Source organism: Pinus tabuliformis, chromosome 8 (assembly GCF_031772625.1).
Source record: "Pinus tabuliformis cultivar Carrire ecotype Pingquan chromosome 8, CPIR1, whole genome shotgun sequence".
Lineage (NCBI taxonomy): Eukaryota > Viridiplantae > Streptophyta > Pinopsida > Pinales > Pinaceae > Pinus > Pinus tabuliformis.
This window is the reverse complement of record NC_142294.1, coordinates 744000721-744072809: the sequence shown is the minus strand read 5'-3', so window position 1 is coordinate 744072809 and position 72089 is coordinate 744000721. Positions and strand designations below refer to the sequence as shown.

The window sequence follows — 72089 nt, the reverse complement described above, 5'->3', positions numbered from 1 at the left end:
AGGGAACACTAGTTATATGGAAAGTTATCCAAGTGTTCTTTATTTTAGAAGAAGATTCATTAGTTGGGTCATAATCTGGTGAAGGGATCTCAGTAGACACTGAGAAGTTAAAAGAAATCATTGAATGGCGATACCAAAACATACGCATGAAGTGCAAATTTTTATGGGTTTAACCGGCTACTATCGAAGGTTTGTAGAAGGATTCTCCAAAATTGCAAAGCCTATCAGAACCATCTAGTGTAAAGGAGTTAGGTATGAATGGACTGAGGAATTTCATAGAGAATTCTCTGAGCTTTAAATAGTTTTTACCAGTGCACCAATCTTGTGAGTACCTAATATGGACAAAGACTTTAGTGTGCATTGATGCATCCAAGCAAGGATTAGGTGCAGTATTAATGCAGGATAGAGGAGTAATAATGTATGACTCAAGGAAATTAAAGCCTCATGAATAAATCTACGTGACACATGATTTAGAGTTATCCGTTGTAGTGCTATATTTAAACACTATCTAATAGGGAGAAGATTTATGTTCAAAAGCAACAACCAAAGTTTAAAATATTTATTTACTCAAATATACTTGAATCCTAGGCAAAGACGATGGAGTGAATTCCTAAGTGAGTATAACTTTGCAATTTCATACATTAAAGGAAAAGAGAATGTAGTGGAAGATGGTTTAAGTAGAATACCTTGGATATGTTCCCTCATACCTATCAAGGTATAATTGAGGAAACTAGTACTAGAACATATCTTGAGAGACAATTGGTATTTAAAAGTGAGATCCGGGCTTGATAGTAAAAACTCCAAAAAAACCTAAGTTTGAAGGATATGAACTAAATGATGATTGAATATTGTGATTCCATAGAAGGATGTATATACCTCATAGTGGGGATATCTGAAACACCATTCTTAGGGAAGCCCACAGAGCATTGTATTGTGCACATCTAGGTGTAAAGAAAATGTATGCTGATAGAAAGAAACTCTTATTTCGGGTAGGTATAAAACGTGATATTGTCTAATTCATTGCGAAATGTCTCGAATGTCAGCAAGTGAAGGTTGATTGTTGTCATCCAATAGGTCTCTTGCAACCTCACGACATTCCTATGAACAAATGGGAGATAATTTCTAAGGATTTTATCACATAGCAAGGTTAATCACATACTAAATTTCATAATGGTATACATATTCCAAAAATGTTAATTGAATAACATATTTCATATTGGTTTCCATGTGCTAGTAGAGTTAAGAAAATAACATATACCGTGTACCAGCAAAGTTAAGAAAATAACATATTTCTTATTGGTATGCATCAAAATAAAAATTCATTTTTATATGTGATAGTTCAAAATGATAGTCTTAAGTATCTACCTAAAATAAAGTAGTCATATACAAAATAAGGTTTTAAGTGCTTCAAAATCAAAACAAGTTGGGATATTTTAGGTATATGGTCTCTGTGTCTTCCCAGGTAGCCGATTCAGGACTATACTTGTCACACTAGATCTTAACTTGGTGTACCAAGCGGGTCCTGAGTTGTCGAACCCTACATTCCAGTATACGTAATGGTTCGACCAAAATGGTTCCTTCATGCGATACATGCAGTTCCTTCCATTGAAGGTTATGAGATTTGTTAGCTATTTAATGTCTCAATACAGATACATGAAATACATTATGAAATTTATGCAAGTGGGATGGCAATGGAAGACGATAGGAAACAGGTCCAACTCTTTTGAGAACTTTGAATGGCCCAATAAATCAAGGCGACAACTTTGTTCCTTTCCCAAACCAGATGGTGCTTTTGTTAGGTTTGATGTAGATGAAAACTTTATCTCTTACTTCATAATTCCTATTTGTATTATGAGCATCATCGTAATTGTTTTGTCTATCTTGTGCCTCCTTTAATCGTTGTCTATTTTTTTTTTACCTATTTTTCATCTCTTGAATAATTCTGGTCCAACTATAATTTGATCTTCTAACCTATCCCAACTTAATGGTGTTCTGCAAGGTATTTTGTACAAAGCTTCAAATGGAGGCATCTTGATTTAACTGTGATAACTGTTATTGTATGAAAATTCAACTAAGGGCAATTACTTTTCCTGGTGTGTTTGTTTATCCATAACATACATCCCCAACATATCTTCTTGTACTTGGTTCACCCTTTCTATTTTTCCATTAGTCTCAAGATGATAACTATTATTATAATAATATTAGTTTTTTTATATATCCAATAAAATTTGCGATGGTAAATACATATCAACGACGACATCATCATCAAGTAACATCGCCATCATTAATTCCACCATCGTCATCATCATCATTGGCATTGCCATCACCACCACCAATACCATCATCAGCACCAACCACTTTAGCACCTTAGTGAATCGTTATAATGTGATCGTTGGAGGCCATCTTGGAATCGTTAAAAGGGCCACCAATAGCTAATACCAAGGAAGAGCAACCTCAACTTAAAGAAAGAAACCCAAGGATTTTGATTATAGAAAACCAAAGGAAGATGTTTCTAAGGATCTGTTTGACTAAGTTAAAATTTTATGTCACAGCCCTAGGAACTTACAACCTCGTCATAGGAATAGATTGGTTAGAAGCTCATCAAGCATGGGTAAAATTTTACAGGAAAAAAATTATTTGTATAAATGATGAAGGGGAGATTATCCAAATCTAAGGTATTAAGAGGAAAGTATCCTTATACTTCATCTCAACAATGAAAATGAAGCGTTGCTTAAGAAAAGGTTGTTAGGTATATGCAGCTCAAGAAGTAAGTAAGGAGAAATGACCTTCCTTAGAACAATATTCAGTGTTATCCAAATTTCCGAATGTTTTTCCCAAGGAACTACCAGGGTTACCCCCTAAAAGAGAGTTGGATCTCTCAATAGAATTGAAACTTGGTGAAGAACCAATCTCTAAAACACCTTACAGAATGACGGCTTCTGAACTTAAAGAGTTACAAATCCAACTAAAATAACTACTGGATATATGACACATCTGACCTAGTACCTCATCGTGGGGTGCACCTGTAATTTTTTGTTAAGAAAAAGGATTATATCCAAAGCCTCGAATTGATGACCTCTTCAACCAAATGAAAGGAGCTTCTATCTTTTCAAATATTGATCTACGGTCCAGTTATCATCAACTAATAATTACGAAAAGAAGTATCTCTAAGATTGCATTATGAACATGCTTCGGGCATTATGAGTTCACAGTGGTAACATTTGGGTTAATCAATGCACCAACATTGTTCATGAATCTTATGAATAGTGTTTTCCGCAAATCTCTTGACCAATTTGTACAAGTATTCTTAGATTATATTCTCATCTACTCCATGAATGAGAAAGAGTAGGAAGAACATTTGTAGATAGTATTACCTTTCCTCAAAGAACACCAGTTATAAGGAAAGTTATCCAAATGTTATTTATTTTAGAAGAAGATTCATTACTTGGGTCATAATCTGGTGAAGGGATCTCAGTAGACCCTGAGAAGGTAAAAGCAATCATGGAATGGATGATACCAAAAAATGCACATGAAGTGTGAAGTTTTATGGGTTTAGCTGACTACTATCGAAGGTTTGTAGAAGAATTCTCCAAAATTGAAAAGCCTATCACAACCCTCAAGCATAAAGGAGTTAGGTATGAATGGACTGAGGAATGTCATAGAGCATTCTCTGAACTTCAAATATTTTTGACCAGTGCACCAATCTTGCGAGTACCTGATTTGGACAAAGACTTTACTGTGTGTACTGATGCATCCAAGCAAGGATTAGGTGCAATATTAATGTAGGATAGAGAAGTAATAATGTATGCCTCAAGGAAGTTAAAGCCTCATGAAGAAATATACACCCTGCATGATTTAAAGTTAGTCATTGTAGTGCTAGCTTTAAGGATATGGAGACACTATCTAATAAGGAGAATATTTATGCTCAAAAGTGACCACCAAAGTTTAAAATATTTGTTTACTCAAATAGACTTGAATGCTAGGCAAATATGATGGAGTGAATTCATAAGTGAACATGACTTTGGAATTTCATACATTAAAGGAAAAGAGAATGCAGTGGTAGATGCTTTAAGTAGAAGACCTTGGATATTTTCCCTCATACCTATCAAGGTAAACTTGAGGAAACAAGTACTAGAACATCTCTTGAGAGACAGTTGGTATTTAAAAGTGAGATCTCAGCTCGATAGTAAAAGCGCCAAAAGAACCTAAGTTTGAAGGATATGAACTAGAAGATGATGGAATATTGAGATTCCATGGGAGGATGTATATACCTAATAGTGGAGATCTCTGAAACACCATTCTTAAGGAAGCCCACAGAGAATTGTATTGTGCACATCCAAGTGTAAAGAAAATGCATGATGATACAAAGAAAATCTTCTTTTGGGTGGGTATGAAACGTGATATTGCTTAATTCATTGTAAAATTTCTTGAATGTCAGCAAGTGAAGGTTGACCATTGTCATCCAGCGAGTCTCCTGCAACCTCACGACATTTCTATGACCGAATGGGAGATAATTTCTATGGATTTTATCATCAAGCTATCTCTTACTCCACAAAGGCATAATGTCATTCTGGTTGTGGTGGGTAAATTAACGAAAAGCACCCATTTTATTCCTATAATAGATACTTACAAATTTTGTGAGGTATCTCGAGTATTTATAAATGAAACCATTAGATTCCATGGAGTACCTAAGAAGATCATATCAGATAAGGAATCACGATTCACTTCAAGATTCTAGACTTGTATGCAGTCAGCCTTAGGAACTCAACTAAATTTGAGTACAACTTATAATCCTGAGATTGATGGAAAAATAGAAAGGGTGAACTAAGCAATAGAAGATATGTTGGGGATGTACGTTATGGATTATAAAATACACTAGGAAAAGTACTTTCCCTTAGTTGAATTCACATACAATAATAGTTACCACAGTTAAATTAGGATGCCTCCATTTGAATCTTTGTATGGAAGACCTTGTAGAACATTGTTAAGTTGGGACATGTTAGAAGATCAGATGATAGTGGGACCAAAATTAATTCAAGAGATGGAAGAACAGGTAAAAAAAAATTAGACAATGATTAAAGGAGGCGTAAGATAGATATAAGAGTTATGCTGATGCTCATAGGATAGATAAGAATTATGAAGTAGGAGATCAAGTTTTCATCCACATCGGACCTAACAAAATCACTGTTTAGTTTGGAAAAGGAACAAAGTTATCACCTCGATTTATTGGGTCATTCAAAGTTATTGAAAGAGTTGGACCTGTCGCCTATCGTCTTGCATTTCCACCCCACTTGCATAAATTTCATAATGTATTTCATGTATCTGTATTGAGACATTAAATAGCCGACAAATCTCATAACCTTCAATGGAAGGAACTGCATGTATCAGAAGAAGGAACCATTTCGGTCGAACTATTGCGTATACTGGAACGTAGGGTTTGACAACTGAGGAATCACTTGGTGGACGAAGTTAAAGTCCAATGGTACAAGGATAGCCCTGGATTGGCTACCTGGGAAGATACAAAGACCATATGTCAGAAATTTCCCAACTTGTGCTAATTTTGAGAAATTTAAAACCTTATTTTATATATATTTATTTTATTTTGAGTTGGATACTTAAGACTATTATTTTGGATTATCACATGTAAAAATGAATTTTTATTTTGTTGATACATGATATATGCTATTTGCTTAATTCTGCTGGTATGTGAATACCAATATAAAATATGTTATTTAATTAAAATTGTTGGAATATGGATACCAATATGAAGTTTAGTATTTGATTATCCTTGCTATGAAATCTAAATCATGAATTATGTTATAGATGAAGATATCTATAATTTTATTTCACTTTTGCATATCAACAACATTGATGAGATGGGAATAAAAGAATGACTACATTTTAATATGAAAGCTAAATTACAGATATATAGGCTAGACATGGCAAACTACGTTATGTAAATGCAAGAATTAATATCGTAGATAACAACATATGTGAAATACACAAAAAACTATTATTTAAATGCATTTTTTTAATATATTGATACATATGTGTGGATAAGTGTGTACATTGTAGATAAAATTGTTACCAAACTAACCACGTGATGAAAAACTCCAAAAACAATTGAAGCTCATTGAGATTCCATGATAGGGTGTTAACCCTGGTCCTACAAGGGAGGGTGGAGGTGTTTCCCACCATTTATCCTCCAAAACCTGGAGTCATGGGAGGATTTTGCGAGTCATGCTCCCCTAGACGTGTGATGATGACTATCGAATGCCTACCAGGAAATCAGGTCAATATAATTGATGTTGTCATCCTTAGGGTCTATGAATGGTTAAATCAATATAACTAACACCATGACATATTCCAGTAGAGAACGGATAGGATGAGAGTGGAAGAGATTAGGAAGGATGGGATTATTGAATATCTTGGGAGCTTAGCTTGAGCAAGGTATGAATATTAAATTTTATATCTATAAATGTTCAAAACACAAATTTTAAAATGCACTCATGTTAACCAGGAAAAAAAGTCAATTTTGAAATGCAATTCTTATGTGATTATAATAATCACTAAATAATTACTAATATACTATATAAACCCTAACTTTAGGATGAATTTTTCGGAAGAGGGGATGTATGTAAAACCCACCTACAATTATAAATAGAATTTGAATATTATCATGCATACTGTGCATCCATGTGATAGCTACATATGCATGAACTGCATTTATTGCACTAGTATACATATTGGATTCTATGGGAACATGTCTAAGTTATGGTAATGAATTGATTATCAAAATAAATTCCTATCTCACAAGGATATAATGAATATATCAAATTAGACACTTGATATGTATATCACCCTTATATACATATACATGTATGATAATACTTAATCAAAAGTAAATATAAAATATAAGGAATTAGGAAGTAATTTTTTATTTAATTTACAAGTTAATTGATTAAAAATAAATAAAATAATTTATTTAAATTTTAAATAAGGTAATTTATTTAAAAATATAAATAAAGTAAATTAATTAAAGATTTAATTTAATTCTGCACTTGGGGCTTCTCGCCTTGGCCTTTTGGTGGGTGTTTCTTGGGTGGTTTGTGTTGGTCATCCACTACCTGTTTTATTGGCTTTGGGCCTACTGATGGTGATATTTTCTTCTGGGTGGCAATGTTGGTTCATAGGTGGTGCTGGTCTCCAGGCGCTCTCGCATATTGGCACTTCATTTTCAAGGTCATTGGTTCCATACCTCTCTGGTGTACCACTGAGGCTCTGGCGCCAACTTAGAATTTGAGACCCCGTCTTCCTATTTCCTTTTGTGTGCAGTTTGTTTGTTCCTATCTGGTCCTTTCCGTTTTGGTCTCTCTCGCTTATTCTTGTCTAGTTCGACTCTAGTCAAGAGCTAAATTTATTGTGGTGGTATTTCCTATGATGGATATACATTCCTCCTTGGTACGCATCAGGGTTTGCTTGGTCTTTGGTGGCAAGTCATTGCGTTTTGGATTTCTCATATCTTTGGGATGTTGGCTTCCTTCTGTGCTCCATCATGTAGCCTAGCCCCCATTCCTCGTGTGTCTTCGTTCCGACAAAGTCTAAAGGCTTTCCTTCTCTTGTTGGTTCTCGAGGTGGTGTTGCAATTGTGCAGGGTGGGAGTTTCAGGTGGGGTGTGGGTCCTTCGAGGGTCAAGGGGTGTGGGGGTCACAGCTCCTTGGCAACATCCTTGGTAGGAAGTCGCCGCAATATGGCAATCCATTATGGGCGTCACAAAAGTGGAGGTGGTTGTGGATAGGGTCATGGTCGTGCTACGACGTCTCAGGGTCACAACAGTCAGGGATGTGTTGGATCAATAGGTTGGGCTCCTTCTAGGCGGTTACGTAACTCCACGATGGTCCTCGAGCTGGTACAATTTGTCTCTGCTCAGCTTGATGCCCTCGATTGATCCCGTAGGGAAGAGCACAAGGTCATCATGGCCAAACTTGAGTAGCTCCAATACTTCCAGTGCCATGTTTGCGAAAGGGTTGTGGTGGTCTAGTGTGGGAAAAACTTGCTGATGAAAAAATTGGAAAAGTTGGAAACTTGGCTTGCTCACTTTGAGCACCATGTCAATTGCCTATATCACCCTCCTCCTGCTCCAGGTACAGGGCCAAATAATTATGCTTAAGTTACCTCTAACGATTGATTATGATCACTGGTGATTTTCTTGTTCTTTTAGTTTTATGGAATGTTAGGCCTCTCAGGCTATGGACCTCTCAATTGGAAATTTTGATTTTTGTATGTTGTATGGTTATCGCATTGGTCAACAAACCTGGTTGGGGTGAGACCACATGCATTTTTACATCCTTGTATATGCTTTTTGATTAATAGAAACTCTTTGACTTACAAAAAAAAAGATAGTTTAAAAATTAAAACATTACAAAACATGGCTATAATTATAAATTTAAAAATAAAATTAATAATAGTAATAAAATTTAGGCAGGGCATGTTTAAACAACTAGTACCAATGCAATAAATTATTTATCCACCAATCTATTCAATGTGGGGGTCCAAAGTACGTGACACCGATGTGGGTATTCCCCTTTACTTAAAAAATAAATTACATTTCATTAGTTGATTAGTTAATTAATCACATCATGCATATTACTTAAAAAAATATTGTTTGTTCCTATTTAATATGTAGTTTATTGAATTTTATAGGTTGTAGCAACGTATATCCAACCAGGGGAAGATTATCAGCTATTCATAACTAATATAGCACACTCATTACTTTCTTTTATAATCCATCACATTTTATCCAGTAACCATAAAAAATCACTTTTCAAATCTTCTTTCATTTTAGGAATGATGTCCAAAATTCCAATTTCCCACCAAATTAATAATATTAAAATATGACATAAGATCTGGCAAAAGTTTGAATGTTGAATCTTAAAATTAATTAATATTATATTCTTATATATTATAAGCATTATACATGTTATATTAAATATAATATACACTAACAACAACAAAAAAATATAATATTGGAAAATGCCTATAAATGACTAAATACCTAGCTACTACTAGCCCCTATAGTATAACTATCCATCTCAACATAATGATTTCACATGGAGAGGCCACATAAAACCAACCAGAAGTGTTTCAAATATCAAAAACAATTCCATTGGAGATACCTTAAATTCTATTTGTCAATAAAGTGAAAATATACATACTACACCATGTAGATTCAACATGTGTCTAATCTCATTAACCATATTTAAAATGTGATCGATCAATTTTATTATATTGAATTAGTAATTTGTTGGAGTAATTTGGGTAAGGGCCCCATAAGGGTGGGGGAGACTACTCTTTGAGCCTTATCATAAGGGACCAAAGCTATCCCCCATGGGGTTTGAAACTATGTCAAGGGGATAACATCCCCTTGTGCCATCCACTCGATCATCCCACAAGGATACATCTTCACTATTGTAATATCAAGTGCCACATGTGTCTCCTCATAGGACCATCGAGTAGTTGGCACAACATGATGTTATCCCTCCACCCAATTTCAAATTCCACAGGGGACATCTTTGGTTCGTGGTGATAAGGCTCAAGGAGTAGACTCCACCATCTTCTTGGAGTATTGGCTCTTGCTAAGCTATAAATTCCTAATATATCTAATTCATTGACTATTAGATATTATCAATATTATAATGACAATCATCCAATTTGGTTTTGGACTTCACACTCAAATTATTCCAACAACTTACCAATATATATATATATAAACTATGCTTATGAAGCCATCCATTTTGTAATCTAGGAATGTACCTTGCACTAAAATGGTTTTAATTGAGATTGAATTTTAAGATGAATCGTGTTGGACACAAGTCACTTTAACAAAGATTGAATTTTACAAATGGTTACAAATATTGAATTTTAATATAAACTTAAATAAAATGATTATTGCTTTATTTTCAATTATTATTTTTTAATTTATATTAATTCGTAATATAATTCAATTTTCCTTCCCATATTATTATTCTTATTCTAAATTACGTGTAGAAATTTGAATAATATAACACTTATTCACAAAGATTATCCTGATTACACTATTTGCGGAATGCATGCATAATACATAACCTTCTCTACCATTGATCATCAATTTTGCGGAATTAAAAAAACAATCGCATACGCACATTGAAACATCAATCACACATATCAACACAGTATGTAATGGGGAAAGCATACAGCTGAAAACCCCCAACTATCTGTATATTATAATGATAGAGAACATGTAACAATACATAGTACAATACTCCTCACAAGTACTCAGTACTATCTCCACATGCTACACACAAACTAGCTCAGATCTGAACAAGTCACGGGTCAAATCTCCTCCACTGTTTGCCTACCTCTGCTGCGCAATCCAAGTTGAGAATGGATCAGATCCAAGTTTGAATTCCCTTGGCTTGTACTGCGCAATCCTCATTGGAAATCTCAATCAATGATTGTGTAAATCTCATGCACAGCTATAGTCACAACTGATAGTAGTCTCACCCTTTCACCCACCTCTAACACTTGTCTCCACTGAACTATCCATGCACTGAGTTAACTAATGTATTATTTAGTTGATTTATGAGTTAATAATTAGTGAATTAATTAATAATTAATTCACATCACTCATCACTAGTGTATTTGGCAGTTAGACTAAATATAACTAGTTCAACTAAGTTAAACTGAACACAACTCCATCAACTCCTCAATCAGCTCCACCAAACTCAATCACTTGAGTTCTAACTGAATTCCATCATGCAATAGCTCAACTAACCCATAGGAAAAGCGTATTTCCTTCTGGCAGTTGCATGTGCCACATCCGTAGCTCGAACTGAAGTGCTGCAAGAGGATAAGATAATGTTTATAGTCCAAATATTATTAAGAGCTAATAATATTCGGCTGTTCTATTTTTTTTACTGGCAGTCTAAAAATAGACTCCGCCCATATGTCTAAAAATAGAGGTCCATCTATTTTTACCAACATGACCAATCATCCATAAATAGCATCCTGCAACTCATAGACCATGATCCATATGTCTAAAAATAGACATAGTCTAAAAATAGACTTTGCGCCAAAAATAGCCTACGGGCCCACTTAGTGAAGGCGACTTCTTTTCACTAAGCTCCATCATCTTGTTGCATTTTCAATGCTCCCTCTCAACAAGATATGGATTATCTACAACCCCTATCCTACCTCTGTGGTATTCGAATTTGCTCCTGGTGAGTGCCTTCGTCAAGATATCAGCATCCTTCTCCTCCATGGGAATGTATGAAAGTAACATGATTCTCCGTCGCACACAATCTCTGATATGATGGTACCTGATGTCGATGTGCTTGGATCTATCATGAAATACTGGATTAGCCGAGAGTTTAATGCAACTCTGGTTATCACAATAAATCACAGTAGGCTCCAAGTGTGACCCGAACAACTCGACCAGGATCTTCCTCATCCATATAGCCTCGCATGCAGCCAAACGTGCTGCCATATACTCGGCCTCTGCTGAACTGAGTGCCACGGATCTCCGCTTCCTGCTGTACCAAGAAACTACTGTCGACCCAATACTGAAGATCCCTCCAGATGTGCTCTTTCTGTCTGTTGGGCTCCCTACCCAATCTGCATCCGTAAAGCCACATAGCTTCACCTCATCCTCCTGTCTGTACGACAATCCATATCCCGATGTGCCTCTGAGATAACGCAATACATGCTTGCCTGCCTTACAGAAGAGCTTGGTTGGCTTAACCATAGCATGTGAAAACTGGTTAACAGCATAGCATATATCGGGTCGTGTATTGACCAGATACATAAGCAACCCCACCAACTGTTGATAAATAGTGGCATTCACTACCTCCGCTGAAGTAGCATCCTCCTTCCTCCAACCTCCAGGAAGAGGAGTATCAACAGGCTTGCAACCATGCATGTTGAACTTCTCTAGTATCTCCCGAGCATACTTACCTTGAGAAACAAATAGTCCATCACTGCACTGCCAAATTTCCAATCCTAGGAAATAATGAAGGAGGCCCAAGTCCTTCATCTCAAACTCTCTAGCAAGATCCTCCTTGCATGAAAGTATCAACAACTCATCTCCTGTCAAAATCAAATCATCTACATAAAGTACAATGATCAGCAACTTACCCTCCACCACAATCTGGTATATGTTAGGATCCGCCTCACTCTTGCAGAATCCAAGTCCGCTGAAATAACTGTCTATCCATGTGTACCAAGCACGAGGTGCTTGTTTCAACCCATACAACGCTCTCTTGAGCCTACACACATGCGACTCACTGCTGAAGATCTCAAAACCTTCGGGCTGCTCTATGTACACCTCCTCCTTAATGACTCCATTGAGGAACGCAGTCTTCACATCCATCTGATGGATGTGCCACCCCATCTGCACTGAGAGAGCAAGAATCGTTCGTATGGAAGAATACCTTGCGACAGGTGCAAAGGTCTCCTCATAATTGATCCCCTCTATGTGTGAGAAGCCTCGGGCAACAAATCTTGCTTTGTACTTCTCCACACTCCCGTCAGCTGCTTGCTTCACTTTGTAGATCCACCTCGAACCCACTACTGATTTCCCCGCCGGTCTTGGGACAATCTCCCATGCACTGTTTCTGACAATCAAAACATACTCTTCCACCATGGCATCTACCCATGCGGGATCCTCCACATCTTCCTCGAAAGAGGATGGCTCAGTCACGACACATTTGCTCACAAGAGCCATGTATCCAGTGTACTGATCAGGTGATTGTCTCTGTCTGCACTGTGCTATAGGTGGTCCTACAACCTTCTCTACATCTTGAGCCCGCCGCTCAGCTTCTGTAGTGCGCTTTCGCCCTCTGATGGTTGGCGCTGCATGAGTGGTCTCTTCCACTCCATGAACTTCATCTTGTGGCTAATCCACATCATGAAGCTCATCCTTAGGAACTAATAGCTCCTCATCTACATGCAAGTGTGGCTACCTCTCAAGCGAACACTTCATGGCTTTCTCCTCCTGAAATTTGATATCCCGTCGCACAACAGTCTTGCGACTGTCTGGAAAATAAACACGATAGTTGTGGGGCATATCAGTGTACCCCACAAATATCCCAACCTCTACGGTTGGCTCCAGCTTCTTCCTGGCATCCTTCGTCACATGCATGTAAACAGGAGAACCAAAAATCCTCAAATTTGAAATATCAGGCCTCTTACCAGAATAAGCCTCCTCAGGTGTACTCATGCCAAGTATCTTGTGAGGACAATGGTTTTGCACATATATTGCAGTATTTCATGCCTCCGCCCACAAGTGAAGGGGTAGGCCTTGATCATGCAACATCGCTGGTGCAGCACCCACGATCGTTCTGTTCTTTCGCTCATCAACCCCGTTCTGCTGTCGGTTATGGGGAGCTATGAGCTCTTTTCGAATCCCTTCTGCGCTGTAGAAGTCCTTGAACTTGCCAGAGATGAATTCGCCACCATTGTCACTCCTAAGAGCCTTCACCTTCTTCCCCGGTTCCTTCTCTACCAGTGCTTTGAACTCACAGAACTTTGAGTATGTCTCGCTCTTCTTCTGCATGAAGATACAGCACTTTCGAGAGAAATCATAAAAAAAGATCACATAGTACTTGTGCTTTGCTTTCAAAAGGTGGCTTTCACAAATTTTCCCAAAGTACACCCCTTGAACTAATCTGACTGCGCAAGAGTGCCTTTAGGAAGCCCAGTAGAAATCTGCTGCAGTATCTTCAAGGCTCCATGGTGAAGGTGGCCCAATATCTGGTGCCACAGCTCACCATCAGCCCGGCTCACCAATCCTTCTACCTTGCATGCCATTGTTGTGCAGCCATCTACATGCAATTGATAAAGGTTCTTGACTTGAACCCCTATCTTCCGGGTTTCTCCAGTTGTCTTACTGCACAGGAAAGCCTTTCCCTTGCTGAAGACAACATCATATCCCTTGTCTTCTAACATCGCCACATAGATTAGATTCTTCTTCAATCCTGGAACATGCATCACTTCCTTCAATACGAAGGGTTTACCAAACTCCCTCTTAAAGGAAATGGTACCGATACCGGTCGCATTGTATCTACCATCATCGCCCATCTCGATGTGCACTCCAAGATCTTTCTCTTCCAGATCAAAAAACAAATCTCGATCTCCTGTCATGTGAAAAGACGCACCACTGTCCAAGAACCATACCGATCCCATCACACTTGATACCAAGCATGCGATCAGCAAAAAATCCAGCTCAAACTGTGAGGCTAAGGCCTCTCCCGCTGTAGATCCAGCAGCTTGCTTATTTTTCTTATTCTACGGACAATTTGTGATATAATGTCCGTGCTGGTGACAGTGAAAGCACTTCACCCTGGACATGTCCTGCTTCTTGCCTTTCGCATCGGAATGAGAAGCTTTCTTGTTCTTCCCCTTCTTTGCTTTGGCAACGAAAGTGCAATTTTCTTCATCAGATGCCTTTGATGAAGATCCATCCCTAGTATTCTGCCTGATCTCCTCTTGCACAAGATCATACCAAAGTCTCTCCCATCCTGACAATTTCTCCTGACCATTGACAGAGTCCTGATAGGAATTCCAACTCTTCGGAAGACCAAGGAAAGCCAAGCTCACCAAGTCCTCATCATAGACAGTTACCCCCACACTTCCCAGCTCATCCCGGCATTGGGTGAACTTCGTGAGATACTTGGGCATACTGTCTCCTTTCTCACACTTAATGTTTCTGAGTTTATCCTTGAGCGCCAACTTCCTCTGGTCGCTCTTGCTTTTGAATAAATCTGTCAACGCTTTTGTTATGAAACCAACTCACAAAAAGATAGAAAAGAAAGATCCACGCCTTAGAATTCAGCCTCTTCGAGGGGGCAACCTCCTTTACATTACATAAATGAACAATTCTTGGATGATACAAATGACAAAACCTCCTTTCTATATATAGGAGTCTAAGGAGTCACAATATAATCCAGCCGACCTAACAATAATAATATAGAGCCACAAAAATAACAATAGAGGGATTCTATGGGGCACATAAATAACAATATGGGGGTAATAGGGGCACAACAATATAAATAAGGGGTATAACTACAATAGTAATGGGGTAATCACTAGTATTATAGGGACCCAACATGCCCCTCTCCTTCAAAAAAGTGTTGTCCTCAACGCCTGAGTAGTTCTGGATACTTCTGCATAAAATTCTCATCCTCCCATGTGGAATCTTCAGCGGATAAGTTCTTCCACTTGATAAGATACTCTGAAATTGATCGATTTCGTAGCTGTCGAGTTCTTGTTTCTGTGACTGCTTCCGGTTCCAATATAATTTTTCCTTCCTCGTCAAGTTCTGGCAATATTGTTTGAACTGGGAGCTTGTCGCCTATAACCTTCTTTAAACATGAAACATGGAAAACTGGGTGCAATCGAGAAGCTGCAGGAAGCTCCAATTTGTATGCCATAGTACCAATCTTTTGCAACACCTTGTACGGACCATAATACTTTGGTGATAATTTATTATCCTTCTTAGCTTGCTTTAGGGACATTTGCTTATATGGTTGCAGCCGTAGGAATACCCAATCACCTACATCAAAACTTCTTTCACTGCGATGTTGATCTGCCTGTTGTTTCATTCTATTTTGTGCCAACACGAGGTTATCCTTTAAGAGTTGGAGGACTTGTTGTTGATGTTCGATGTGATGTTCCACTGCCTGAACCTTAGAATTTTCTCTTAAATATGATGTGATGGATGGTGGTTGATACCCATAAAGTGCCATAAATGGGGTCATTTTTGTTGCTGTATGGAAGGAAGTGTTATACCACCATTCAGCCAGAGGCAACCATTTGACCCATTGTGTCTGTTTATCAGATACAAAGCAACGAAGATATCCTTCCAAACATTTGTTTACTATCTCAGTTTGCCCATCAGATTGAGGATGATAAGATGAGCTGTGAGCTAACTGAGTACCAAGACAAGAAAATAATTCTGTCCAACAATTTCCCGTGAAAATGGGATCTCTATCACGTACAATAATCTTTGGGTTTCCATGTAGCTTTTGAACTGTTTCCATAAATGCAGTAGAAATTGTACTGGCTTTAAATGGATGTGATAATGCACAAAAGTGTGCATACTTGGTAAGTCTGTCAACTACCACCATGATGACACTCTTTCCCTCAGACTTGGGTAAACCTGTGATAAAATCCATTGAAACCTCCTCCCAACGTTGGCTTGGAATGGATAAAGGTTGTAATAGACCTGGTGTCTTAATTGTTTCAACTTTATTTTGTTGGCAAACCAAACATTCCGCCACAAACTTTTGAATATCTGATTTAAGGCCATCCCAAAAAAATTCCTTCTTAACCTTGTGGTAAGTTTTTAAAAATCCTGAGTGCCCTCCTAAGGGAGAAGTGTGCAATTCCATAAGAATCTTTTGTTTTAACTGGGAATTCTTACAGAGGTATAAGCGATCTTTGTACCATAACGAATCATTTTTCCAGCTAAATGTATCAGAAGTACTGGAATCTTGTTGTAGCTTTCGAATAAGTGCCCACACTTCTTTGTCATTCTTCCATTCCTCCCTTGCTTCGTTTATCCAATCTGGTTGGATAATAGAAATGGCACACAACAATGCTTCGACATCCTCATCCTTTCTTGAGAGTGCATCTGCCACCACATTTTGCTTACCTTTTTTGTAGATGATTTCAAAGTCATAACCCAACATCTTTGTGACCCACTTTTGTTGCTCTTCAGAGGATAATCTTTGTTCTAAAAAGTATTTAAGGCTATCATGATCCGTTTTTACCTTGAAGTGTCTTCCCATTAGGTAGGGTCGCCATTTCTTAAGTGCATGGAGTATTGCCAACATTTCCTTCTCATAAATAGCTTTGCTTAAAAAATTTCCCTTGATTGGACGACTTTCAAAAGCAATGGGTCTTTCATCTTGCATTAGAACAACACCAATTCCATTTCCTGAAGCATCACATTCCACAATAAAGGTTTTTGTGAAGTCCGGTGTAGCTAAGACCGGTGCTTGGCACATTGCCTCTTTAAGATGTTCAAAGGCCTTTGTTGCTTCCGGAGTCCATGAAAATGAATCTTTCTTCAATAATGTTGTTAGAGGTGCTGCTATTCTCCCATAATTCTTAACAAACTTGCGATAATACCCTGTCAACCCAAGAAATCCTCGCAGATGCTTTATGGATGTGGGGATTTTCCATTCCTTAATGGCTTTAATTTTGCTAGGGTCTACCTTAACTCCTTCATGAGATACAATATGACCCAAATATTCCACCTCCTGGACTCCAAAGAAACATTTGGATCTTTTTGCATATAATTGTTTCTCCTCCAATAGTTGTAGCACCCTGTCAACATGTTCAACATGATCCTTCCAAGACTTGTTGTAGATTAGTATATCATCAAAAAATACTAACACAAATTTTCTAAGGAATGGTTTGAAAATTGAATTCATCAAACCTTGAAATGTTGAAGGTGCATTGGTAAGGCCAAAAGGCATGACCAAAAATTCATAATGACCCTCATGAGTTCTAAATGCCGTTTTTGGAATGTCTTCAACCTTCATTATGATTTGATGATATCCCGAACGAAGATCCAACTTGGTGAAGTAAATTGATCCATGCAATTCATCCAGTAATTCATCAATGACAGGAATGGGGAACTTATCTTTAATAGTGAGCTTGTTGAGCTCCCTATAATCTGGACACATGCGCCATGATCCATCCTTCTTGTGCACCAATACTACTGGAGCTGAGAAAGAACTTTGACTCGGTTGAATTATACCAGCCTCTAGCATTTCTGTAACCATACGTTCAATTTCACTTTTTTGGACATAGGGATATCTGTATGGCCTGATGTTTGGAGGAACACTTCCTGGAATCAGATGAATAGCATGATCGTGATCACGCATAGGTGGGAGACCTTTGGGAGTCTCAAATACCTTGGAATGATTGTCCAGGACTTTTTGGAGATCTGGAGAAATAGATGATTCCAATGTGGAAACATCTAGTGAACATAATTGTGCAATTACACCTCTTTGCTCCTTTTTTAGAAGCTTTGTCATGCCATTAGATCTGATTATATTTCCTGGTTTCCCTGCAATACCCCTTAATTCAACTTCCTTTCCTTCCACAGAAAATTTCATGAAAAGTTCTTGAAAATTAAAAGCTATTGTACCCAAGGATTGTAGCCATTGGACTCCTAGTACAACATCAGCACCTCCCATTGGAATGGAAAGCATTGGGCTAGTCAATACATATTCTCCCATGGATAGCTTGATATTATGGCACTTTCCAGAGCAATTTATTGTTCCTCCATTTGCAATCATCACTTGACACTCTGGTGCTGGATATAGGAAGCAATTCAATTCTTTTGCTACCCTACAATGAATAAAATTGTGGGTGCTTCCTGAATCAATCAACACTATTACCTTTTTCTTCTTGATTTGTCCTTCTATCTTGATGGTTTGAGGAGTGGTAATTCCCGCCAATGCATTACAAGATATGGTCGGATTTATTTGTTCTTCATCTAGGCCTTGTTCCTGGAGTATATCCTCTTCTTTTGACCTTTCTTGCTCCTTTTCTTCTTCCTCTTCACAATCTATGTAGAATAATTTCTTCTAAGCACACTTATGACCTTTTGTGTATTTGCTATCACAATTGTAACAAAGCCCTTTTGCTCTTTTTTCTTCCAATTGTTGTGGTGTCAACCTTGTAGGTTGTGGAAGACTATGGGAAACAACACTTCCGTCTTTATAGTTGTGAATGGTATGCTTCCTAGTTGCCATAATTTTGCTTTCCATTTTTCTTGCTAACCTGAATGCCTTCTCTAATGAATCAGGTTCCCAAAGGCGAACATCATGTTGGATATTATCCTTTAAAGACCCTATGAACACATCAATCCTATGCTCCTCTGGAATATCTTTTACCCTTATGTTCAATTTTTGGAACTCCTCAATGTGCTCCATTACTGAACCCTTTTGTTTGAGACTTATCAATTGGCTAAAAAAAGTGTTGCTTTTTGTATCTTCATAATGTGCTATCAATTCTTCCGTAAAAATTGCCCAAGTGATAAATTTTTTACGAGAGCAAAGCCATTGATACCATACAAACTGATTTGGTTCCAAATATACAGTTGCCATACGTACCTTTTGTGTGTTTTGCACATTATTGAGATCGAAGAACTGCTCCATCTATAATATCCATGTGGCAGGATCCTTGCCATCAAACTTCCTCATATCGATTTTTGGAATATGGTGGGTCTTCGATCCAACATTAGCGTCTATGGAATCATGATTAACATCACTTTTGTTCACATCATGAGTTTCCTTTACAACCTTTTCACCATTAGTAAGGAAAATTTGTTAAATCTGTCTTCAAATATGCCATGTCTCTCTTCAAATCTATCTTCGAATCATCCATCTTAGCTTCCATGCCCTTTATCTTAGATTCCATGCCACTTATCTTAGCTTCTGTTAGATTTTGTGAGTGTGACGTTTCTTGCACTTGTTCTTGTAATTTTGATATATCATGTAGCATTTCTTCTTATTCTTCATGAGTCATGCTAGATTCTCCAAGGAAGAGTTATGTGAAATCTCCCACAGTGACTTGCTTTTAGACTGGTTCAGTAGAGCGAACTTGTACGACGTGCCACGAGTCACTGTTTCAACCTTTGAATCTGAAACACACACACAAGAAACTACAGTCCGTCCTCTTTCTATACCTTTTTACGAAATTTCAATTCGATCCTCAGAGAGAGAGTTATGACGATTTTCCCCAGGTCACCTGTTTTGAATGTAATTCAGGAGTCTGCAAAAAGGCCAACTTCCTCAGATCATATCTCCAAAAATATCATGTGAAAAGCTCTGAAATTCGGACCCAAGGTTCAGCGCCAATTCTTCTCAAATGGTTTTTTTTGCGACTTCTGAAACATCACAGAAAAAAGTTATAGAAAAAATGCCACGATGACCTGTTTGGAGCAGCGAAACCCTAGAATCCAAAGCTCTGATACCAAATGTTATGAAACCAGTTCACAAAAAGATAGAAAAGAGAGATCCACGCCTTAGAATTCAGCCTCTTCTAGGGGGCAACCTCCTTTACATTACATAAATGAACAATTCTTGGATGATACAAATGACAATACCTCCTTTCTATATATAGGAGTCTAAGGAGTCACAATATAATCCAGCTGACCTAACAATAATAATATAAAGCCACAAAAATAACAATAGAGGGATTCTATGGGGCACAGAAATAACAATATGGGGGTAATAGGGGCACAACAATATAAATAAGAGGTATAACTACAATAGTAATGGGGTAATCACTAGTATTATAGGGACCCAACAACTTTCCCCATCATGTATGGAGAAGCCTTTCCATGCAGGCTAGATACAATGTGATCCTTCACGCCCTCCAACGGAATCCTTCGACACTTTGATGTCTTCTTTTGCCAAGCCTCAACTTGAGCAGCATCAGTAGGCTTTGGGACCTCAGCATCTATGAACTCCTTCAACCCATTGTCATCTAACACCGCCTCCATCCTGTCTTTCCATGCAATATAATTCGAGCTGCCTTCAAGGGCATACTCCAATCACAATCCGTTGAAAGACATTTCAACTTCGACACCAAGAAAACACTGCTGCAAATTCAAATTCCACCAGCTCAAAACTCAACCGCTTCTGAACTAAAATTCGTGAGAACAAAGTATTTCTCACACAGAGATTGACTGTATGGGCATTTACCAGATATCTCACCTTCCAAAAGAAGGATGAATCCAGAGGCTACCTGGCCCGATTACAGACTCTGCTTGAAGAAATAAAATGTAATCACTTTCTGAATAATAGATCTGAAGATCAACTTCGATCTGATACCATGTAGAAATTTAAATAATATAACACTTATTCACAGAGATTATCCTGATTATACACTATTTTCGGAATGCATGTATAATACATAACCTCCTCTACCATTGATCATCAATTTTGCGGAATTAAAAAAACAATCGCATACGCACATGGAAACATCAATCACACATATCAACACAGTATGTAATGGGGAAAGAATACAGCTGAAAACCCCTAACTATCTGTATATTATAATGATAGAGAACATGTAACAATACATAGTACAATACTCCTCACAAGTACTCAGTACTATCTCCACATGCTACACACAAACTAGCTCAGATCTGAACAAGTCACGGGTTCAAATCTCCTCCACTGTTTGCCTGCCTCTGCTGCGCAATCCAAGTTGAGAATGGATCAGATCCAAGTTCGAATTCCCTTGGCTTGTACTGTGCAATCCTCATTGGAAATCTCAATCAATGATTGTGCAAATCTCATGCACAACTATAGTCACAACTGATAGTAGTCTCACCCTTTCAACCACCTCTAACACTTGTCTCCACTGAACTGTCCATGCACCTAGTTAACTGATGTATTCTTTAGTTGATTTATGAGTTAATAATTAGTGAATTAATTAATAATTAATTCACATCACTCATCACTAGTGTATTTGGCAGTTAGACTAAATACAACTAGTTCAACTAAGTTAAACTAAACACAACTCCATCAACTCCTCAATCAACTCCACCAAACTCAATCACTTGAGTTCTAACTGAAGTCCGTCATGCAATAGCTCAACTAACCCATAGGAAAAGCATATTTCCTTCTGATAGTTGCATGTGCCACATCCATAGCTTGAACTGAAGTGATGCAAGAGGATAAGATAATGTTTATAGTCCAAATATTATTAAGAACTAATAATATTCGATTGTTCTATTTTTTTGACTCGCAGTCTAAAACTAGACTCCGCCCATATGTCTAAAAATAGAGGTCTATCTATTTTTACCAACATGACCAATCATCCATAAATAGCATCATGCAACTCATAGACCATGATCCATATGTCTAAAAATAGACTTTGCACCAAAAATAGCCTGTGGGCCCACTTAGTGAAGGCGACTTATTTTAACTAAGCTCCATCATCTTGTTGCATTTTCAACATTACGGACAATAATGATAATAATCTAAAACGTCCAATGACATAGGGTATATATTTTATCATTTACAACAAAAACAATGTTGTTGGTAGCTTTTATTTTGATGCAAGGAAATTCACTTTGTTTGTTTGGAGAAAAGATAATCCTGAGTCAATCCAAACTCTTTTTGGATAGATTCAAACGTTTAATGGACAATGTGGGGATGGAGAATGGTAACTAACCATTATTTTGTTCATCACCTCAGATTGGAGTGCCAAGTGTAGGAAAAATTGAGATTTTGGTGGCGCATAGACTTTTGGGGATTCTCATTATTTTTCATAAATAAAATGCAACTTATAAGAAATAATTATGTTTTAAATTGTTGGAAAGGCAGAGGAGACAAAGTATTAATTCACACATAAAACACGATTTGTGTCTCTTCTATTGATCACACAAAACATGATGCTTACAATGAACCCAGTGAACGTTATTTATCCTTTTCCAACTAGCTACTCACCTTGACATGCAACCACACACTAAAAGTCGTCTATCACTTAACTCAACTTGACTCAACACTCAAATACTCAATCACTCAGTTAACTGACTCTCTATGTTTAGCTAACTCCGCATGCATGAGTAATTAGCTTATTTTAACACTCCCCCTTAATTACAACTGCTAAACTAAAACATGACTCATGACAACTCAAACATGGCTGCTGGTTTATGTCTCAGCTAGGCTTACAACACCCAAGTTTCTTCTATGAAACTCAAACACATCTTGTGCTAATGACTTAGTAAATATATCATCCAATTGATCACTAGATTTACAAGGCTTCAAGTGAACTTCTCCATTGCTCACAAGTTCTCTAATAAAGTGATATCTAGTATCAATATGCTTGCTCTTCTGATGAAACACACTATTCTTGGATAGTGCAATCATTGAGGTGTTGTCACAATTTATTGTTGTTGATCCTTGTTGTTTCTACTTGACTCCATCAAATACTCTTTTTAACCACATTGCTTGACACGCTGCTGATGTTGCTGCTACATATTTTGCTTCTGCTGACGAAAGTGTCACAATGGGCTGCTTCTTATATTCCCATGAAATCACACCTGAACCAAGGTGGAACACATAACCAGAAGTGCTCTTCCTATCATCCAAACTGCCTGCAAAATCACTATCTGTGTATCCAATCAAATCCTTCTTTTCTGTGCTTGCATACATTATGCCACAATCTCTAGTTCCTGCTATGTATCTCAAAATTCTTTTTCCTGCACTCCAATGTGTGTCTTTTGGAGTCTCCATAAATCTGGAAATCAAACTCACTCCTTGCATGATATCTGGTCTTGTAGCTGTGAGATACATGAGGCTACCAACCAATCTTTTGAATAGAGTTGGATTGACATATGATCCTACATCATCCTTGCTTAACTTTGTACCTGTTGCAACTGGTGTAGGGACAAGTTTGCAATTTTCCATCCTGAATCTTTTCAACAAATCTTTGGCATATTTATTTTGACAAATAAAAATTCCTTTTTCAGATTGCTCAACTTCTATGCCAAGAAAATATTTCATGAGACCAAGATCTGTCATCTCAAATTCTTTCATCATGGTTGCTTTAAATTCATCTATCTCAAAATCACCTGTAAAAATCATGTCATCAACATATAAGAAAATAATCAAAATCTTTCCATGCTCATTTACCTTTGTGTACGATGTAGGCTCAATGTTTCTTCTGCAAAATCCATTCTTAATCATGTAGTTGTCAATTCTGCTATACCAAGCTCTAGGTGATTGCTTCAGTCCATAGAGAGATTTCTTCAACCTGTAAACTTTCTCTTAATTACTTTCAACTTCATATCCTGGAGGCTTATGCGCATAAATTTCTTCTTCTAGAATTCCATTCAAGAAAGTTGATTTCACATCCATCTGATATACTTTCAACTTGTTTTGAGCTGTTGTGGCTAGAACTATTCTTACAGTATCCAATCTGGTTACCGGAGCAAACATTTCTCCAAAGTCTATTCATGTTGCTGCGAGAATCCTTTTGCTACAAATCGTGCTTTAAATCTGTCAATTTCACCTTTTTCATTCAACTTTGTCTTATACACCCACTTTACAACAATGAGATTTTTGTCCTTTGGCAAATCAACCAAATCCCATGTATCATTCTTTTCAATAGCTTCAATTTATTCATCTATGGCTTGCACCCAATTTTCATCTCTGATTTCTTCTTCAAATAGAAGAAGGTTGGAATGAAAACAATGTAAAATTTGAACTAACATCTGAATCATCATAAATATCTTTAAAACTTATCATCTTTCTCTTACCATTGCTTGATTCATCACCTGATTGATTGTTGGGAGAATATTGATCTGTTGATCTGCTTGAAGATTCATGCTGCTCTGCAAATATTGGAGTCCTTGTTGGTGTGTCTATGTTTGGTGTCTTCACCTGTGATTCTTGCTGCTCCTTTTCTGCTACGTCATCTTCTTCCATCAATGGAACTTGTGCATCAACTATTTTGTCTACAGTTCCATTCCATGACTCTTGTTCTTTGAACACAACATCTTTGCTAATTATGGTCTTCTTTGTGACATGGTTATACAATTTGTAAGCTTTTGATTGCTCACATAACCAGTAAATATGCATTTTTCACTTTTATATCCAATTTTCCTCTTTGCTCTTTAGGCACATGTGCATAACCTACACATCCAAATACTCTGAGATGAGATACGTTGCAATACATACCTGACCATGCTTGTTCTAGTGCTCTATTCATCACAGTCTTTGTAGGAGATCTATTGATCACATAAATAGCACATGTAACTGCTTCTGCCTAATACTCATTAGACAAGTTTCTTCCTTTCAACATGCTTCTTACTATATTCATAATTGTCCTGTTATTTCTCTCTGCTACACTATTATGCTGCGTTGTGTGCCTGGTTTGCAGTAATCATGGAATGCCTTTGAGTCATATTCTCCACCACGATCTGACCTCAATAACTTGATTTGCCGATCAATTTGGTTCTCTGCTAAAGCTTTGAAATCTTTAAACTTTGCAAAAGTTTCAGACTCTGCCTCAAGAAGTAAACCCAAGTCTTTCTGCTATAGTCATCAATGAAAGTGAGGAAGTAACAACTTTCAGCAATCGATTATGTCCTCATAGGTCCACACAAGTCTGTATGCACTAGCTCAAGAGGTTTCTTTGCTCTGTATGAAACTCCCTTTGGAAAAATTTCACGGTGTTGCTTTCCCAAGATGCAACACTCACAAGTACTAGCAGGTTCTTTGATGGGAGGTAATCCTCTGACCATTTGTTTCTGCTGCAATAGTCTTAAACCCGAAAATTGCAAGTGTCCAAATCGAAAGTGGCATAATCAATATTCATCAGAACATGCAACTGTAAAAGAACTGACCTGATCATTGTAATTCATAATTAGAGGACAGAGTTTGCTCCTCATCATCTGCACTTTTGCTATCAACTGCTTTCTTGGGGGCTTGTCATATATAACACTTTCTTGACCTTGAAAGATGACTCTATATCCTTTCTGTGGAAATTGACTAACACTTATCAAATTATGTTTAAGACTAGAAACATAATATACCTCTGAGATTGTCTTCGGCTCCCCCTTCTTGGTCAAAATATTGACCACTCCTTTTCCATCTACTTCCACAGTCTTGTCAGTCCACTCCCTGTTGAATAAGCTGCAACACTTGTGCATTCTTCTTCTTGTCTCTCTTCCATTGTTCCTTCTCTGTATTACTGAGAGCTTGTTCTTCTACTTCATCCTTAGGTTCTGAAAACCCAAATTGGATATAATCTCAGACATCATGTGCCTGCAATGTGGTCACCATCTTAATAGCCCACACATCATAATCTTTCCCTGTAAACGATGGGAACTAGAGCTGGAAATTTGAGAAATCCATCTTTCTCTAAAAATTTATCTTTGAAAAAACCCTAAAATTCTCTTTTTATAATCTTTTTCAAAAAAAATACCCCTTTCAATAAAACCCTAAATTTTTTATTTAAAAAAAAAAAAAAAAAAAAAAAAAAAAACTTCAAAAAAATCTTTTTGAAAAAAAAAACCCTTTTTTGAAAAACTCTTAGTTTTTATTATTATTATATATAAAAGAAATCTTAAAAGAAAAACCTTCATATAAAAAAAAAAAAAAAAAAAAAAAAAAAAAAAAAAAAAAAGAAAAAAAAACAAAACCTTTATAACCTGCCCTTCATGAATTCAAAAAATAACTTTTTACGTGGCTCGTTTGATATATTAAAAGGCCTTTAAAAAGGCACTCTCATAAACTTAAATCAACGTGAATACTAAATTTCACTTCGAAGTTTTTACTTTCGTTGACTTTTAAAAATATGTTATATAAACCTGTGGGTGTTCATTGGTTTATTAACACACCTCGACTAATGCATGTCACGATGGCTAGCTCTGCAACTAACGCCTCTCATGATTCCTTGTTGAAAATAGCAATAAGAAATGTTAAATATAGAAGTGTTAAAAATAGCATTGCTATAAATAGCATTTCAAGATAGATTCCAATTTTAGTTAGTCCCTGAACTAAAATTGAGAATTAAAATTCAATTTGATCTTAGCAGTTGTTTGAAAAATAATTAATTAATTCGTCTTGATTTAATTAGTTGTAGAAAATCAAACATGAAGTCTATGTGGGGACATGCAACAGTTTCTCCATTGATTGAGGAATTTATCCATCAGTTAAAGAGATAAGGATGAGTTGTAATATTGAGTTGTAATTAGTTAGCTCAGTTAAATTGAGTTAAGTCCAGTTAGATTAGTTCCAACAGTTTGTGGAATTAATTGTGAGCTCAGTTAGTTAATGCTTGCATGCATGCAACTGCTGCTCTCCAGATAACTGAATATTCTCTCATAAATAACTCATGCATGTCAGTTCAAACAGAGACCCAGTTGAGATCAGATGGAGGGACAATATACTATCAGTTTCAAGAATATTCCATTGTGAATATCTCTTGCATGCAGAAGGAATTCATTCCTTGGAGATTGTGCAGTTACTTCTTCAGTTTAGTGAGTGTGTGATGAGGCCAATCACACATGTGGCATCATTGGACCCCAAGAAAAACTACGCAAGGAATAGGAGGCTTGGAGGGCTGAGGAAAGGCATATCTTGTGCCTACTTAGGCTATGAGCTGTATTGTTTGATTGCAGAGAGAGCAGGATAGCTTGACAGCTTATTCTTTTTGTAATACTGAGCATATTTCCACTTGTATGATAATACAGAGATTGGGGTTTTAGGCTGAGGCTTTCCCCGTGTTATTCTTCTATGTCCATGTGTGATTGAGTTCTCATTCTTAGTTATATGTGTTCTATTTTATCTTGCTCATATTCGATTAAGCTTCCGCAAAGTTTGTTGTAGAAGTAGATCTTGTATTTTGCTTTAGTATATTGCATAATTTGTTGATCTAAAGTGGGAATTTCTACATTCATGTCTTTTGCTTTAGTCCGCTAATGCTACAACAACCGAAGGGGCCTGTGTGCATTCAAATGGAGGAAAATTTTTGACTTTTAAAGTGGCTCTCTCAGCCTGAATGCATTATAGCGCCCTGTATAGAATTGTAGGATGTGTTAATGCTCAAACCACGAGAAAAAAAATAGATTTTTCCTCTCACACGTCCTACTGTAAATTTGTTCTCTCTCGCTCTGTGTAACCTCCCTCTGATACCAATATGTTGGAAAGGCGGAGGAGACAAAGCATTAATTCACACATGAAACATCAGCTGCGGCTCTTCTATTGATCACACAAAACATGATGCTTACAATGAACCCAGTGAAGGGTATTTATCCTTTTCCAACTAGCTACTCGCCTTGACATGCAACCACACACTAAAAGTCATATATCACTTAACCCTACTTGTCTCAACACTCAAATGCTCAATCACTCAGTTAATTGACTCTTTATGTTTAGCCAACTCCTCATGCAGAAGTAATTAGCTTATTTTAACATAAATCTTGTTGGACTCAAAAATTGCGTCATGATACAGGGCACAAGTTGTGTTGGTGAGCACCGTTGTACTTGAGAATTTGTAGCGTCGGTTGATAATTTTGAGTAGTGATTTAGAACTAGATAAATAGATGCATACTTACCAATTTGCACGATATGTGTTCAGTTCCTACACAGGATGTACTAACATCTTAGACAGTAAACAATTTGTTACAATGAAACAAAACAATGATATGGAACATGAAGTAGGCACTTGGAAAATCCATTCGTGGTGTTAACACAATCGATCACAACTTGTGGTATTTTAGAGAAAGATGAGGTGTTGGAGTACTTCTTGTGAAAAACATAAAGGAATCGAAATAGGTTGAATGGGTGACTAGTGAAAATTTAGAGGAAGAACATAGGAGAGGAGGAGTGTGAAAAACATTAAGGAATCGAAATAGGTTGAATGGGTGACTAGTGACAATTTAGAGGAAGAACATAGGAGAGGAGGTGTTGGAGTATTGTTCAATGTGAAAAACATCAAAGAATTGAAATAGATTGAGTGGGTGAATATCTAGTTTATGTGCAAATGATGAATTTTGTAGGTCTAGGTTTTTTGTTGTTGTCATTGGTGACAACTGTGGTATGGTCACCTGAGGTGACTCGGAAGGACCAATCGATGTGAGTGGTGATGGTTAAACCAGACGAGGAAAAACCAAAGAAGGTTTCGATGAGAGAAGGGTGTCGAGTAATTGTGTTGGATTATGAAAGAGAGGGACTATTGGAATCAATAGCATGGAATTATTAATATTTATTTTAATAAATATGTTTTTTCTTGTGATAGTTTTTAAATTTAAAGCTGAAAAATTGATCTATTTCCAAAATCTTAAAATAAATGAAATTTACTATGCAAAGAAATCATGAACGTTAGCAACATGATAGGCATCTATTAATGTGGCATGATGCTCCAAATTATAGGTCGATGCATCAGTGATGCACCTATATATAATATATTATTAATTCATTATGATGGAGTCTTTACGTGTGTACTTGTTATGCACAATGGTGTGATATGGTGTGATTATTAGGTTTATGTATATTCTTTTGAATATATAATTATATTAGAGGAATTCACAAGTGGGCTAGTCTCATACTTGATGTGATACGAGGTTGATTTTAACCTCCACTACTATAAACTCTAGGTGTCTATGTATGCCCCTTCATGTATGGGATAAGTAGATGGATTTGAACACCAAACTTCACACATATATTTCATTTACAAAACCATGAGTTGTTCCCCGATGGCTAGTGCAATTATTACGTTAGTGTGTATTGGTTTAATAAGGAAACAATATCTCAATTCCATATATTTGTATTGGAAGATAAATAATTTGGGTCTTTAAAGACAAATAGGAGGAGAGATACACCATCCTTTCTTCCTTGGACAACATTAAACGAGTTCAAATAAATCAACTCTTTTACTTGGAAAGACTGGATGTAAGGCTTACACATTTGAAAAGTCATCTGCAATGTGAATCTGGCCCCTTTTCTTCCAAGATCTAGCACCAAAGACATGGTCTCTTCCAGGATCTAGCACCAAAGACATGGTGCCTGTGACTAACTCTTGAATGAATAAAACGTCTAATGGTTGTTTTTTGTATTTGTATTATAGTATTGCAGTGGTTAAGTTTATTTTATTATATATGTGAGTTTTTTTTTACTATTTTCTTATTATTTAAATGGTTAAAAATGTATAATCTCCCCCGAAAAATTAAAAACACTTAAAAAAAATAGTTAAATTATAAATGATGTATTTTCCTTTAATCATATTCCAAAAATATAAAAATATTAATTAAAAAATAAAATATTCAATATATTCAACAAATAAGTGAGATACTTTTGATCTTCTAGGGTGGGGTTGATGACTTTCTTATAATAACTTAATTTTTTTTTAGCCGCTAAGTCTTTCTCACACCACATTTTTTCTTTGAACTTAGAAGTAACAATATCTTTAATGTTATTTATGTTTTGCAATGCATCATTTTCGTTGATCTCCCAATAGTTTAACCAGGCCCTTGTGTCTTTATGCCACCCTCGATTGAGCCTTAGGTGGTTTTCGCTAGAATTTAAAGCTAGCTTAGGAAGTCTATGATCGTCTATGTTACTGATTTTGTGCTTGTACAACAAAAACCTAAGCATAGCTAGGCTCTCAATAGGGGAAAGACCTGCTTCTATAAGGAGAATAGGATAGGGTGTATTACTTTTAATTTTCAGGTTATAAGTTATAAAACGCTTCTGGATTTGCTCAATCTTTCTCCATGATTCTCTGGAGATGCTGCAACCCCAAACCTCACAGCCATATAAGATAACAGGAGTGACTAAAGTTTCAAAGAGGAACTTCTTTTTATCCCACATTACAAGGTTTGCTATTTTACAATTATTTACAAGACCAAAGTAAGCTTTCCACCCCCCATTAATCCTTTTCTCAATGCTATGGTTCCAGTTGAGCTTGTGATGAATATCAATTCCTAGGTACTTGTAAGAATACACTTCCTCCAAGTTATTATTGTCATACATAAAATTAGCGTAAGTGTCCTTCTTGGATTTGATAATCATAACTTTTGTTTTGTCAGTGTTAACAGTCATACCCATGGTAGAGCATAAATCCTTAAGAAGCCTGAGTTGCTTATTAAGATCAAATGGGCACCTTGCCAAAAGAACAATATCGTCAGCATAAAGAAGAAGGATGACGACTATCCCAGCTAAGATCGTGCCATCACATCCTGCTTCCTCTAAATAGCCTTTGAGCTTATCGATGTAAATGCCAAATAGGGTAGGGGAGAGGGGGCAACCTTGTTTAACTCCGATGTTACACTTAATATCTTTCGACCACCCTTCATTGCTCTTTAGCTTGGCAATTACATTCTCGTATAACCTTATAGCGACGGCTCTCAACTCGAGAGGAACCTTTAGCTCTTCTAATCTATTCCAAAGGTTGTATCTAGGAACTGTATCGAAAGCCTTTCTAAAGTCCACAAAGCAACAAAATAAATTGGATTTATCATTATGACATTCCTCCGCAATGATCCTAAGCGTAACAAGGTGGTCTGTTGTTGAGTGATGCCTTCTGAAACCTGCTTGGCCTTTAGCCCGCTTACCTTCACTTTCAAGCCATATGCTTAACTTCTTTTCCAAAATACTACCATATAACTTGGCTAAGAGAGGGCTGATCATAATTGTTCGATAATTAGAGGGGTTATTTGTATCCCCACTTTTAAAAATAGGGATAATGAGGCTCTCAGTCCAAGGTTTAGGGAACCCTTGCTTGACTGCTTGATTGAAAAGCTTGTGGATGTGGGGGATGAGGACAGGACCTCCAACTTTTAAGATTTCCGCTTGGTAACCTTCAATGTCCTTAGCTTTCCCATTAGCAAGGCGATTAACCCCAAACTTAATGTCTTCTAAAGAGAAAATTTATTTCGCGGTGAGAAGGGTTTCCAAATTATCCATGACATTTGGAGATTCATAAAGCTTTTTAAGATAGGAATTCCAATCGTGAAGAGCAATTTTATTATTATCCTTAGTCTTCCTAGTTAGAATCTGCCTCCAAAATTTCTTAGGAGCTACCTTAGAGAGGTGTAAGAGATTCTCTTGTCTTTGACGAATGTACTGCCTCTTTTTCCTTTTAGTTAGGGCTTTGTATATTCTTATCTTGTCCATTTTAAGAGATTCATCAACAGCTTCCCTAATTGCTCTCCTTGCACTTTTACAATCTTTGTCATACCATGGATTGGTTTTGCTATTTCTTTTATTATTTGAAACTTCAATTGAGAACTTGTTAATAGAATATGAGAGGGTTGTAGTAAAATTATGATAGAGGTCTTCTATGTTGTCTATATTAGATAAAGGAAGCAAATTAGTTTTTAATTCATTTAGAAAGAGATCATTTTTATTTCTATCAAATATTAAGTTCTTTTGGCTATAAGTATTATTTTCTATGGGAACTCTATGCATGACAGAATTGAGAGTTATAAGTAAAGGCCTACGATCAGAGTCAGGTTCGTGGTCGTTTAAGATGTCAAAATTTATTATTTCGTTGTATAATGGGAGATCGGAAATAACGTAGTCTACCACGCTGCTACCAAGTCCATGGATGCAGGTCATCTTGCTAGAATTGGGCCACTTCTTTAGACCGTTGCAAATTATGAGATCCTGAGCACTACAGAGCTTGACTAGCTCCGACCCAAACAAATTTTCCCCAAGATCTTCAGAGCTCCTTTTGTACCTGCTAGCCAAAGTAGGGTCTTCGTCTAACCAAAGAGGATTAGGGTTGGAATGATTGCTTAGAATAATAGCTTGGTTGTTTGAAGTTCGAGCATTAAAGTCACCTATTAAAAGGATATTACCGTCATTCCTTAGGCTAGAAATATCATTCTCTAAACCATTGTAAGGGTTAGTTTTATCTAGATTCTTTTTCTTATAGAAGTTAGAATTAATGGGGGGAAAATAACATATTGCTAGGTAGGACTTTTTATTATTAATGTCTTTGATCTCTATCCAACTATATTGGTTGTGAGGGTCGTTTTTATAAATCCTAACATGGGGGGAGATGTTCTTCTTAATGTGACAAGCTATTCCCCCAATGCCTCTACGGGAGGATCGCTTGTTGCAAGTAGACCATAGCGTAAAGCCATCTATGTTAGGGACCTTAGATTCTTCATGCTCCCAAGTTTCAACAAGCAAAATAATATCAACATCACTTGAAATCCAACTTAGCTTGGGGCCTTTGTTCCATGGGAAGCCCCGACAATTCCAAGAAAGGATCTGGAGCATGTTTAATTGCTATTGATTACTATCTTTTTGGTTTCTATCTCGAATAAAGGCTTTTCTATTTCTGATTATTGCCCATTTTCCTTCCTTTCTAGCTTCTTTTAACTTTTGAACCTCCTTTCTTAATTCTGCTTGGTCTTCTGGAATGAGATCTTCATTTATGAATATTCCCGTTCCTTTTAGACTTGAGGTTTTACTAAGTATGTCGTTCTTATGATCAGTGGAGCTCACCTTTATGTGGATTAGTCTTCCTTTATTCTCGGTTTCCCATACCTTGTTGCTTCTGTGAGACACAATGTTTCAATTTGTAAGCTATTATGTAGTTCTATCTGGGCTAAGGCTAATGTATCCTCATTTGCTTCCTCTTTTAAACCGAATATTATAAGGTTTAAGGCCGTTTTGTTACGTTGTCTAATTCTATTAATTTTTTCATTTCATCTTTAATTGGTTTGATATATAACTTATCTACCACATTACTTAGGGTGAGGCGGCTATTAACTTTTTCTTCTAGTTCTTTAGTCATGTCTTTCATTTTAAGACTCACTAAAGTATCAGCATCTCCTTGCTGGGATGGTTGGTTAGTATCTTGGTTTTGTTTGTCTATAACCTGTAGTCTAGTCTCCATTGCCTCCATTTTATTCTCTAGTACTTCTATTTTATTTTCTATTTGTTTTTAGATCGTGTCTTCAAGAGATGCAAATTTATTTTCCAGCATGGCTTCTAACTCTTTTTGTAGCTTGGCTTCTCTTTCTTCTCTACGTTTCTCTAAAGACTCTATATACTCATAAAGGCCTTGTAGAGTAACTGTGCTAGGTCTTCCCTTGGTAATCTTTGGTAACTGTGGTGAAATATTCATACTTGAAATTATATGAGCAAATATGTATTAGAAAAAGAAAAAGATAAGGAATGTGTGCACCTGATATCAGCAAACCTGACTGCAGATCGCCCGTCTGCCCTTGGTAATCTTTGGTAACTGACTGCAGATCGCCCGTGCCCACCGCAACCCGCAGACTGAAGAATATATGCGAAGAATGTATAGAGTACGTTTTTAATTCTTTCAATGAGCCTTAGAAATCTTTCACTGAAGAATATATGAGAAGAATATATAAAGTACGTGTTTAACTCTTTCACCGAGCCTCAGAACTCTTTCACTGAAGTATATATAGAGTACGTGTTTAACTTTTTCATCGAGCCTCAGAACTCTTTTGACAAAGTGCCCATAGAATAATAATAATATGTTAAAATATTAATTAAAATAAGCATTAATTAAACAATAAAATATGCAATATATTCAACAAATAAGCATTCCCATGTGAATACCATACATATAATATAATACTATAAATGATTGAATGATGTACTTTGCTTTAATTATATTCCAAACAATATGAAAATATTAATTAAAAAATAAAATATTCAATATATTTAACAAAAGCATTTCCATGTGAATACAATGTATAATATTATAAGATAATAATAATAGGTCTCCTTATGCATTTTTGGTTCTCTATGGATGCATCTAAGTTACTAAGGGCATTATTTGACATAGAAGTAATGTTAGTAATGAAAATTATTTAATATAAAGTTAATATTAATAACTGAAAATATATTTAATATAAAGTTAATATTAATAAATAAAAAATTATAAAAAATAATGTGTAAATTTTAACTCTATAAATAAATTAAATATCATTTTCAGCTACGTTCATATTATATCTATAATTTATTATTTATTTAAAATACTTAATTACGCCGTAAGGCGTTCCCTATGAGAGGAACTCCCCTCTGTGCCGCGGTGTCTCGTTATGGGCCCTTAGATCGATGGTTAGACGATCGAATAAACTCCAACCATTAGATCATCGGCCTTTTTAGAAACGAAGCGTCAGCGAAGAGAGGCCAAGCGAGAGGACAGCAATCTGAGGCGCCTCGATCCCCTTCGATCTGAACATCAGGGAGCTCTATGAAGCGGATCATGTCCCTTGACGAAGATGGCAGGGTGTGGTGAGGAGAATACCGGCTCAGGGCGAGTCATTTCTCTGCATCTTCATCAGCTTCTGGTTACGCCGTAAGGCGTTCCCTATGAGAGGAACTCCCCTCCGTGCCGCGGTGTCTCGTTATGGGCCCTTAGATCGATGGTTAGACGATGGAATAAACTCCAACCATTAGATCATCGGCCTTTTTAGAAACGAAGCGTCAGCGAAGAGAGGCCAAGCGAGAGGACAGCAATCTGAGGCGCCTCGATCCCCTTCGATCTGAACATCAGGGAGCTCTATGAAGCGGATCATGTCCCTTGACGAAGATGGCAGGGTGTGGTGAGGAGAATACCGGCTCAGGGCGAGTCATTTCTCTGCATCTTCATCAGCTTCTGGCTCTTCTGTTTCATCTTCTGCATTGCCGCCCTTAGCTTCACCCTTCAGGTCTGCATGGGCAGGTTATGGAAAGACAGGTGGCCTGCGGCTTTCATCGTCTCTCCAAGACTTCTCAACATACCGCAAGGTTGGTTCTGAAGAAGGGGATTTAGCCTTGAGCGGTGCTGGTATTCTTCGAACAAAACCTTCATCGATAAGGGAGGGCACAGGAGGAGGCACTAGCTTTTCAAAGGAGAAGGGCCTAACTTCAACACCATTGAGAAAACAATGCTGGTTAAAGGTGGCTGTTGGGTTTTTACTTCTCTTAATGCTTTTAATTCTGATCATTGCGGGATTTGGTTGGTTAAAATCTTATCGGAGTACAGAGGCATCACATTTTTCTATAGTTTTGGACTGTGGGAGCACTGGTACCCGAGTTTATGTGTATGAGTGGGTGCGGAATGATGGCAAGCATCAAGGGAGTCTTCCAATGGTGCTGCGCCCATTTCCTGAAGGTACTGATGGCAAATCAAGGCAACAGAATGGTCGAGCTTATCATCGCATGGAAACTGAACCTGGTTTTGATAAACTTTTACACAATGAATCAGGGTTGAGGTCAGCCATGGAACCACTGCTCCAGTGGGCTGAAAAGCAAATACCGGCTCATGCTCATAAAAATAGCCCTCTTTTCCTTTTGGCCACAGCAGGGCTTCGCAGGATGCCAAGTTCAGATTCAGAATGGATCCTGGACAAGGCATGGTCAATTCTAGAAGAATCTCCATTTATGTGTCGAAGAAACTGGGTTAGGATAATTACTGGGGTAGAAGAGGCTTACTATGGATGGGTAGCTCTTAATTATATGATGGGTAGATTGCAGAATATGCCGATTCTGGAGACGTTTGGTGCACTTGACTTAGGGGGTTCCTCATTACAGGTGACATTTGAATCTAAATATGGCTTGAATCTGACCATTGGAACAATGGAACGCCATCTAAATGCATATTCTCTTACAGGTTATGGCCTAAATGATGCCTTTGAAAAGTCCGTTGTACTTCTACTCAGAAAAAATTTAAAAACTGACAGTGGGAAATTCTCTGGTGGTCAGTTGCATCTCAATCATCCTTGCATACATGCTGGTTATAGACAGCAATACTCATGTTCTCAGTGTTCTTTCTTACTCCAGAATGGAAGTCCTCTGGTTGGTGGAAGAGACATAAGTAAAGAAGAATCTCGAGTAGGGCTTGAGTTGATTGGTGAGCCCAACTGGGAAGAATGTGAAGCTCTAGCGAAATCAACCATAAATGCCTCTGAATGGTCACATTCGGGGGCAGGGACAGACTGCAAACAACATCCTTGTGCTATCAGTGATCAGCAGCAACAATCTCAAGGGCAATTCTATGCTATGTCAGGTTTCTTTGTTGTGTTCAAGTTTTTTAATCTATCTGCTGCTGCTTCATTTAATGATGTTCTAGAGAAGGGTCGGGAGTTCTGCACTAAAAATTGGCAAGATGCTGAGCGGAGTGTTGTTCCACAGCCTTTTATAGAACAATATTGTTTTCGTGCTCCATATATAGTATCACTCCTGAGAGATGGTTTGCAATTGAAGGAGCAACAAGTAGTTGTGGGGTCTGGTAGCATTACTTGGACTTTAGGTGCTGCATTGTTCCATCGGTAATGGAATTTCTCCAAGTCGTTCTGGTAAGCTCTGTAACTGAAACTTTAAATTATTCATCTTCAACAGTTTTTTGGCCATTTTGATTAAATTCTTCCAGATCCATCACAGTGAGTTTTTTGAGTTGACATTTTGATCCAGCCAGAGTGGCTCACCATCAGGACTCAAAAAACACTTGCTGGCTCGAAGCCTCCAAATATCAACTCAAAAAACTCAGTGTGATGGATCCAAAAAAAATAATCAAAGTTATTCACATCACAGAAGCCTTAACTCAGAAAAAACTTATTTTACCAATTGAATAATCTTGATTGATCATTTTTCTTTTCCTTCACTCACTTGACAATCTGCCTCTATATGTTTGTGTTTATGTTGCCTTTTAATTCTCTTTTCTTTCAGAGGCTATGCATTTATTACTCTTCGCTGCATCTTATGCTTATGTCAAGTTTTTAACCTCCGTGGTTACAGAAATGTTGATTCCCCTGCTTTTTCCACAAGTCCGCTGCATATGTTTGCATAAAATTTTCACTTAAGTTTCTTATTGAATTTACAAGTGTTTGTTGCTTGAGTGCCATGCTTGGTTGTCTTTGGTTTGCCAAAGGTTTTGAGAAGATTAATACGATTAGTTTGGACTAGTGCTTAGCTGAGTATTAGCAATAGTTTATAATTTCTGTAACTATACTCATGATGATGATTTGTTCCATGAAAAAATAACACACAACAAAGGATCTGTACATGTGAACCTGTAGTATGTGGAATAAAGTCAGCTCACTCCCGTTGAGGATGTCAATTAATTTTCTCATGTTCCACTAATCTCAACAAGGGTAAAACCACAGAAGAGGCATCCTCAGGTCATGAGCTGTTCAAGACTAAAAGCTCATGGGCTCTTGATATGTTTGGCTATTGCTGTTCCACATTTTTCATTTTTGTGATTACTACACAATTAAATGCAGAACAGGTTTAAAGTCTATGAAGTGTTTCAGATGATTGGGAACACCTATGGCAGTATTGTGTGGAAAATGGGTATATTATAATGTGGCATTGTGGCTGCATCTAATGTTTCCTCATAATCAGGTTTCTGGGATTCCAAGTGAGCTGAGGTGCCTCCCTTCCTAGATGCTTTGTTCACAAGGATGAAACCAAGTGCCTTTGATGCACCATTTGCGTGAGTCAAGAACTGTGGATATGAAGAATGGGATACTCGATGACATTCTACATGATATCGTTGACGTTGTTGGATTATGTCAAACAGTCAAAGTGGACAATGAAACATTTGGAGATTCCATGAATTTCAAAAAGCATGCCTTCCTTAAAGCAAATATAAAAGATTTAACACTGTACACAGGATACTTCCCAAAGCTTGTTTAATTATAAAACACATATATTTCTCAAATGTAGAAGTCATACCATGTGTGTGTTCCTTAATAAACCTTATAATAGAGTATATAGAGCTGATCTTTTCTACGGACGAGATAGTCATTTAGGAAAAGAGGCTAACTTGAATTTGAAATGTTGTGTGGTCATTAGTATGTGTCGTAACTATGTTAAAGAAGTGACCAAATTGAAGAAACAGCAAGTGTATTTCCCTGGAGGTACCTTGTAGTACTGAGAAATTATTAATGATATGTTTTTCACCCCTTGTATTTAATATGCAAACAGGAATCTAGCAATTAGTTATTTCGTTTTTTCTATTCAAGACCAGATCCATAGTGCCTAAATTTGCTACTGGGCTAACCTGCATAGCCATGACTCTTTTCAGCATCTGGTCACAAAGGAGTGTCCTCTCTAGTTCTGTTTTCACACCAACACGTTTCTTGGCAAGTGCCTTAGGGCATCTTAGTTGACCCTTGTTTCTGGTCATATGCTCAGGATTCTTTCCTTGTTCCCTGCTTGTGAAATGTGTCAAAAAGATCTGAGCTATAACATCAATTGTAACATTGCAGATCATGCTTGTCACTATTTTTTTTATGCTCCTCTTCATTGGCCACTGATCCATGGCAATGCATTCCTTTTCTGATGAGTGACATTCAGAAGAAGTTTTTAACATTAGAATAGTTTGATTCCAATTTTGGTTATAATTTAATACAATGCATACTTCTTCGATCCTGGAAATTGAGGGAAAATTTTACATGCAAGAGATATCGAAGACAGTGCACCTTCGTAGGTAGTTAATCCAGGGGATAACCATCAACATGGTGACAAACTCAAGTTGAATGTGTTTCCCGTGTGATCTAGGCTTAACTTTCCCCAACCTCTTACATGCTCATTATTTGCTTATCATTTCCTTTTTTCTCCAAAGGCATTGCTCTAAGTTACTCTTGACAAACGGAGTTATATGGGGAAGTTGTTCATATCATGGACAGAATTAGCAAGGATCGAATAGAAGTTCACCACTTTTGCATCTCTCCAAAAGCTTTAGCTTTGTTTACACATACTGTAAACATGGATACGTTTTGGATCTGATTGGATTTCTTTTTTTATGGGCTTGGTTCTGATGCAACTGACATTTATTTACAATGAGGAATTTCATCTCTTCTTTTCCATTTTCCTAAAGTTGTTTGAACTCATTTCCAGAATTGCTAACTGGTGTGGTTGAAGCTACTATAGAAAACTAAAAAAGGATCAAATAAGGCAATTCTAGGGGATGGGCTGACATCCATTGTAGGAGGTAGGCTGCATGTTCTACTCTTCTCATGTATTATCATTGAACTGGAATTTAAGTCCAGGACTACAGTTTGTAGATCTGTTTCTATTGTCTTTGGTGCTTTGATCCTTCAACTAGTTTCCCCCATTTTATTCTGTCTCATGTGTTGTGAAACTGCCTTCCCTATAAGTGGTTCGGGGGAGAAGCTTTGCTTCTTTTAATAACATGCTCAGTCTACTAATCCTGATTGGATGGGATAGAAATTCATGTGGTCGCCATTAAGATTTCTATTGTTTAGTTTTACTTTACAAGAAGGATTTTGTATCTACTTTATTGATCTCATCACAGGAAACCTTCCAAATTCATTTGTCATGTAATTCTAATAATGTTGTTTATTCTTCCTTGAAATGAAATTAAAACAGTTATGAATCATGATGTTGCAAATTGTATATGATTTCTGTCTGTGTTTTCCCAAGCATCATATTCTGTAATGTAACTGGAATTATTTTTCTTCATTATTTTCAGGGGATGGAAGAGCAAAGATACCACTTAGCCCTTCAAATTCAGGGTGTCAGCAACCATTTGGACTTGCGCAAAGCCTTGCGGGTGGAAGTGTGCAACATGCTGATTCTCTCAAGCACCAGTCAACTGTGTCAGTTGGATTGTGTTTTCCAAGCAATTTGGGGCAAATACAAACTGATACTGGACCCTTGTGGACGCCTCACAGAGGTCAAATGCGGTTGCAGAGTCGACGATCACAATCAAGAGAAGATCTCAGTTTATCAGTTTTAGAGAGCCATGTCGTCAAGTTGTGATGGCTAGAAGCTGTATATAGATTTTAGAGAAAGGCTGTGCTTTTCTCAAAAGTGTACATTACAGGAGAATCTGGAATATCAACTTGTTAAGCGAGTGTAGCTTTATGCAGCATCTCTGGGCTGGTTCTTTATGTATTGAGGGGAGATCCCTACAGCACAACTGAAATATATACTAAAATATTGCGAATTGTATTTTTGGTCTCTCCACATTTTGGCGGATGGTTGGATCTTGTTAATTTTATCTGTAATGTTAGCATATTCATCTCGCTTAGCGTCTTTGATGGATATTTGTAACATAAATGCATTTTAAATTTTTTCAACTTCAGGTCGCTGACAGCCAAATGTCATATTATAGAGTTATCATTTTATTCTTTTTGGAAATTTCGAAATCTCTTGGGACCCGTGTTGTTTCCTGGCAGTGTAAAGTTTCTTTACTTTTCAGAGGTTAAAAGGAAGCTTCTGAACACAGTTCATTGGCAGTTCATTCATGTGTTATCTTTAATAGTCAAACTCCAAGTTCATAGGATTCAATTAGTCTCCAAACCTTTTAGACTATTTAAATTTATACCAATTGCAAATAATTATTACAACAATGTACTTGATTTATATCATTCAATTTTTTAATCAGGAAAGAAAATTGATCTTAAATTTAGGAAATGTCATTTTTCGGAGCCAAAATGGCAGAAAATAGTGGTTGGAATACCGTAATTACGCCGTAAGGCGTTCCCTCTGAGAGGAACTCCCCTCCGTGCCGCGGTGTCTCGTTATGGGCCCTTAGATCGATTGTTAGACGATGGAATAAACTCCAACCATTAGATCATCGGCCTTTTTAGAAACCAAGCGTCAGCGAAGAGAGGCCAAGCGTCTGTGGATGGATGAGAGAGGACAGCAATCTGAGGCGCCTCGATCCCCTTCGATCTGAACATCAGGGAGCTCTATGAAGCGGATCATGTCCCTTGACGAAGATGGCAGGGTGTGGTGAGGAGAGCCGTCCATCCATTCGGCGGTGAAGAAGGTGACAGAAAACCCATGGTACACAGTCAGCCGAATATTCACACCAGTTCACACCAGTTCTTCACTTGATCGCTCTACTTTGTGGTCACTCATTTCATGGCTCCTCGGCATTCTCGTTCTCTGTTGGCGAAAGCTTTCTTATTCTTTATTCTTATTCTTTCCCCCGTTGCAATTTCCACAGGGCTTTGCATTGCAATCAGCCATGCAATTCAAAGAAAAACCAAATATTCTTGCAGCAGATGTCTTCCCTGTACCTCTGGGCCCATGAAAAAGATAAAAGGGTGCAATCTTATCTTTGTTAATTGCACTGGAAAGAGCTTGAGCAATAATGCTCTGCCCAACCAGTTCCTCGAAAGACTTGGGACTGTACTTTTGACTCAAGCTTCTATTCACTAACATGTTTTCGTTAGTCCTCATCTGTAAGGATTCCTCCTGTCTCATATTCACTAATCCCTGACTTTTTGGTCCTGTGATGAGTTTTGATGAGAGGATGGAGATCTAGCTCACTGAAACGTCTGTTGTTTACATGGGGAGAATCACCATAATCGTCCAGAGGCGAGTCCAAGGTTAAAACATTCGTGTGGGGGGATCTGACCAATGGGGTTTCATCCTTTGAATAGGAGCAATCCGAGGAAGAAAAATCTGTAACATATTCAAATTGAATAGGTTCTTGATAGTGCAAAGTACTAGCAGAATCAGAGAGTGATTTTCTCCTATTGGCAACCAGCACACCACATGAAAACCTCTTCCCTCTGATGCCCTTCAATTTTTTACCTCTACCATTTCGCCTTCCAGACCAGGACCAAGGAAGTCTGCATCCATTTCTTGAAATTATTTGACAACCCCCAAACTCTTCAACATTTCTTTGTATATCGATGTTGTTTTGCAGATTTTCCTCCCTTAAAGTTTTATGATCATAAGGCCCAATGTAAGGGTCTATAGTATAAGCCCCATTGTCATCTAAAACAAGTTCGAAGCTTTCTTCTTTGCAAGTATTAGCGGGAGAACTAATCAATGAAAAATCATCTTCATCTACAGGCAGTGTAAACTCATGGAAGGAATTCAGAGCTGCAGGATGGTTTTCATCGGTAAATCCCTGGTATATTTTGAATGATCTTGAAGATGTAGATTTGCTCTTTCCAGCAACAAGTTTTCTTTTCTGAAAGTACTTGGGATTTTTTCGGTTGCTTTTCCTTCTATGATATTTGAGTGCTCTTGATATGTTTGGCTATTGCTGTTCCACATTTTTCATTTTTGTGATTACTACACAATTAAATGCAGAACAGGTTTAAAGTCTATGAAGTGTTTCAGATGATTGGGAACACCTATGGCAGTATTGTGTGGAAAATGGGTATATTATAATGTGGCATTGTGGCTGCATCTAATGTTTCCTCATAATCAGGTTTCTGGGATTCCAAGTGAGCTGAGGTGCCTCCCTTCCTGGATGCTTTGTTCACAAGGATGAAACCAAGTGCCTTTGATGCACCATTTGCGTGAGTCAAGAACTGTGGATATGAAGAATGGGATACTCGATGACATTCTACATGATATCGTTGACGTTGTTGGATTATGTCAAACAGTCAAAGTGGACAATGAAACATTTGGAGATTCCATGAATTTCAAAAAGCATGCCTTCCTTAAAGCAAATATAAAAGATTTAACACTGTACACAGGATACTTCCCAAAGCTTGTTTAATTATAAAACACATATATTTCTCAAATGTAGAAGTCATACCATGTGTGTGTTCCTTAATAAACCTTATAATAGAGTTTATAGAGCTGATCTTTTCTACGGACGAGATAGTCATTTAGGAAAAGAGGCTAACTTGAATTTGAAATGTTGTGTGGTCATTAGTATGTGTCGTAACTATGTTAAAGAAGCGACCAAATTGAAGAAACAACAAGTGTATTTCCCTGGAGGTACCTTGTAGTACTGAGAAATTATTAATGATATGTTTTTCACCCCTTGTATTTAATATGCAAACAGGAATCTAGCAATTAGTTATTTCGTTTTTTCTATTCAAGACCAAATCCATAGTGCCTAAATTTGCTACTGGGCTAACCTGCATAGCCATGACTCTTTTCAGCATCTGGTCACAAAGGAGTGTCCTCTCTAGTTCTGTTTTCACACCAACACGTTTCTTGGCAAGTGCCTTAGGGCATCTTAGTTGACCCTTGTTTCTGGTCATATGCTCAGGATTCTTTCCTTGTTCCCTGCTTGTGAAATGTGTCAAAAAGATCTGAGCTATAACATCAATTGTAACATTGCCTGTGATGAGTTTTGATGAGAGGATGGAGATCTAGCTCACTGAAACGTCTGTTGTTTACATGGGGAGAATCACCATAATCGTCCAGAGGCGAGTCCAAGGTTAAAACATTCGTGTGGGGGGATCTGACCAATGGGGTTTCATCCTTTGAATAGGAGCAATCCGAGGAAGAAAAATCTGTAACATATTCAAATTGAATAGGTTCTTGATAGTGCAGAGTACTAGCAGAATCAGAGAGTGATTTTCTCCTATTGGCAACCAGCACACCACATGAAAACCTCTTCCCTCTGATGCCCTTCAATTTTTTACCTCTACCATTTCGCCTTCCAGACCAGGACCAAGGAAGTCTGCATCCATTTCTTGAAATTGTTTGACAACCCCCAAACTCTTCAACATTTCTTTGTATATCGATGTTGTTTTGCAGATTTTCCTCCCTTAAAGTTTTATGATCATAAGGCCCAATGTAAGGGTCTATAGTATAAGCCCCATTGTCATCTAAAACAAGTTCGAAGCTTTCTTCTTTGCAAGTATTAGCGGGAGAACTAATCAATGAAAAATCATCTTCATCTACAGGCAGTGTAAACTCATGGAAGGAATTCAGAGCTGCAGGATGGTTTTCATCGGTAAATCCCTGGTATATTTTGAATGATCTTGAAGATGTAGATTTGCTCTTTCCAGCAACAAGTTTTCTTTTCTGAAAGTACTTGGGATTTTTTCGGTTGCTTTTCCTTCTATGATATTTGAGTGCACCTTCAGCATCGAGATCCTCTACCAGAGTACTTCCACCAACAAATTCTCTTTTTGAACTCTTAATATTTTGTATGATTTTCTGTACTGTATCATGTATGCTGTTTTTATCAGAAGTTGTCAAGTTGGTATCAGACACTTTTCCTTCTTGTAAGGCCATGGAACTCATTTATATTGAAGCAGTTAAAGATAATTTTGCATAGGTTATTCACATTAAGGACTGTAGCCTTTCAATTGTTCATCACAGACCAACATTATCAGAATTCAGTCACAAGTCTGGTGTCGAGATAAATTTGCCACGTCACCTGATTTTTCAAATACAAAAACAGATATCTTAGAATACCCAAAATAGGAAAGCTTATTTCCATTCCAAAATCCACTGTGCTTTTTGGCTTCTCTAAGCTCAGGTTTCTACTTTATGCCTACAAGTTTCCTCATTCACTCAGTTTTATCTACGTTAAGATACCCATGAGTTCATGGACTCTCATTATGATGTTTTGATCTATTAATTCGTCGCAGAAATCCATCTTGTTTTATCTTACTTAGTGGTACAATTCCATCTTTACTTCGTAAAATTCCTGGATATACCAATTTCAATGATTTTGAATAATTAAGACTGACACATCAAGGAGTTCTGGTTCAAAATCTCTCAAGTTAGACTCAGTTTCAGAATTCCAAGTCATATAATACGCACACCTAAACAGTTTAAAAGCATTAAAGTTTTATCGGAAATTTAAGGTTGAAAAGGCTTTCTGATGAGATTCTAGCTTTAGGAAAATCTGTGCGAAGATAGAATTTCAGTGCCATGGATGGAGAAAGTCAAAGTTATCCTCTACCGCCAGCTTAGACGCCATCAAATATTCCAAAAATTGAGGACTTCCTGTGAAAGTTCACGCTTTCCCTTCATCATTAATAGAGCAAGCAGCAAGAGCTTATCATTTCCCATGCACATGTACATATTATTCATAATGATCCCTATCCATGATTAATACATAGCAGTTACGATGACTCTACCACTCAATATAACTTCCAATTGCAGGGAACAGCACTAAGAAAAGGAAAGGAAAAAACCCTGCAACATAGAAATTGGACGAAAAATTCTATTATTTATAATAAACTCTTTGTGAGTTCATAACACAGATTATCCTTGAAATGAGAAAAAACCAATAACTTCCCTTTTTGATTCGGAAAGAGTAGGTAGGTTGCTTACTTGAATTTTGAATTTGAATGATGATATTCTCAAAATCAATGCCCAAGCCAGCACCATTGAATTATAATTGCTAATGTGACTAACTATATATATATATATATATATATATATATTTATATATATTTATAGCACGATTTCCATCTCTACGACTTAATATAAGATTTGGAAATGGTGGCCATCAACTACTCCATCACCATTAGCAGGCCTGCATTTAATAATATTCAAATTAAATTTTGTGCAGGCCTAATGGAATGGAGTCATGCAGTGTAAATAAACAAGAGAGAACTCTTGTTAAATTAATTAATAGAAAATGCTAGTTGGTGGCAGAATGCAAGGTCATTTTAAGATCAGGAAGGTGACTTTCGTTGTATTGTGGATTTGTGTTGGTTTATTAATCACTTATTCTGATTCATATATGTTGATCTCATTATCTATATGATCCGAATATAAAAAGCAGAGGATTCCTGAGAATAGAGAATATATTTATTAGTTTATAATTTATGTTCTAGCATTATTTGGCTAGCTGACCAAGTCATTTGGACATGGCTTTGCCCTGGTTGCAGGTATTCTTCAAAGTGATCCACTAGTGCAAGTGTTTATCATAGATCTCCACAAAAACAGTGAAGTGTTTATCATAGATCTTTATCATAGATCTCCACAAAAACAGTGAAGTGTTTATCATAGATCTTCACAAAAACTATTAACAGTTAATCCATATGGATATAATTTCGAAAACAGTTTGGGATACAAAATTCAATTCATTACGCCGTAAGGCGTTTCCCTTTGAAATGAATTGCCCCAGCCGATGCCGTGTCTTATTGTTGACCGAGTTTGGGATACAAAATTCAATTCATTACGCCGTAAGGCGTTTCCCTTTGAAATGAATTGCCCCAGCCGATGCCGTGTCTTATTGTTGACCGTAGATTTGTGGTGTTAGACGATTGAAGGAAGTTTGGTCGTTGATCCTCACACTGTCCTTTTGTCTCCCAACCAAATGGCCTCTGTGTCTTCTGAGTTATTGTTCGGGCGGTGGCAGATTAAGCATTTCTTGCTGTCGAGCCTCGCACGGACACTGGAGGCCTTTCCTACGATGGTCATGATTTTCGCCGACTATGAACCCCATTGGCATTGCAATGGAGGGAAAACTCCAGAGGATTTCCTTTCCGTGAAGCCAAGGTTCGAATCCTTCAGCTCGACGGGATCTATATGCTCCATGGACCCGGCCTCATGGGACTGGGACGGAGGCCCCGGGGTTTCGACGGTCTGCGGATGGGATCTCGTCTGCGGCCAGAAATACAAAGTTGGGTTTCTGCAGTCTACGTTCTTTGTCGGGTGTTTGCTCGGTAATTGATATTTTCAGCCCCTGTGCGCTTTTATATCTGACGGTTGATCGCCATTAAGATTTTCTTTCAGTTTCTGATTTATTTTTTGATACAGGTGCAGGGATATCTGGGCATCTATCGGATTCTTCGCTGGGGCGTGAGGGTGTCCTGAAGTTGGTCTGCATCTGCAATGCCATTTTTTGGTTTCTTGACGGCAATGTCGCCGAATTTCTGGGTTTATATAATTCTTCGTCTATTGACGGGAATTAGCAATGGTGGCCTGGGGTTGTCGTCGTTCGTCTTGGCGACGGAAGCCGTCGGACCGTCCAAGAGAGCACCGGTTGGCATGTCGACTTTCTACTTCTTTTCTCTCGGCATAGCAGTGCTGCCAGCTCTGTCCTACTTTTCCAGCAACTGGAGATATATGTACGTCGCGGGTTCGATTCCCTCGGCCGTGTATTGCATCTTCGTTCTGCCATTCGTTTGGGAGTCCCCGCGGTGGTACCTGGTGAAGGGCAGGCTGAAAGAAGCCATGGGCATCATGAGATAATAATCATCATCCCTCCATGATTCACATTATAGAAATAATAATTGACATTATCCACATACACAACTCTTGTGATGCATCTTTCTCATATGCTCAGGTCATTTTTTGAAATAAGTGTACTCATCCAATGATGGAGACTCAACACGCATGAGGTACATTAGTCATTTATTCATAAGAATATTTTTCATTTAGTATATTGGGATGTAAAGATTGTGGGTTGAAGTTGGAAATGAATCATGATGCTTGGAAGTTATACTTGTTGCATTATTTCATTTTTGTGGTTATATCCTCCTTCTAGTGAAGTGTAACCATATAGGGACTTGTCCAACCTCATTAAGAATAATAAGCCTAAATAAATTAAAATAGAGTGGCTATATCATTTCATACTCAACACCTTCCATGCATCCCTTTTTTCCATTCTCCTGTCTTTTAACTTACTTAGTGTCATTAGTTTACAAGTTTCTTACTTGTCTCATTAAACCGATCGAGTATGATGTGTAAGGGTGTCCCTCCATCATCAAAGTTGAAATTTTGCTCATATCCACCAAAATAAAATAAAAAATAAAACTTTACAAAAACAAAAATAAAAAAAATAACCACACAAAACATTAAAATAATATTTGTTAAATAAATTAAATCCCTCTAAACTCATGTTAGATTTATATTTGAAATAAATCTAAATTAATTCTATTGGAAAAAATGGTGTCCATTTTCCCTGCAGTTCAACCTCACACTTTATTTCATTTCATAAAAAATGAACACCACTCCATTCAAGTACAGCCTTTGACATGTTACAAAAATTGAAAGATCCATATAACCAGCATCCATATGCTCTTAATCCGTGCTGCTATGAAGCCTTCACATGGGTCCCCTCGACCTAAAATTATTTAATGAGAAAGTTCAAAGGGGAGGTGCATTTCTAACGGGCTCGCCTTTTAACAACCTGCGGATCCTCACTTGATTGTCCGTGCTGCACTAATTTGTTTATCCTGTCGCACAAAAATTCTGTTTTCAATGACAAATTTTACAAGTAATAATAATTTTTTAAGATACAGTGAGCGTTTACAATGATTCAGTGCATGGTTTAACGACGTTTTAGGAGCTAGCCATGGGAGATTTCAGAAGACTATGCTGCTGCTGATGCCTAGAGAGGTTTGTCTATTTTGTTCATGTGTGAAGTCTCGAGGAGACTGCATTTGTAGTTGGGACACTGTTGCCTGCACCTTAAAGGCCTGCTTAGACCTTCATAAACAAAGTTACATTCAAATGAAGCATGCCAACCGAGCCAACATACTAAATAAGTAGCTTCCACTAGGTATTTAGTCATATATTCTCTGTTTGATATGTGCTTATTTATTTTTTATTTTTCAACTTGAAAGGGTGTACCTAATGTCTGTGCATATCCTTCTTACTTCCAGAACACCTAGAATAGGTTACATCATTTGCATTATCAAAAGTAGAATCACAACACACGCAAACAAATACATACGCCCACCAAGCACAAGAAAATAGTGTGATGGCTATCAACTTTTTTAAATCAAACTTGTAATAATCTCAATAATAAATCTAATGTTCTTTAAAGAAGACCTGCTACTCTAGTTTTTGTTGGGTTTCGTACAGTTTATAGTGTATCATAAGGAAATACATTTCTTGAAGGGATTGCATCAGAAGGCTCAACGGACCTTTGAGCATTTTTGTAGGGGTTTATGTTATCCAATCATTAAAATTTTTGATAAAATTAGTCTGGACTATCCACATGCCTATTTTTTTCAATAAATTTGAAGAAGTGCATGTTTTTGCTTTAATAATATGTATACTCCTAAAATTTTCTGAACTGTAGTTTTGTGGGCCAATTGTTTTCTGTATTGTACGATATCCACATTTGAATTCAGATTCTATCTTGATAACTATAATTTCTTAGTATGTTTTTATGAATATATTGCATTGTAAGTGTTCTCTCTTCTTACATTGGACAAGAGAATACGGTTGTCTTTGACAATGTGAAGTTGTGGAAGATGCAAAACTTCCCTTGCTTTACATGAGCCAACTTGACCTTTAATAGAAATGTTGCTGAACACAATGAGAAGTTTCATGCTTCTTTAGAGAGCATCCCGAAAGGCTTGTGTAATTCCTGCTTTGTTTTGGTTGATGCCTTGCTGAGGAATCATTGAGACTCATCATGGTTTTGTGGTCCAATCAAAACCTATTCAATACTCACCTTCGTTGACTATATTAGTCGAACACAAACCCTGTCAAAACTCTCAAGCCAGTAGGGCTCGGGCACAATGTTAGTTCCTCAATATGGTGATCAAAGTCTGTCTTCAACATTACAATTGTCTTCACGCATCCTTTTTCTAAATGAATCTATATTACATGCGCTTGAAGAACTAGCTTTGAAGTCTCTATTCTCAGGCAATGTTCAGGTCTAAGTTCATGTAGGCAATTCTATGTTGAAATTATACTTGCATACCAGAATCTTATATTGGCGGAAGACCGTTACTCAAATGTCTGCCAAAAAGAGAACCCATTTTGACACACCACCTATGCAGAGGAAGAAGCTTCACAAGTGTTTGGGCTCCTTTTCTCTATCATGGCTGGGGAAGTAGCCAAGAGTAAATATCTCTACAGGCATGAAGTCCAATAAAAATAATGTATAAGACATATTTGACAACCAAAAATTGCATCTAAAATGAAAAATATGTTCCCGGCCTTTCAGAAAATGTGGAGTCTAGCAGAATGTGAGGCCGTCATTATCATCGAAATTCCAACCAGATATGAATCTTTCAGTCTTATGGTATTATGGGACAATAACATCACTGATATATGAACTATATATCAAGCTTTTAATCCTAAAATATAAGTGATGGATGCTTCATTACAAAGCCTAGAAGTCTTCTTTCAAATGTAACAATTGGATGATGCACAGAAGTTGATGCTAATAGAAGTCCGTATGGAGTGACCAACCCATAACATGGTGGTGGGCTCTTGTACGAGAAGCCTTCTTTCAAATATAACAACTGAATGATGCATAGAAGTTGATGCTAAAAGAAGTCAGTATGGAGCGACCAACCCTTAACATGGCGGTGGGCTCTTGTACGAGACTTAGTCAACTCAAATTCACCTCCTACACAAACTTTGATATGCTTCAAGCAAGAAATGCAAGATAGGTTATACCTGAAGGGGAAAGCAGAGGAAATCATGAAGCAGTGGATTCATGTAAGGCAAGTACCTAGTCAAAGGCATCAAACAATATTTTTGATGGCTTCAAGTCCATGGTGACGAATTGGAAGTTCCTCGACTCACTTCTCAGAGGACTCTCAACCAAAATATCCAAAGAAAAATGGACCTGCTTAGTATAAATGCTTTGGAGAAGGCTTTACAAGTAGCTTTCGAGTTTGAGGCCAAAGCTTCAGAAGAAAATGTACTAAGCCTCCACCAACTAAAGTAAGGTTCTCGAAGCCTTATCTTTTAGAACCGTCTCTATTAGTAACTCAGAGCAGCCTTTAAATCAGGGAAATGATTACACAATAGATAAAATTGGCCAGCGCTTATCAGAAATTCCATCCAGCCAGATAGTCGATGCTCAATCCTACTTTATATTTTCTAAGTGCAACCAATAACTCCACGAGGATAACATGATCCCTATTTAGCAAATACACCCCCTGCCTGCTCAAATGGTTGGTACCTATAATCATAGCCCTGTATGGATAAAAATGATGACTACGAGTTACATTGGCTCTATACATTGATGGCAGTTTCTTTAACTTTGCCAACAATAATTGTACTCTAGTATAGACTAAATGGACACTGGAATTTCCGTTATCCAGAAGATCGAATCTTACCCAAGGAATTCACAAAAGTTGTTGCCAACCCACAATTGGTTGAAAATAATCTCCATCATCATAACCAACTTTATGCCCATAATATGCACAAATGGTAACACATGATACATCTCCCAAACCAACGGAGTCCAACTAAAGTCTAATCCGAGATCCTCCATTCTCAACACTTTATACATAAAAAAACTTGTTTGTAATCGACCTCTCTTTGCACTTTTTGGGGCAATTGCTAGTTATATTAAGTTACTTGAAAAATCGGTCTCCTACAATGTATTTTAGGTATTAGAGGAGGGAAATGGTTATTTCCATTAATTGAGGAATCATTTAGGCAATTTCAGTCTTGTAGAAAAGATTTGTGTTGGTTCAACCTGGGCTCGAAACTTTTTTGTTGTCATCTAATTAATGAATGCATTAGGTTGACCATAACAAAATATCCATTTTCAGAATACACATTATCGTCCACCCTTGCTTTCAACAATGCCCATTCACATGTCGCTATTCTTCCCCACTCTATGCCTTACGGCGTTTCCTTTGCAACATAAGGTGCAAATGCTAGTTATATGTTCATATTATATCTATAATTTATTATTTAGAAAAATAATTAATTATATAATTTTATTATTTAAAAATGATTAATTCTATAATTTCTTTTTACTTATTTATTATAAAAAAATAAATTAAAAAAAATAATAGATAATATTTTTAAAAATGTCAGACCATAAAAGTTGCATCCATGAATATAAACTTTAAATTATTTATAACAGGTAAAGATAAAACTAAAAAAATAAATGAAATATTATGTAATTTATTCCAAGAATGAAGAAAAAATTATTTTTATTTTATAATATATTTACTTTAAACTGAGAGGTAATCCGTCAAGTGAAAGTTTTTTCCATGGCATAGTTTTTTTAAGAAAGCTTTTCTATGATATAGTTTTTTTTAATAGCAGTCATGGGTTATGGGTCAATGAGTTATAATTATTTGTCTTTTTGTTAGTTTGATAATTGAATTATGATATGCTTTCTTACTTACTTTAAATAAAAAAAAAAAACAACATATTTACTGTATTTATTTTTTTAAATTTTATTCTTCCCACTTTAACAGTATGCAGATTAACTTAAAATAAATTATATATATATATATATATATATATATATGTGGGGAATTATATGTTGATTTAAATAATAATTAACATATTTAGTTTTCTTATATTAACTTAATAATAATAATAATAATATAATAAAAATAAAAATTCTATAAAATTATAATTGATAAAAATGTGTTTCCAAAATTACATATTATATAGTTAAAGTTTTATTTAAATTCATTTATTTAGTTTGAGGAGAAGTTTTCAAACTCATATATATTTAATTTAATTTAATTTACTAATTTTGTGCTAGAAGTGCTCTCTAACCCAATATGGGAGATATGCTACATGAAAATATTAATGTAATGTCAACATTTTAACTAGGTCAGAGTAAAATAATAAAATAAAAATAACTCTATAAAAATAAAATAGTAATAAAAATAAAAATGGCCTATGGTATTGAGAACACATGGTATTGACTCATGGTATTCATGTGGAATGTAGCTTATTTAAAGGTGGAAATTAAACCAGTGTGGATTCATCTTAACTCTGGATCTACCAAAAACCTACTGTGATCTTATCTCTTTTAACAAAAGAGACTTTGCATACCAAAAAATTTGATCGGAGCTTGGTAGATCCAAAATTAAGATGGATTTAGATTGATAACTTAATAATAAATAAATGATGAATATCAATATTAATAAATTATAACTTAAAATTTTATTTTTTAAATTATACTTAAAAAATTATAATTGTAATGGATAAAAATATATTTCTAAATTTTTATATTTATTTATTTAATTGATATCATTTTGAAGCACTTGACTTTCGAAATGAAATTTATATATTTATATTTATTTATTTAATTCGAATGACAATGAAATAGATATCATTTTGAAGCAATGATGTTATAGTTAGGAAAATTTATATATATATATATATATATATATATAAACCATTTAACAATATATATGTGTGGTTAGAAAAAGTTATATATATATAAACAATTTTAACCTAACCATAAGTGAGAAATAGATTTTTTGGTGGTGTATTTCTTCATGTGACATCCACCTACCCAAAAGAAAAGTGATTGACATCACTGTTGCTTACACTAATCTAATGAATACAAATCGTGAGAGTAACTTCATGGGCATGCTATCATGCCCACTAATGACCATAGGAATGTAACATTAACTTGCTATCATGCTAACCAATGACCCTCGCACGATAACATTTCATCTTTCAAATTAAAAGGATTTTTTTATTATCATTAAAAGGAAGTGGTCATTTTTCCAAAGGATTTGGTAGAATATTTGGTTGTGTAATGTAGGTTTTTATTATTATTATTTTTTCATTCCATTTTAAAGAATAATTTGTATTTTAAAAGAAATTTAATCTATATATGAAAGAATAAAATATAAATGTGAAAAAATAATTTGTATTTTAAAAGAAATTTAATATATATGAAAGAACAAAATTTAAAAAAATATATATTTTTTTTTATAGAAAAATAAATATTTGTGATATTTCTTTAATTAATTTTTTTTAAAAGCTCAAATATTTTTTTAATTTTATTATGTGAAGATGAAAAAGAGCTTATAAATCTAAAGATAAAAAGGGAATATGTTCAAATCTTAGATGGTGCATGAGAAGCTTGCCTTTTCTTTTTCAAAATGAATTACATACACTTGTAAAAATAAATCTTATTTTTTTTAAAGAAAAGATTGTATTTATATTAATAAATCTGGAATCTGACGAGAACCATTACACATATTAATGATGATAGTTTTTCATTTTTCCAAAACTTCTCTGACAAAGACAAAGAGATTTTACATTCTTCTTCTCCATATTATCAACATGGTTCTCCTTACATTCTCCAAAAAATACCATGCACTTTAACATACTTGCATAACATATATATATTTACGTAAGTATTAACAGAAAAGCACTATTGTACTATATCTATTCAACTCCCTCTGTTGGATGGTGCGTTGCATCTTCCATATCGATGCATGATGGATCATTGGCATCACCCTCCTCAAGTCCGAAGACTTATTTTAGGATAGATCCATAGCAATCTCCACCCTCTCATTGATATTCTCGATCTTTGTGTCCACAGTTCCTAACCTCGTGATTATGACTTCTGCAAATGCCTGGACACTCTCTACATCCTTTTTCAAACTCTCTAAATGATTTGCAATGAGGGTAAAATGGTACCTGGCCTCCGAGATAATTTGTCCTCCTATCCTTGAGACGATTTCCTCGACCTCTGCGTGAAAGCTTCAAAGGAATTCCGAGATGCATATCCAACACCATTTCTTGGCGATGAAGCCATCAATTCGCCTCGACAAGACTGCACATCTAACCATAGTGCATAGACATTCCAAAACCATCTTCTTATAGCTATAATCAGCTCCAATTTGATGGCTCGGGAGGAATTTCCATGGTTAATGCTCTGCGTTAATTCCTTCCATGCAACCATGCTAGAATTCATTACTGCTTGCCTCAAGTTGAATGACCACATGATCAAACTGAGTCGATCCTCCTCAAGCTCAGAGGTCACCCTTTCATCACATCCTTTCTACCTAAAATTACTTCCTACCCGAGCCGAGTGAAATCTTTCTACTTCGTGTGCTTGTGTTTCACTCTTGATATGATTATTTCGAGGAATAGTCTTTTCCTTTGTTAGTTCTTTGGGGAGAGTTGATAATTATATCTATGTTGTTTCCCCTCTATTAAGTTGGAAGGGGAGTAAAGTGCATTGTATCGCAAGAATTTGGACTGATATTCATGCAATAGGAAGCCTATGTTATTGGATTTTGTGTTGTTATTCATGTTTTATGGTGTATTGTCTCTTTATTTCTTCTATGTATTGGTGTGATCAAGTTCTTCAGGTGCTGGGGAAATTGGGTCTAATATAAATATTGACTTGGTGAAAGGGGAAATTCACTAAGGTGGACGACCCCAGATACTGATCTAGACAACGACATTGTCTTGTGTGCAAGGGATGATTGGTAGTTGTGGTTTTGTTTTGATGTAGTTGTGGGGGATGGGTGGTGCCTCTATTATACTATTATGGGCCAAGGTCTAAAAGTAGGTTGGTGTGATATGTGGTTGAGTAAAACTAGGAGAAATTGTGTCTGTGAATTTGGTGGTGCATAGAGTATGCGACAAAATCCCGCTGGAATTCGACCCTCTAGTCAGGGTGCTTTGTTGGCTAGAGACAATACCAAATATCGAGTAGGAATGGGTCAAATGAAAGCACGTTGGACTAGGGGGAGAGAAGATCCTCTGGTTTAGAACAGATTTCATTGTTTAGCTATGATTGTTGAGATTGTCTTTATCATGCCTGCAAGGCGAGGAGAGGGTCTTCATACTATGAGGAGAGAACTCAGAGAGGGAGCTTGAGGTTACAAGATATAGTGGCAGGATTTGCAGCAAGGTGTAGGGAATAGATCCCTGTGCAGGTATAGGGAGAGTTGACCAGGTCTGAAGGGAAAGCTTCTTCTCAAAGAACTTCCCTTTCAAACTTTAAGGTGGTGTTAGAGTGGACAAATTGGATTTTGAATATTGGGAACACATGTGGTAGAGCCAATCAGTGTACAAACAGTAGATAGGTATTGACAAATAAAACTCCTCTTGGGACACAAGCCAATGGATAATCAAGAGTGTAGAAGGGGTCTTCTACAAACCCTGAATCATATGCATCGCATAAAGCATTATGATTGCAGGTTGGAAAAGATAAATCACAAACTGACAAAGATCTAGCAATACCTTAACATCCCTCTAGTGACGGTTAGAACTTCACATGACTCAGTGAACTCTATTCTAGTTGTGAGCTCATCATTGGAATTGCAAATTACATATATGGCCAATTAGGCCAATGTCCTAACATAGGTTTGTTTAATGTTAGTGTTTTTAATTTTTAGTTGTCTCTATTGTCCCTTAGAAAAGTACAATTTTAGTTGTGGTTGGGTCTCTTGGGAGTGTCGCTTAGAAAAGTACAATTTTAGTTGTGGTTGGGTCTCTTGGGAGTGACTATAATAGCTCTTCGTAAGTGCTCATATAATTTTCTATTTTGTTTAATAATTAAAGTAAAATAAATCCTATTTCAAAAGTTTCACGTTCACTAAATGGGATTGGGATAGTTATTTTCACCAAACTTAAAAGCTCATTTGTGTTATGAATTCAGGAATTCTTAAGAGATAATGATATGATGATTGCGAGATGAACTTTTGGTTTACGTAAATCAATTGTATTGAGGACATCATTTTTCATGTTAGTCCACTGAATGAGTCCGAATGAAGGGCATTAATTTAGACATGAATTCTTCCAATGCACTCCACATGACTCCAGAGTCAGAATCGTGCCACTTTCCTACCTCCTCATGTCCATCTTCCACTTTCCTGGCCATCACACATTTCACTCTCACGTTCTCCACTTGCCTGCTCCTCACATTTTTCATTCGCACGTTCTCCAATTCCTTCTCTTACCTCACTATTTCATCACATAAAACATTCCAGAAAACCTGAAGAAAACTCAAAACCCAAAAAAAAATTAAAATTTCAGTGACAATACGCGCTAGCATTGCAAGGGAAACAACTACGTTAAACCCAAATGTAAACCCTAATGCAATGTTACAGTTTCTGCGAAAATCTGAAAAAACAGCGCTGGTATAATTGTAACAAAGTGTTACAACTTACAAACCTAACTTTCAATCCCATATATGTAGAATAATTTTGTTTCAATCCCATTTTCTGAACACGGTTATTACAAGGAAAGTGGAAAACATGGAGGTTCATGATTCATCCCTTATCTAAAGCTTACGTTTCATTAGTAGCCACTAATTTTTTTATTCATATTTATTCTTTAACTTGAAAGACATATATATTATTTTGGAAAGAAAAAAATTGAACTGCTTGGTTACAAATTTAAATTCATATTCAGCCGTTTCACGGTTGGATGTTCAATTTTTAAAGGCGTGCCAATTGCTCAAAACATCTGTTCAGTAGCAGTGAGAGGTAAGGAACTCCATGTCTGATGGGTCCGACCGTTCCTTATCGTCATCCAATGGCCTTCACATCACAATATATAAATCCAAGACCCACTTCAAGTTATAGGAGTTCGGTCTTGAAATTTCAAGATGACTTCAAGTTACAGGAGTTCGGTCTTGAAATTTCAATGGATAATTTTGAGGGATCGTCCAGAATTTCACTGTTATCAGATGAGCTGATCCAGGTAATTCTTGCTTCTATTCCCATCACAGATCTTTTGAATGCGGCCCTCGTTTGCAAGGAGTGGCCCTCCTTCATCGCTTCCAGTCATTTGTTACGCGCCATGTCTTTTCCTATTCATGCATCGAAGCCCTGGCTATTTGTTCTGGGGCAATCAAAAAGCCTATGCTCTGGCAAAGATAGAGTTATAGGATTCGATCCGCTGGCCTGGAGGTGGAATCGAATTGGTTTGCTTGCATCGATCGATTCAAATTGCGGAGGCCCCAGGAAATTCGAAGAGCCTTGTAGTTTATGATGAATGTTGAGGAAGGGAATGAGATCTTATTTTATCTCGGAGGCCGCCGTATTAAGTACACTTAGAGTTTTGTAAATCCAAAAAGTAAATGGGAGGAGAGCCCTCCCCTGAGCTGTTGGAGGCATCAACATCCCCTGCTCTGCTACCTTGGAGGTCCCACCCATAATCATATCTTCGTTGTTGGAGGGGTGTCATTTAATGTCCTAGTCTAATTAACCAGAAGAATTGTCCGGAAAGTTATGGAAATTCCGGGTATATTTAGAGAAAATCGGGCAACGATTTTTGTAAATCCAAGTTATAGTGGTTAAACTTCAAAATTTTAGGTGTCTTAGACGTTTTCGATGATGTTGAATCCATTTCCACCATCCAAAACATGATTCAAGTACCGTCTCTACAAGATTTTTTGAAAAAATTTTGTCCAAATTCTGACCACTTTTGGCCCCGGCAATTCCTCTGCCTCGTTAGATGACTCCTCATCTAACTAGGTGGAAGAATTGTCTGGACGGCTAAAAATGGTTGGAATCCGGGTAACTAGGTGGAAGAATTGTCTGGACGGCTAAAAATGGTTGGAATCCGGGCAAAAAAATTTCAAAAACTCTTGTAGACGCAGTGTTTGAATCGTGTTTTTGATGGTGGAAATGGATTCAACCCCATCAAAAACGTCTAGGACACCTCGAAGTTTAACAACTATAACTTGGATTTACAAAAATCTTTGCTAAATTTTCTCCATCAAAATTTCTTTAACTTTCAGAGCAACTCATTTGCCTCATTAGACTACGCCTCTAATTTTGAAAGAGAAAAAAATGATCCATTATGCATTTGTTTTACTTATATATTAATTTTTATTTTATTTTATGTTTTTATTATTTTTTTGAAATTTTAATGTTTTTATGAGTTATGATAAAAAAAATTACGTCATTCGAAATGTTGAAAATTTGCTCGTGAAAAAAGTGTTATTCCAGCGTTAACACTCTTCATTTTAAAGGTGTATTTTTGCATAAAATTTACCATTGAAAAAAAAAGTGTTATTCTAGCGTTAACACTCTTCATTTTGAAGGTGTATTTTTGCATAAAATTTACCATTGAAAAAAAATGTTATTCGAACATAACACTTTTCATTTTGAGGGTGTTTTTTTGCACAAAATTTATCATTGAAAAAAAGTTGTTATTCGAACATCAACACTTTTCGTTTTGAAGGTGTTTTTTGGACAATTTTTGCACAAAAAATTGGTTTTCACCGCAATTTTTAAAACACGTTGAAAATTCAACACTTTTCGTTTTTAGCACTATTTTTTCATGTTTTTTCGAGGTTTTTTGGCCGAGTTTCCATTTTGAGTTTATAGTACCTGTTTCAAAATTTACTTTATTCAACACAGATCAAGCACCTTCAGTCTTCAACAACTGCAACAAGGGTTGGCACCACAAGTAAGTATCTCACTCACTCTCTAATTTGCATAATGTAGTCAAAAAATGTAAAGGTTACGAGTAAGTTGGTTTATAAGCGAAAAGTGGCTAGTTAACTTAGCCACCTTCATTCAGTGGACGAAGACAAAACAATGGGTCCTCCCACACATGGCAATAGTCAAGTAAAAAAAAAGGAGAAGAAAAGGACAAAAACAGTTAAGTCTACGGAGGCATGAACTAGGAGTTGATTATGAGGAGAGGTAAATGATGAGGTGGTAGTGGGGACCAATGGTTCAAAAATAGAAAACGTACCTCCGTTGCCAGCACATCACTTCACATAACTCGACCATAAGAAGAAATATTCGCTGATCCCCATGCACTAATGCATGCATTTCCTCAAGGCTCACTTTAGCAAAAGTCACTCTCATACCCAAGGAACCTACAGAAGAGGAAAACTCCATCTGTCTCCTGTGCAGGACTTCCTATAGGATTGCACAAGAAATCCTATAGGATTGCACATGAAACCTACAGGATACAGATAGACAGTCTATAGGATTGGCCGAGAGGAGTTTAAGAAGGGAAAACACGGAGATCGGCTACAACAAACACTATGAAGAGGTAGGCTCTACAATTTCTTCCCTTTTTCAAAGAGAATTGAACAAGAAATCCCCTAGTAGTGAGTGAATTTTGCAGCTGCGTAAGGGAATTATCTCCACAGTTCTTTTAGTCATTTATTTCTACATTCCAAAAAATTGTCAACCATCTCAGCTCCTCCAAATTCACCAACAAAATGACAGGGGGGTTTAATAGAAGGGAGCCCATTAATACTGTGAGAATCCACCAACACCCTCAGGTGTTAGAAATATTCACAAGGCATAATTGGATGGGGTATTTTGAAAAATTAAGAGGGTATGATGATGAAGTGGCCCAAGATTTTGCTCTCTCCCTCATTCCACTGACCAGAATTCATGCCACTATTGTGGTGAGAGGCCTCTCCATAGAGCTCACCCCTGAACTCATAAGAAGAATTACCACACTTCCCCTAGGAGTGCCTTGGAGAAAGGAAGACAAGGGAGATAACCAGATTGCTAAGAAGAAGTTCTTTTTAGAGGGAGAAGAGCCCATTGAGGACAAAAATGGAGTAAGGAGAGCAAGCCTACCATACCCCTGGAATGAGGTGAGCTACCACCTTATCAAATACATATCATGTGAGGGTAGGTATAGTGTGGTTTATGGGTATCACTTTAGGCTTCTTGAAGATTTGAGGTTTGGAGCAGAAACGTGTCTTCACCACAGGCTTAGCATATCATACTTCCTTTTGCAATCACTGATAGACACAAGCATAAAAGTGCAGGAGGGAAACCACCAACAGTTAACCCACCATGGGTTAGTTAGAATCAACATAGAAGATGCCCTCCACAACCTCAGAATTCCTATCTAATGGGAAATTTTCAGAGACATGCAGATAGAGGAGGATATCAAAGCCCTCACATATGACATTAGTCCTACTGCCAGTGAAAAGGATGAGGAAGAAAATGAAACATAGGGAGAAGAAGTATAGAGGGATGAAAATGAAACAAATGAGGAGGAAGAAGAGGAGAAAGAGAAGGAAGAGTATGAGGAAATAGAGGAAGATGACAAAGAAGAGACTGATAAACAAGATGAGGATCTAGAAGGAGAAGAAAAGGGGAAAAACAGAGAGCAAAAGGGCAATGAAAAAGAGGTGGCAGAAGACAAGGGAGTCACCTAGGGTGTCTCCAGAGGCCACTGAGAAAGAAGCAGCATCTGCCCTCACTCCTCTTAGCACCCCTATCAAACAGAAAATCAAAACACAAAGGCAGACCCCCTTATATTTCAGGACAAGGAAAAGCACAAGGATAAGGTAGGTGAAACCCCAAACACCAATCAAAATTCCCATTGTGATTTAGGACTCACTTAAACAACAAGAGAAAATGCCTCCTCCTAAGTCTCCTATCACCTATGTGAGAAGGCCTATAACTAGATCCACCTCATCCAAAGGAAAAGCAATCCTACAGGATACATAACAGGACCTACAGGAAGCTGAAGCAGTCCTACAAGATACTCTGCTAAACCTACAGGAGACTCAAAAATTGGATAAGGAGGGAAGCCTAAAACAAGAAACTAAAGAAGAGGACCCGAATTTAAAGGAACCTAGCCCCCAACCTAACCTTGACTCCTATTATAGATTTATTGAAGGGGGTAGGGTCATTCCACAAAAAATTGTTATTCCACTATTCTTTGAGCTTGAGAAGGAGAGAGCAGAACACATCGATGGATGCAGATTGCCAAATACAAGGGGGTGGAAGACATTGGTCACATGGAGGAGAAGCTCAAGGAGATGGGCAAAGAATTAAGTAGCTTGAGAGACAGAGAGGCCATAATGAGAAATCAATTAGAGATAGAAAATGCATGGTTGAAAGGACAACTGCAAGAAAGAGAGAACCAATTGGCATGTATGGCCAATCTCTCTTTGGAAGTAATCCAATGTAGGATGCCAGCTAAATCCTATGCCCTATACCTTAAGGAACAGTGGTTGCAATTCTAGATCAAGACCCTAGCATAGAAAGGCGCTATGCCATTTCAAGATTATAGACAGTTCATTGATCTTTGTGATCAAAGTACATTGGAAGATAAGGCAAGATGTCTGAGTTTTATTTTCATAAAATGGCCTTAACAAACATGAATGTATGGGACCCTAATGCCAAGCTAGGTGATTTACAGTTGATGGCTTTGGCATCATGGATGAACCATGAGGAATCAAGGGCTGCAGAAATGAAGAAGATATTGACAAAATAACAAACAAAGCCCCTTACGATCAGAGTTGAGCAGTCCAATCCAATGGCCCTCATCAGCACACATAATTTAATTGCAAATGATCCTCAACTTGCACCCAAGTATCTTGTTTCCCAAGAGAAAGCAATTTCACATTTTGAGGACATGTTCAGGTTGTTAGGGGATGACATCATACATGCTTGCCTGAGGAGATGGAACACATTGCCATACAGTTTATGTTGAAAATTGGCAACACGAAATTGCTAAAAATAGAAGTGCTAAAAATAGTAGTTTGGGCATCAGTGCTTGACTGGGCAACAGGGAATGAAAAATGGAAGTGCTAAAAATAGAAGTTCTATTTTTAGCAGTGCAGTGTGGATTCCTATTTTAGTCAGTCCCTGGACTAGAAATAGGAAGTAAAATTCGAATTTGGTCTTACCAACAGTTTGAATATTAATTAATTAATTCAGTTTGAGTTAATTAGTTAAGGAAAATCAAACTTGAAGTCTTTGTGAGAACATGCAATATTTTCTCCATTGATTGGGGAATGTGTCCTTGATTTGCTCCATTGATTAAGGAATTAAGGATGAGTTCTATATTGAGAGGATCAATTGACTTACTTTAACTTAGTCAAGTCTAGTTAGATTAATTTAACAAGTTGTTGAATTAATGAGATTCAGTTTGTTGATGCTTGCATGCATGTGACAACTGGTATTTTTAGATAACTGAGTATTCACTCATGGATAACTGATGCATGGCAGTTCAGACAAAGACCCAGTTTAGATCAGATGAGGGATAGTGTACTATCAGTTGCTAGGATATTCCTAGTGAATATTCCTTGCACAAGGAAGGAATATTATTCCTTCTCGTACTGCGTAGTTGGACCTGAGGTGACAACATGTATGATTTGGCCAATTCACACATGTTATGTAATTGGACCCCAATCAAAACTGCGCAAGGAAATAGGGGCTTGGAGGACTTGTGGAGCCTATATATACAGGCCTAGATAGTCCATGAGCTACATCATCAGAGTACAGAGAGAGCAGGATAGCTTTTGAGCTAATTCTTTTTGTATGTTGTTGAGTATTTCCACTTGATTGATAATACAGAGATGGGGTTTTAGGCTGGTGCTTTTCCCGGATAAATTTTTCTGTGTTATGTGTGATTTATTCCTTCTTATCAGTTATATGTGTTCATGCTTGTTGTTGCTCATGGTTAATTAAGCTTCCGCAAAGTTTATGGTAGATGTAGATCTAGTATTATGCTTTTTAGTACATTGCATATATCAGTTTGATCTGCAGGTGAAATTTCTACATGATATCAGTGAGCTAGCTGATTTGTAGAGAAAATTCTACATGGTATCAAAGCACTGGTGATCAAGGAAGAACAATATACAAGAAGGAAGAAGTTTTTGGTTTCTAGATATAGATATCTAGTTCTTATCACTTTTCAGATTTCATCAATGGCGTTCTATGGTTTGAGGCTTGAGTATGCACTGGATGGAAGCTCAAACTATATAGCCTGGAAGGATCGCATGGAGGCAGTATTAGAGGATAACGGGGTGAAGGACTTCATTGATCAAGAAGTCCCCAAGCCCTCAGGATCTAATGCCCAAGAGTTGGCAGAATGGAGGAAGTGTGTGGCTAGAGCCAGTAGAATCATCCTGGAGGGAGTTCGAGATCACATAGTCTCGATCCTCCATGGGAAGGAGACTCCGTTTTCGATGTGGAAAACATTGAAAGATCTTTATCAGAACAACAGTGATCAGAGGAAGCTGGCACTAAAGGACAAACTTCGAACGATCAAGTGTGAAAAGGGCGACACGATCTCTATGTATCTGACCAAGCTCACCACATGCAAGGATGAGCTTGCAAGTGTAGGGTTCGTGACAGTTGATGATGACATGGTAAGTCTTGCACTCCTCGGACTTCCTAAGAGCTGGCATAGCTACTAAGACTCGGTTAATGGAAGAGATAAACTTCCATATTGGGAATGACTATGGTCGGATTTGATGCAGGAGGAGATTAGACAGAGCACCAGAAGCGGTTCTTCATCCATGGAGGATGAAGAGAACTATGCCTTAGCAAGTAAGGCGAAAAAGGGGAAGGAGAAGGTTTCTCTTCCCGAATCCAGTTGTTCCCATGGTGGGAAGAAGGTTGAAAAATCAAAAGTATGATGCTTTCGTTGTCATGAGGTGGGCCATTTTGTTACAAATTGTCCACTGAGGAAATCCAAGAAGGGATGCGGGGAAGGATCTGAGGGCGAGGCACTTGTTTCACAGTTCGAGTTGGATTTCACACTCTTCACATGGATGGTTTCATCCATGGTGGGAAGTGGTTGGTTTCTTGACAGTGGAGCTTCTTTCGACATGACCAACGACAAGAGTTTGTTCAATACTTTGGAGAAGAAAGATCTTCAGATACTCATAGCGATGGGTAATGATGAAAAGTATAGTGTCTAAGGTGTAGGCACGGTTATTTTTCAGAGGGAGCATGGAGCTTGCCTTACCTTGACCGATGTCAAGTATGTACCAGGACTGAAGAGAAACTTGGTGTCGATCGCGATGCTGGAAGACAGAGGCTATGATGTAGTCTTCAGTGAGGGAAATGTTTTCCTTAGACACATCATCACTAGACAGGTGAAGCAGATCAGTTCACGGGTCAAGAACCTGTATGCTCTTGAGGTTCAAGATGCATGAAAAGACTTGAGCAGTAAGGCAACTGATGGAAACTTGGTGGTTGAGAGGGAGGGTATATTACCTCTCAAAATGCAGAGCCAGAAGAAGTCTTAGACGATTGTGGAGAAGCCATGATTGGTGCAGTAGCTTCTGGAGGTTGTGGAGCAGCCACAATAGGGGAAGCTGAGTGGAGATTGAGTAGAGACATCTACTCATGCAGAGACCTCCAGTAGGGGGGAAACTTCAAGCCAGGTGGGCTGAGGGATCACATGCAGCCATACCTCCAAGTAGGAGGTGGGGCGATGTAGAGTGATCATCCCAAGGATAAGGGGCAGGATCCTTGAGTTAGCCAACCTCTTGGATGAGACCTTGCTAAAGGAGCCCTGATGTGGAGTAGCAGGAACTGACTGATTGGGTAGAGACAAATGTGGATGGAGCGACAGAGAGAGCTACAGTGCAGGGAATCCCAGGACAGCGAAGAGCATGCAGGCCACAGCAATGCGAGAGGCACAAGTGTGTTGCACAGTGCAGGGTAGCACAGAGAAGGGTGCAATGGTGCAAGATGAATGGAGATGTTGCAGTAGCGCAGAGGTTAGAGAGGGAGCACTTGTCAGCAGCAATTAGAGCTTCAGCATCAGAGTATGTTTCGAGCCCAACAGAGAGGTCAGTTGGGAGTTTTCTTGTTCCAAGAGTTACTGGAGCAACCACACTTAGTGGTTGTGTTGCATGCAGAACATTCGAGAGGTACAGGATCGGGTTCGAGAGGAAGCCTTTCTTATTGAGAGGGAGTGTTGAAAATTGGCAACAAGAAATTGATAAAAATAGCACTGCTAAAAATAGCAGTTTGGGCATCAGTGCTGGATTAGGCAACAGTGAATGAAAAATGGAATTGCTAAAAATAGAAGTTCTATTTTTAGCACTGTAATGTGGATTCCTATTTTAGTCAGTCCCTGGACTAGAAATAAGAAGTAAAATTCGAATTTGGTCTTACCAGTAGTTTGAATATTGATTAATTAATTCAGTTTGAGTTAATTAGTTAAGGAAAATCAAACTTGAAGTCTTTGTGAGAACATACAATATTTTCTCCACTGATTTGGGGAATGTGTCCTTGATTTTCTCCACTGATTGAGGAATTAAGGATAAGTCCTATATTGAGAGGATCAATTGACTTAGTTTAACTTAGTCAAGTCCAGTTAGATTAATTAACAAGTTGTTAAATTAATGAGATTCAGTTTGTTGATGCTTGCATGCATGTGACAACTGGTATTTTTAGATAACTGAGTATTCCCTCATGGATAATTGATGCATGGTAGTTTAGACAGAGACCCAGTTGAGATCAGATGAGGGACAATGTACTATCAGTTTCTAGGATATTCCTAGTGAATATTCTTAGCATGAGGAAGGAATATTATTCCTTCTAGTACTGCGTAGTTGGACCTGAGGTGACAGTAGGTATGATTTGGCCAATTCACACATGTTATGTAATTGGACCCCAATCAAAACTGCGCAAGGAAATAGGGGCTTGGAGGACTTGTGGAGCCTATATATACAGGCCTAGATAGTCCATGAGCTACATCATCAGAGTACAGAAAGAAAAGGATAGCTTTTGAGCTGATTCTTTTTGTATGTTATTGAGGATTTCCACTTGATTGATAATACAGAGATGGGGTTTTAGGCTGGTGCTTTTCCCGGATAAATTCTTCTGTGTTATGTGTGATTGATTCCTTCTTATCAGTTATATGTGTTCATGATTGATGTTGCTCATGGTTGATTAAGCTTCTGCAAATTTTATGGTAGACGTAGATCTAGTATTATGCTTTAGTACATTACATATATCAATTTGATCTGCAGGTGAAATTTCTACATGATATTAGTGAGATAGCTGATTTGTAGAGAAAATTCTATAGTTTAAAGACAAGAGAGTACCACTCTCCTCAAAGAATGAGAGAAGCACTAAACAGGACACCCATGTACAAGCAATCTATGCAAAGGTTCAAAGTCAATTGGATTGGCTTGAAACTCAGTCCACCACCACTCTTAGGAATAGTAGAATGAAGGAAGGAAGAAGAAGAAAAGAGGCAGTGGGAGGAGGTAGAAAAGAAAGCAGGTTTCTATGAACAAGAAGAGGAAACCACAACAGAGGCATGGGATGTTAGGGAGGCCACTAGAGCTATGAAGGACATGAATATTGATTGAGTTTCTCAGAGGATGAGCAACACTTTCAGTAGGGCGGTGATAATGAGCCTCATCATTGGGTAATTATATGGGCCTTAATTCACCTCCTAGCTTAGTCAAACCAACTTTTCTCACAAGATATTACATGTTTTGATTATATTTTGTTTAATGAGATGAGTTAGAGTGGGATATTATGCCTAGTGATCTAATATGCATTGAATGCAGGTTTGGAAGAGAAGATAAAGGAATTTTGGCAAAGACTAAGGTTTGAAACTCGAATGGGACAAGGGAGAGAGATTGTAGGAGGTAAATCCTCCTCATTTACTCCTTCCCCATTCGAATATTCCTCCATTAATCCCACAAACTCGGAGTGCAAGCAACCAAGTCATGAAGATAGAAGGGAACTGAGCAAGTGATAGAAAAAGAGTTAGTTCATCTCAAGTTTGGGAGCCACGCCTCCCTAAATTTAAGGAATTCGTTGGGGAATTTAGTTGTATAAGTAGAGAAGCCTAGAGCTTCATTACGATTCGATTTTTTTTTTTGTAAAACTCTAGCTATTTTCGAGCTCCATACTTGTGGAAGACTTTTGATGTAATTTTCTAGTTTGGTAATAAGAATGAGTTTGTTCTTGATTCAGTGCTAAGTTAAATCAGAAGGTTGAAGCTCTTGGGTTAGGGCCCAACCCTAGCAGCAAAGGCTCCTCTTCTTGTATCTTTATTCTTAGTTTAGTTTTATAGATTCATGGTTAAATTGGATTTAGAAGTCTTTCATTGCAAGTAGTGTAGATTTGATTTATTGTTTATTAGTTTGCTTCCATTTGTGCCTTACTTCAGTAGTAGGTTAGAAGGGATAAAAGAAGCATCAAAAAGTTGTTAGTTGTCAGTAGGTGTCTTGGCCTCACTCCTTCCCTCTAGGATCATGATTTGATGAAAAGACCCTTATGCAGTCCAAAAAGACATATTTCCATTTCTTTCATGATATTTAGAGTTTGTTGTACTTAAAATAGCATTTGATCAGTTTTTCAAAGTAGGATTTCATTTCCATCTCTTCTATCTTCATTCTTGCAGTATATCTCATCCATGATTCCATGTTATTCAGCGATTTCTTCATGCATAAGGTAGACAGTTAGTTCATTAAATTCTGCTTTTCTAGCTCATAAGAATTCTTCTTTTTTACATGACTTTTTGAAAATTTCACATGTTTGATGTAGAGCAAGTGCTTTAGAAGTAGATAGAGATCTCATAGCAAGCAACCACTCTCCAACTTCATTCACCCATAAGCATTCCTCATTTTCATCAAAACCATCACCAATTTCATCATTTTACATAGAAATTTCCTCAAGCATTTTGAGCGAATCCAATCATCTCCTAGACTTGGTTTTGGGTTCTGAGTGATCCTAGGCCTCTTCTCACTTCATTCCACCCATCAAACACTTTCCCTAAGCCTTCCATCACCTCCAACACCCATCGTTTTACTCACGGCTACATTCTGTAGAAAAACAAGGAATCATGTAAGTTTCTAGTACATCTTGTAGGTTTTCTTGTACGGCCTGTTTTGAGGCTGAATTGAGGGAAAACCTCTAGGAAGCCTCCCAAGGTCACCCAAGGGTCCCCCAAACCTTCCAACCATCTCCTAAACCTCCCAGCCATCTACCAGCGTCCCTAAAACACTTGCCACATCACCAAAAGAGATTAGTTCGCACACTTGATTTTTCATGAAAAACATAAAAAGACAAAATAGATTTATTATAGTCCTTTACATGCATAAAAATTGTGTTTGATTTTTTTAGCTTCCATGCTTAAGATAGTAGCATTTTTTTCATGTTAATTTAGCATCATTGCAAAGCATAGCTCTTAGCAGTTAATTAGGAAATGGTGTGCCTTAGTGTTGAATTTCAGTCTTTTTCATTGTTGCAATAGATCAGCGCTCTCTTAGAGTGGATTTCTATTTCTTTCATCAAGGAACCAAGCTTCTTCTGAATCCATAGAAGTCTGGCTTGCAAACCCTAGTGGTCTCTCGCCAGCTGAACAGTGACAAAAGGCAGAACCATCACTTTTACTTGTGTATACAACACTGTCACCTCCAAGTATGTATGAACCCTGGGTTGATAAAGTAAATCTGGTAGCCCAAGAGTTGCAACATTCTTGCTACAATATTGGTGCTCATTAGAATGTCATAGAGCATGCTCTGAACTTAAAATATTTTTGACCAGTGCACCAATCTTGTGAGTACCTAATATGGAAAAAGACTTTACTGTGTGTATTAATGCATCCAAGCAAGAATTAGGTGCAATATTAATGTAGGATAGAGGAGTAATAACGTATGCCTCAAGGAAGTTAAATCTTAATGAAGAAATATATGCCCCGCACAATTTAAAGTTAGCCGTTGTGGTGCTATCTTTAAAGATGTGGAGACATTATCTAATAAGGATAATATTTATGCTCAAAAGAAACCACCAAAGTTTAAAATATTTGTTTACTCAAAGAGACTTCAATGTTGGGCAAAGACAATGGAGTGAATTTATAAGTGAGTATGACTTTGGAATTTCATACATTAAAGGAAAAGCGAATGTAGTGGCAGATTCTTTAAGTAGAAGACCTTGGATATTTTCCCTCATACCTATCAAGGTAAACTTGAGGAAACGAGTACTAGAACATCTCTTGTGAGACGATATTTAAAAGTGCAATCCGAGCTCGATAGTAAAAAATCCAAAAGAACCTATATTTGAGGGATATGAACTAGAAGATGATGGCATATTGTGATTCCATGGAAGGATGTATATACCTAATAGTGGGGATCTCTGAAACACCATTCTTAAGGAATCCCACAGAGCATTGTATTGTGCACATCCAGGTGTAAAGAAAATGTATGTTGATACAAAGAAACTCTTCTTTTGGGTAGGTATGAAATTTGATATTGTCTAATTCATTGTAAAATTTCTTGAATGTTAACAAGTGAAGGCTGACCATTATCATCCAGCGGGTCTCCTGCAACTTCATGACATTTCTATAACCAAATGGGAGATAATTTCTATGGATTTTATCGTCGAGCTACCTCTTACTCCACAAAGGCATAATGTCATTCTCGTTGTGGTGGATAAATTAACGAAAAACACCCATTTTATTCCTATAAGAGATACTTTTGAATTTTATGAGGTAGCTTCAGTATATATAAATGAAATCATTAGATTCCATGGAGTACCTAAGAAGATCATATCAGATAAGGACTTACGATTCACTTCAAGATTTTGGACTTGTATGCAGTCAGCCTTAAGATCTCAACTAAATTTAAGTACAACTTATCAACCTGAGACTAATGGAAAAATAGAAAGGGTGAACCAAGTACTAGAAGATATGTTGGGGATGTACGTTATGGATTAGCAAATACACTAGGAAAAGTACTTTCCCTTAGTTGAATTCACATACAATAATAATTACCACAGTTAAATCAGGACGCCTCCATTTGAAGCTTTGTATGGCAGACCTTGTAGAACATCGTTAAGTTGGGACAAGTTAGAAGATCAGATGATAGTGGGACCAAAATTAATTCAAGAGATGGAAGAACAGGTAAAATAAATTAGACAATGATTAAAGGAGGCACAAGATAGACAGAAGAGTTATGTTGATGCTCATAGGACAAATAAGAATTATGAAGTAGGAGATCAAGTTTTCATCCAAATCGGATCTAAGAAAATTACGATCCAATTTGGAAAAGGAACCAAGTTATTATGTTGATTTATTGGGCCATTCAAAGTTCGCGAAAGAGTTGGACTTGTCGCATATCGTCTTGCATTACCACTCCACTTGCATAAATTTCATAATGTATTTCATGTATCTACATTGAGACACTAAATAGCTCATAAATCTCATAACCTTCAATGGAAGGAACTACAATGTATTGGAAGAAGGAACCATTTCAGTCGAACTATTGCGTATACTAGACTGTAGGGTTTGAAAACTGAGGAAACACTTGGTAGATCAAGTTAAAGTCCAGTGGGATAAGTATAACCTGTATCAACTACCTGGGAAGATACAAAGATCATTTGTCAGAAATACCCCCACTTGTGCTACTTTTGAGGAATTTAAAACCTTATTATATATATACACTTTATTTTGAGTTGGATACTTAAGACTATTATTTTGGATTATCACATGTAAAAATGAATTTTTATTTTGCTGATACATGATATATGATATTTGCTTAACTCTGCTGGTACGTGAATACCAATATAAAATATGTTATTTAATTTACATTGTTGGAATATAGATACCAATATGAAGTTTAGTATTTGATTAACCTTGCTATGAAATCTAAATCATGAATTATGTTATAGATGAAGATATCTATAATTTCATTTAATTTTTGCATATCGACAAGATTGATGAGATGGGAATAAAAGAATGATTACATTTTAATATGAAAGCTAACTTATAGATATATAGGCTAGACATGGCCAACTAAGTTATGCAAATGAAAGAATCAATATCATAGATAACAACATATATGAAATACACAAAAATTGTTATTTAAATGCCTTTTTTTTAATATATTGATGCATATGTGTGGATAAGTGTGTACATTGTAGTTAACATCGTCACCAAACCGACCACGTGATGAGAAAACTCCAAAAGAAATTGAAGCTCAGTGAGATTCCATGATAGGGTGTTCACCCTAGTCCTACTAGGAGAGGTGGAGGTGTTTCTCACTGTTTATTCTCCAAAACCTGGAGTCATGGGAGGATTGTGCGAGTCACACTCCCCTAGACGTGTGATGATGACTGTCGAATTCCTATCGGGAAATCATGTCGATATAATTGACGTTGTCATCCTTATGGTCTATGAATGGTTAGATCAGTATAACTAACACCATGACATATTTCAGTAGAGGATGGATAGGATGGGAGCGGAAGAGATTATGAAGGATGGGATGATTATATAATAGTTTGGGAGATCAAATGGAGCAAGGTATGATGTTCAAAACAAAAATTTTAAAATGCACTCATGTTAACCAGGAAAAAAAAAAATCAATTTTGAAACACAATTCTTATGTGACTATAATAATCACTAAATAGTTACTAATATACTATATAAATCCTAACTTCAGGATGAAGTTTTCGGAAGAGGGGGTGTATGTAATAACTATTATGAAACCAACTCACAAAAAGATAGAAAAGATAGATGAACGCCTTAGAAATAAGT

General features: G+C 37.1%; 1 pseudogene; it reads left to right on the top strand.

Moving 5' to 3' along the window:
• Nucleotides 1-34792: 34792 nt before the first annotated feature.
• LOC149237727 (putative apyrase 7 pseudogene) lies at nucleotides 34793-40476 on the top strand (annotated as a pseudogene).
• Nucleotides 40477-72089: the final 31613 nt, after the last annotated feature.